Source organism: Lactuca sativa, chromosome 7 (genome assembly GCF_002870075.4).
Source record: "Lactuca sativa cultivar Salinas chromosome 7, Lsat_Salinas_v11, whole genome shotgun sequence".
In the NCBI taxonomy this organism is placed as follows: Eukaryota; Viridiplantae; Streptophyta; class Magnoliopsida; order Asterales; family Asteraceae; genus Lactuca; species Lactuca sativa.
This window is the reverse complement of record NC_056629.2, coordinates 106752476-106824564: the sequence shown is the minus strand read 5'-3', so window position 1 is coordinate 106824564 and position 72089 is coordinate 106752476. Positions and strand designations below refer to the sequence as shown.

General features: G+C 37.4%; 3 protein-coding genes and 1 long non-coding RNA gene across 5 annotated transcripts; 3 read left to right on the top strand and 1 right to left on the bottom strand.

Moving 5' to 3' along the window:
• Nucleotides 1-27252: 27252 nt before the first annotated feature.
• On the top strand, nt 27253-28266 carry LOC128127302 (uncharacterized). Its single transcript, XM_052765760.1, has one exon. The coding sequence runs from the start codon at nt 27253-27255 to the stop codon at nt 28264-28266; it is 1014 nt and encodes a 337-aa protein (XP_052621720.1).
• A 218-nt stretch (nt 28267-28484) lies between these two features.
• On the top strand, nt 28485-29619 carry LOC111895113 (uncharacterized). Its single transcript, XM_052765759.1, has 4 exons — nt 28485-28890; nt 28968-29143; nt 29255-29261; nt 29510-29619. Exons 1-4 carry the CDS (start codon nt 28485-28487, stop codon nt 29617-29619), a joined length of 699 nt encoding a protein of 232 aa, XP_052621719.1.
• A 5982-nt stretch (nt 29620-35601) lies between these two features.
• LOC111895112 (eukaryotic translation initiation factor 3 subunit A) lies at nt 35602-41177 on the top strand. 2 transcript variants are annotated; one of them, XM_052765246.1, is made up of 14 exons: nt 35602-35738; nt 36479-36547; nt 36704-37185; nt 37265-37480; nt 37902-38270; nt 38360-38389; nt 38480-38707; nt 38799-38960; nt 39036-39257; nt 39333-39539; nt 39630-39836; nt 39921-40001; nt 40080-40281; nt 40483-41177. In XM_052765246.1, exons 2-14 carry the CDS (start codon nt 36502-36504, stop codon nt 40953-40955), a joined length of 2925 nt encoding a protein of 974 aa, XP_052621206.1. In that variant the 5' UTR covers nt 35602-35738; nt 36479-36501; the 3' UTR covers nt 40956-41177. The 2 variants fall into 2 exon arrangements, with proteins under 2 accessions (XP_052621206.1, XP_052621207.1); XM_052765247.1 differs by having other exon boundaries at nt 35617-35738; nt 36476-36547.
• Nucleotides 41178-43847: 2670 nt separating this feature from the next.
• Nucleotides 43848-44661, bottom strand: LOC122194970 (uncharacterized). The gene is made up of 2 exons (XR_006184849.2): nt 44499-44661; nt 43848-44072 (listed from the first exon to the last, which is right to left on the bottom strand). It is a non-coding gene; the product is annotated as an uncharacterized LOC122194970 (long non-coding RNA).
• Nucleotides 44662-72089: the final 27428 nt, after the last annotated feature.

Sequence of the window (72089 nt, the reverse complement as noted above, 5' to 3'; positions counted from 1 at the left end):
GAATCCTCTGCTTTCAGTAGTACGGGCCCATACTACCTTCCACATCTATCCGTACTTTCCTCAAGAGTTACCTCAACTCCACCAAGTCACTCTACTGCCATTGATCTCTGCTACTCTTATCCTAGGCTTTCCCTAGGGAAATATCTGACTCCACTCAAAACAGTCCTCAGCTGCTGAAGGTCTCCTTGTGATGCCAATTAGCCATCACCTGGATACCATCACATGCGACGAGGCTCAGATAATCCTTCGAGTAAAAGACTCATCCCTACAACGGTTGGACTCAAACGAGAGCTGCGCAATAGGACCAAATCCAGCACTCTGAGATTATTCAACCCTGATCACATGTGGTGTGATGTATTCACCTAATGGCTAACTCCCATCACTCAGAGTCCCACAAAGCACAGAGCAAGCAGCATTCGGACACAAGAACTACTCAAGCAATTCTATCCCCATAACGGGGAAACTGTACTAGCATACAATGCTAAGCTCATACTATCAAGCATAACCGAAACAGGCTATCCTACTGCTGTCTACTCAATACTAGCATGCAATACTCATAAAGCTGAAACACATATAGCAGGCACATAAGGCATCCTCCTAGATCCTTAGTCCTATACTAGCATGCTGTTCTACTGAAACTGAAACTGAACTGGAACTGAACAATTAACTTGTATGGGTAATTTGGGAGTACTTACTTGAGCTCGGCTGATCGTATGCACCACACCCTTATCTCATTTAAAAATTTCTTTCTTTCTAAGTTCTTACAAAATTCTTTAGAAAACATTTTCCTTTTTTAAAAATCTTTTTATTTCCCCTTAGTTTGAGTTCAGATACACCCGGAAGTGTATCCGAATCCCTCAAACCAAGGCTCTGATACCAACTTGAAACTAGGGCTGGCAATTCTCGACACGACCCGCGACACGACACGAAATAAATAGGTTTGGGTTGAGTTTTTCAACCCGCCAACCCGCGAACCCATCAACCCGCCAACCCGTTTATTAAACGGGTCATATATGAGTTTCTCAAAATATAAACGGGTTGACTCGCCAACCCGTTTATATTCTTAATAAAAAAATTATTTTATTTTTAAATATATTTATGTATCAAGTATTAATATTTAATAAGTATTACAAAAATATATCATTTATTCATAGACCATTTGACTGTTTTGACATTGTGACTCGTGGTGAATGGTCTAATGTCATAAGTCGTAACCTATAAGGCTAAGTTTGTAACATGTTTCTATGAATGTTTTTAATTTTCATTTGGATGTTTAAGACTTAAATATGTAAAATTCGGACCCAATAACCCAAATCTGACCCACGAACCCGCCAACTTGTGAACCCGTTTAAATAAATGGGTTGGTGGGTCATATATGGGTTTATGTTCCAAACCCGCCAACCCGTGACCTGTATATTTAAATGGGTTGTGTTTGGGTTGACATATTTTGACACGCCAACCCACCAACCCGTGACACGCCAACCCGAACACGACACGATTGCCAGGCCTACTTGAAACGACCCAAAAATACAACCCAAAAATTTCATTTTTTCAATATATCCAAAAATCATAAATGTGAGTATCATATAAATAAACCACACACTACGTATCTCAAACCATAGTAAAATACTGTGAGGAAAATTGAATCCCAACTATATCAAAACATATCAAGAAACTGAATCAACTCCCAGGATAAAAACTGAAGCTGTGGTGTGTGCGATGCCATCATCCCGAGCTCTTCCCTCTACTTGCGGAAGTACCTGAAACCAAAACTGAAACTGTAAGCACGAAGCTTAGTGAGCTCCCCCAAACTACCACATACCATACAATACATATAAAGCACATACTGGGCCTCGCCCACTGACTGGGACCCCGTCCCCTACATCGGATCGAAGTCCGGACTAACTATCTGGGACCCCGTCCCCTGCATCGGACCGAAGTCCGGACTAACTGGCTGGGACCCCGTCCCCTACATCGGACCGAAGCCTAAAGCTGACTAGCTGGGACCCCGTCCCCTACATCGGACCGAAGTCTGGAACTGACTGGGACCCCGTCCCCTACACTGGACCGAAGTCCGAACTACTGATCACAGCATAGCATAACATATCAACTTAGCATGAACACATAAATCCTGTCTGAGCCACGGAGTCGTCAAACATACTAACTACTGCATTGGACCGAAGTCCACGACTACTACTAACTGAACGGGCCGACATTGTGGTCTTAGACCCGTTCCTACTGGAAGGAAACTCACCTCGTGAACTGGCTGCTGTGTGTATGGCTCTGGAAGCTAACTGCTGCTGCTCCGATATCTCCCCAACTACAAATCCATAACACACTCAATCAAATACTAATCACTGCACTGGGGTAAAATGACTCTTTTACCCTTGGTCAAAGTCAACTCTCCTGGTCAAAGTCAACCTACAGTTGACCTGACTCGCCGAGTTGGGCCGCCAACTCGCCGAGTCCCTATTCTCACTTCTCAACCCTACTCGCTGCTACTCGTCGAGTATGGCATTAACTCGACGAGTTCCCTTTCGAATCTAAAACTTCAGGCGATCTGCATCCGACTCGCCGAGTCGTATGAACAACTCGACGAGTTGTTGTTCAAGCTAAGAAGATTGCCTTGGACTCGCCGAGTTGTATGAACAACTCGCCGAGTCCCTCCATTACTGAGTCTGACCTCAAACTCGCTGAGTCCACTCTACCACTCACTGGTCCCACTCGGTATCACTCAAAAAGGGGAAAATCAGGGACTCGCGACTCGACTCGCCGAGTCGCTTGCATGCAGCTACTCTAAACTCGATTCTTCTTGAATCCAGTGTATAAAACTTATAGATCTGGACTCCCTTAACTCGATTAGCACGTAAAGATTCTATCTTTACGTGCCCATATGCATCCACGAAGATAAAATGGCTCAAAAAGCATAATAAAAGCTAGATCTAGGGTTTTCATGCAAGGTATCTTCAAAAACGCAATAGATCTGGGCTCTACAACTCCTAAATGAACAGATCTAAGGATATCTCGAACTATTAGGGCATCCATATAATCATAAGGCTTGAGAAAAGCATCAATCTAGTTTTAGAAGAGTTCTAATGGAGGTTTTAAGCATAAAATGGAAGGAAATCCGAAGATTACCTCAATGGACTCTGATTTTCCCTTGGATGATTGCTCTACACCTCTTCCCCTTGCTCCTTTCTTCTTCTTCTTCTTCAAGCCTTCAAAATTTCACACAAGAACACTTAAATCACTCAAGGATGGATTAGGGTTTTCTCATAGCTCTCAGAGGGTGAAGGAGGCGAGATTGGGGCTATAAGGTGGTTTAAATAGTGAGCAACCCGGGGATTTAGGGTTTCTTCCAGGCAGGCAGACTCGCCGAGTCCCGAATATGGACTCGCCGAGTCGCCGACTAACATGTGCATAAAATCCCGTCCATACTCGGCGAGTCAGGCTATAGACTCGCCGAGTCCCTCTTGAAAACTTCTAATTAAATACTATGGAATCATCATACCGAAGACGGGTCGTTACATATATGAGTTGTTGATTATGAGTTGGTTGTACATTGACAGTGCGAAAACGCATCAGTAATTTGATGTTATAAAATGTGATGGTGTGTATGATTTAACGAGTAGTTAGTACAACCATATAAGTCGAAGTTTATTTGTTCCTTTTATCCTAAGAGGATTAAAAGTGATATCTTGGGCGCCTCGATGATTTTTTTTGACTTATGTGCCAGGCCCGGTCAGGACTCAATTGATGTGTTCAATTAAGTTCTATGTCAAATAAATTAGAAATCTAGAAACAAACTATTGGACAATGAGTATGACTTTATTCAATGTCTCTGTCCACATGATATCTTGAAGAACAGAGGATTATATGATCACTTATCTAATGGACGCATTAGAGTATGATAACGACTTTTTGTGAGCTACGATTGCTAATCGGATTTTAAGTTGCATTGGCAATTATAGTTATTAGACTTATCCAAGTGGGAGACTCTTGGATTAGGTGTCTAAGCTCATAACTATAATTGGTATGTACTTGACCCGATAGTAGCATGGTCCATTTTTGGTTGTATTAGAAAGAGGTTATTTGTGGTTTATTGATATATTACAAATACAATATATTAATTGAGAAATCATATTATTTAATTAGTATTTGTCAAGAACTAATTTAGAATTAATTTAGTTATCAAAAGAGACTAATTAAATTGGTACATATGGATTGGGCTAATGATCCATGATTAATTTGTGATGGGTTAAGCCTATGGGTTAGTCCATGAAGTGTTAGTCCAAATCAAATGCATGGATCATAAGCGTAAGTGTAAGAATTAGGGTTACTCATGACTCTTGGAATTCTACATTATATATATATATATATATATATATATATATATATATATATATATATATATATATATATATATGTAACCTTAAGCACAAGAATTGGCTACCACTTGCATTCCAAGAAGAAGAAACCGATTCTGAGCCTCCATAACCTCTCTCATATTTGTCTAGTTGTTTATTTGTGTTAGTGACTTGTTTAAGGCACGACATGTAACATCCCGGAATATCAGAAGTAGAGTTGAAGGGCTAAAAGTGTAAATGTGAGAGGGCAACTCGGCGAGTCCACGAGTGGACTCGGCGAGTAGGGTCGCGATTCTGGTCGCGTGTTAAATGACCAACTCGGCGAGTAACATGGGTGGACTCGGCGAGTTGGTGCTGAGTGGAGAAAACCCTAATTTCGGAGGTTGAGCCCTATATAAAGAACATAACACTTCTTCTCCAGACTCTTTACATTCCCTTTGAGTTCTAGAAACCCTAAATTCGTGTGAGCCTTCCTTGGTGAGAGATTAGAGCATTGGAGGAGGTAATCTTGGAAGGAAATTGAAGAGCAAGAAGAGTGGAGCAAGGGGGCTTTGCAGAGAATTGGTTCCTTCATCAGTAGGAGCCTTCATTTGAGGTAAAAATCTTCTGTTTGAGCTTTTGTGCATCTAGATCTATCATTTGTGGGGGTTTGGGGGCATTAATGAGGTCCATCTCAAGTTTGGTGTAAGATCTGAGGTTGCTACCTCAAATCTAGGTTGTTAATGATCCAAAAAGCCATAAAGTCTATGCTCAAGAGTTGTTGGTGAAGTTCTTTTGTCCCAAACCCTAGCCCTAGAGTGTAAAATGCCTAGATCCCTTTGGATTCACGTAAAGTTTGCCACTTTACGTGATGGATGGCTTGTAGAAGGGTAGATCTATGGTTTAGAGCTTCTACATGGCTTGGAAAGCCTCTGTATGGTTTCAGATCTAGGGGTACTCGGCGAGTCACAAGGGTGTACTCGGCGAGTTGCTTGAAGATAGGCTGGCACTCGATGAGTTGGAAGAACAACTCGGCGAGTTGGATGAATATGGGCAGGAACTCGGCGAGCTGGAAGAACAACTCGGCGAGTTGGTTGTAGATAGCCTTGGACTCAGCGAGTCTGGTCGTGAGGTCCTAACCTTTCTTCTGGTTGAGTTGTGGATCGGTGAGTCAAGGGATGACTCGATGAGTCGAGTGTGAAAGGACTCAGAGTTATGGGACTCGGCGAGTCTCGGGGTGACTCGGCGAGTTGAGTCGTGGATTGGGGAAGTTCTGTGCATGGGGACTCGGCGAGTCATTGGGTTGACTCGGCGAGTAGAGTCAGTCAGGGGTTGACTTTGACTTTGACTTTGACCAAGGGTTGACCAGTTGATTTCCAGGGGCATTTTGGTAATTGTTGGCTTTTGTTTTGAATTCAGTGTTTTGGTGTTGGCTAGTGGTGGAGATCGTATCAGTGGTCGGAGCAGCTTGGGCTTATCTATTCAGTCGGCAGTTGCGAGGTGAGTTATCCTCACTATATCGACAGGGTCTACGGCACCAAGGCCGACCCTTTATCGGATTATGATCTGGGTATCGTTGTTATGTTATTGCTTTGCTATGATGCATCCTGGTAGTTAGGATGGTATATGTTAGAGACCTGGTTAAGGTCGGAATCCTGGTATATAGGATGATGCTATGCTAGTGACCGGTTAGGTCGGTATCCTGGTTAGGATGATGTTATGCTATGTGAGCTGTTAGATCGGTTTGATTGGATGTGATTTGTTATATGATCAAATGTTTATGTGCACATGGTTGTTGGACTGGGGTTGGGTTGAGGCAGGACCTACTTTATGCTGTAGGCCAACACACCCAGGGTGGACCGGTTATCCGAAGGCCCAACGAGCAGTCCGGATAGGCTGTAGGCCCCAAGAGGGTGGACCAGACGTGCCGAGGCTCGGAGAGTGGACCAAGCCGACTGAAGGCCCAGTGCGGGCGGACCAGTCATATTGTAAACTCAGAGAGTGGACCAGGTGGATTGAAGGCTCGGTGCGGGCGGACCAATCACACTGTAGACTCGATGTATGTGGATAGACTCGGAGGGTGGACCAGGTGGACTGAAGGCCGGTTGAAACGACCCAAAAATACGACCCAAAAATTTCGTTTTTCAACATAACCAAAAACCATAATCTGAGTGTCATATCATAAACCATACATGATGTATCTCAAAATAATAATAAAAACACTGTGCGGAAAACTGTATCATATCCATGTCATATAAAAATCAAGAACCAAATCAACTCCCAGGATAAAAGCTGAAGCTGTGGTGTGTGCGATGCCATCATCCCGAGCTCTTCTCTCTACAAGCGGAAGTACCTGAAACCAAAACTGAAACTGTAAGCACGAAGCTTAGTGAGCTCCCCCAAATTACCACATACCATACAATAATATATATATCAAGCACATACTGGGGCCTTGCCCCCCTCCATCGGACCGAAGTCCGAAGCTGACTGACTGGGACCTTGTCCCCTACATCGGACCGCAATCCGAAGCTCACATCAGACCGAAGTCCGAAGCTGACTGGGACCTTGTCCCCTACATCAGACCGCAATCCGAAGCTCACATCAGACCGAAGTCCGAAGCTGACTGGGACCTTGTCCCCTACATCGAACCGGAGTCCGAAGCTGACATCGGACCGAAGTCCGAAGCTGACTGGGACCTTGTCCCTTACATCGAACCGAAGTCCGAAGCTGACATCGGACCGAAGTCCAAAGCTGACTGATCATAACAATAACGTATCACTTAACATGAACACACATAACCCTGTCTGAGCCACGAAGGCATCAAACATGCTAACTACTGCATCGGATAAAAATCCGGATACTACTGCTAGCTAAACGGGTCGGCATTGTGGCCTTAGACCCGTTTCTACTGAAAAGGAACTCACCTCGTGAACTGGCTGCTGAGTGAATAACTCTGAGGGCTAACTGCTGCTGCTCCGGTATCTCCCCGGCTACAAGTCCATAAACACACTCAATCAAATACTAAACACTGCACTGGGTAAAATGACTCTTTTACCCTTAGCCAAAGTCAACTCTCGGTCAAAGTCAACCCACAGTTGACCTGACTCGCCGAGTTGGGCCGCCAACTCGCCGAGTCCCTATTCTCACTCCTCGACCCTACTCGCTGCTACTCGTCGAGCATGGCATCGACTCGACGAGTACTCATTCGATCCAAGAACTCAGACAATCTTCATCCGACTCGCCGAGTCATATGAACAACTCGACGAGTTGTTCTTGAGCTTAAGAAGATTGCCTTGGACTCGCCGAGTTGTATGAACAACTCGCCGAGTCCCTCCATCACTGAGTCTACTCTCAACTCGCTGAGTCCACTCTCTAACTCACTGGATCCACTCGACACTGATAAAAATGAAGGAATCGGGAACTCGCGACCCAACTCGCCGAGTCGTTCTTCCCGACTCGCCGAGTTGCCGCCATGCAACTGATTTTTACTCGATTTTGTTTGAATCCAACACATACAGTTGATAGATCTGAGTCCAATAAGCTGATTTACCACGTAAAGTTTCCAACTTTACGTGTACAACCTCATGAATAAGGGAAATAAGGCTAAAAGATGCACAAAATGGGTAGATCTATGGTTAATATGCAAAGTAACTCCAAAAAGGCAGTAGATCTGGGCTCTACAACACCCAATCATTCAGATCTAAAGATATCTCGACTTATTAAGGCATTCATGCAAACATAAGGCTTGGAACAAGCATCAACTAGATCCTAGGAGAGCTCTAATGGAGGTTTAAAGCATATAACAAGAGGGAAAATCCGAAAATACCTCAAATAACTCAGATTTGCCCTTGGATCTTTGCACTACACCTCTTCTCCTTGCTCCTTTCTTCTTCTCCTTCTTCAAACCTTCACAAAATGGCACAAAACACTTAGCTCACACAAGGGTGGATTAGGGTTCTTTCTCACAATGTTCTCAGGGTGAGGGAGGCGAGAATGGGGCTATAAGGTGACTTAAATAGTGGGCAACCCGGGGATTTAGGGTTTCACCCAGACGGATGGACTCGCCGAGTCAGGGATATGGACTCGCCGAGTCCCCGGCTCACACGTGCTCGAAGTCGCGACCCTACTCGGCGAGTCAGGCTATGAACTCGCCGAGTCCCTCTTGCAAAACTTCAAAATAAATACCAAGGAATTACCATACCGGACACGGGTCGTTACACCGGTGCGGCGGACCAGTCACACAGTAGACCCGAAGTGCATGGCTGTTCTGTGTTCTGTTATGATATGACATGTTATGCGTGTATGGTATATGTGGTTGGTATTTTAGGGATATCTTACTAAGCTTTCGGGCTTACAATTGTGGTTTAATGTTTTTTAGGTTCTTTAGGAGATCGTGGCTAGGCAAAGGCGTGATTGTACCGCTCCTCATGATTATGTTTTGTGATGTGATTCTGGGAAGACTCTGAAATAATTGTATTGAAAACCTTTTTGTAATAATTTTATTAAATCGGGTTGTTTTTGAAAAGTTTAAATTGGTTGGAATTTTATGGTCGTTACACAACACTTAGGGTGCTAAGTTCTCTCAAGGACAAAGTACTACTAGCTACATTAAAAGGTAATATTCTAACTTGTATTATAATTAATATATTAAATTTTGTATGCTAGTTTAGGCTTCATGCTTTGGAAACCAATATTGCATGTATAATTAGAGAAAACTTAGATCCAAAGAAGTAGGGTTGTATGTGCACCATAGGAATGTTATAGTACATAAAACCCAACAGTAGTATCAGAGCCATGGGTGTTTTCTATTATATTAATGCAATTGTGTAATTGTCAAAGCTGAAAAACTACATTTATGGATTCTTCCAGGGCCAACTCGAAGAGCCCATCGTAGAACTCGACGAGTTGGATCATATGATGATGAACTCGACGAGTCCATAATGGGACTCGATGAGTTGGATCATTAGATGGAAGAATTTTTGAGTTTTTGGTCTGTTTTGGATTAGAATGATTACAACAAACTGTTTTGGTTCAGAAAATTTGAGTTTATTGATATGGTAATGTTTATCCCCATCCAATAACATAATCATTGTCAAATTTTAAGATAATTACTTGATTTTGTGAAAAAATAATTATTTGTAAAATTTGAAATCGTATGAATAATATTAGGTGAATTGGTAAATGATAAATTATATGATAATGTTATTAGTTAAATTGATCTAAATGTTTCTTCAAGAGTTTTATAACTTGTCCTCAAGTTATGAAATGTGAAAAGTCATCATTCATGAAACTTTAATTTTAAGTTATAGAATTCAAAAGGTCTTGAAGAGTTACATAACTTGTCCTCAAGTTATAGAACTTGGAAAGTCTCTTTTATGGAACATAAATTCTAAAACTCAAGTGGTTTCAAAGAGTTTCAAAACTTGCCCTCAACTACATGGGCCGACATTGTGGCCTTAGACCCAGTCACACAAAGGGAAACTCACCTGCACTTGTTGAACTTGCTGATAGCCCCTCTAGTTGTTTCCCAGCAACTCCCTGAACTCCTGTTCCACTAGCTCCCCAAGCTACCAATAACAATGCAACACTTAGTCTAACTATCCCCCGAAAGTCAACTTAGTCAACTTTGGTCAAAGTCAAAGTCCTGGTCAAAGTCTACCTCCCAGGTCAACCCTACTCGCCAAGTCTGCCTACCGACTCGTCGAGTTCATAAGCTTAGAGTCCTTCCATTCACGACTCGACTCGCCGAGTTAGTCCATGACTCGCCGAGTCTACCGATTTCCGAGTCCTGACCTGTCCAACTCACCGAGTCTCCACTCGACTCACTGATTCGAGTCTCAACTCGAAGGGTTTGGGGTTTCGCGACTTGACTTGCCGAGTCCAAGGCAACCTTCAACAGACTCGCCGAGTTGCTCTTCCAACTCGCCGAGTTCCTGCCCAACTTCATCCGACTCGACGAGTTGCTCATCCCACTCGTCGAGTTCCTCCTAATCTTCATGCTACTCACTGAGTCCACTCAAAGGACTCGCCGAGTCCATTCAGATCTTCATACATGCAGAGGACTTTTGGGTCATGCATGGACTCCAAACTGTAGATCTACCCTTCCCAAGCCTATTCCTCACGTAAAGTTGCAAACTTTACGTGTAGAGAATGAGATCTAGGCTAAATACACCATGAACTATGGTTTAAGGCAAGGAGGCTCTATAATCAACTCAAGGGCAGTTACTTTATGCTTCACAAGGCCAAAATATGCTTAGATCCGAAGTAGCAACTTCAGATCTGGCTTCTAACTCAAATGGATAACTAATCATGGCTAAAAAGCCCCAAAACTCATAACCATAATAGATCTAGTTGAAGGAAACGACTTAGTACCTTCAATAACTTTGAAAGGTTCCACAAACTTTAGATCTAAGGCCAATCCTTGAAGCTTCAATGATTCCCCTCTTTCCTCTTCCTTCAAATCACCCAAAAATGGCTTGGAAGCTTGAATGAGCAACAATGGGGCTTAGGGTTCGGTGTTCTGGGTGAGAGAGGTAGCAAAGGAACCCTAGGGGAGAGAATGAGATGTTTAAATAGGCTCCAAGTCCTGGATTTAGGGTTTTCCTCGTTCAGACCAGACTCGCCGAGTCTCCTTGGCCGACTCGCTGAGTCGGTCACTTACTCCTTGACCCGGATCCCGCTCGGACTCGCCGAGTTCCTCCTTGGACTCAACGAGTCTTCCCTTAAACTTAGGGTTTCCTTTCCTTTCTTGGCCTTCCTGACTTTGGGTGTTACAAAAATTGGGCAAATATTTCAAAATTTGTCACTTTTTAGCTTACTAATCAAATCTATATTTTTAATGAACATAGCATACACACTTCAAATCAGCAACGTGTATTTTTAACCCAACAAACAAAAATAACAAAGCATATAACTAATCCAAATCATGTTTTAGGGAACACAATAATGAATATGCATATCTTCTTGTGTATTTCCCTCATATCAACTTAGATCAAATGAATAATACACATACATAGTGTTACACATGTTGGAGAATGAAGTGCATGTATGTTTGTATAGTCCATAATTCTTTCGAATTTAACTCATATACATATACGCATACACAATTGTATCATGTTGTAAAAGCTAAACTAAAGACAGATAGAGTTTTGTGTACTTCCTCTGCCAATTTTAACTTTTAATTTGCAACTTAAAGTACCAGGTTAATCTAGGAACATACATATGATACAAAATTTAACGAAGTAATATAATATATAACATCCACTAGAAGATTGAAATGGAGCTTATTAATCACATTGTTAACATATGGAGACACAGATGTATGTGTGTGTGTGTGTGTGTGTGTATATATATATATATATATATATATATATATATATATTAGCAGCGTACCCGCACGATACGGCAACGACGAATAGTTTCCGATGTAAATAATTCCTCTCTACATAGTTTTTAAACTAAAAAAGAAAAATAAAATGTAGATTTGGTTATAAAATGTAGATTTGGTGTAAGTGACGTGGCTAATGACCATGATCATTGAATGGTGTCTTCAATGTTATAATTGGTTATTCAACTTTCTAGATGTTTAATTTAGTCACTATAATATCATTAGTTATTATAGGTGTTTAAAATTCTTTTTTTAGTCACACTATTATTTTATTATCATTTATAAAAAAACAAACTACTATGTTTTATTTTTTACAAAACATGTTAGATAAGTTATTTTAGAGTAAATTATATGAATGATCTTCTTTTTCTCCAAAACTAAACATGTTACATGAGTTCTTTTAGAGTAAATTGCATAAATGGTCTTTATGATCTAGGAAAACATACACACTAACGCCTAGTTTCTGAGTTTAAAAAAAGAAAAAAAAAAGAGAGAGAGAAAAGAAAGTCAGGAAAGAAAAGAAAAGAAAAGAAAGTAAAACATTTTTTTTTATGTTCCCGAGTTAGAGAGAAGTAGAAGGAAAATTAATAATTTTGTTTTTTCTTTTCAAATCCTCCCAAATAAAAAGGAAAGTTAGGAAGGAAATTGATCCTTCCATTTCCCTCCACTTTTTTTTTGAACGACAGCTTGACTAGTTAGATGTTAGTGTTAATACTCCAATTCATGTTAGTAGCAATGATCGAATCCTAACATTCTCATTCTCCCATACTAAGAGGTTATGCCTCTACCAGTTGAGCTATTCCAATTGGCACTTCCTTCCATTTTCTTTCGTTTCTTTCGCAAAATTGAACTCGGGAACGGGTTAGCCCTTAACTTTTTTTTTAACGTCGATGACCTCATGGCTTAAAAAGTCTATTTTTATATCCTCTGTTCCATCGTTTTTGTCGTCGTAAGAAACGTACGATAACTATTTCATGTGTTAGATTTTTTTTGTTTTTGGTTTTATCTTTTATTTTGATTATTGTAGTTGGCAAAAAGAAACTGTGTACCTTAGTACCATGATTTTTTAAGGAATACTACAAATCATTTACAGTAAATTAAAAATGTTTCATAAATAATTATTTATGATTTTCTCGCGACATTATTTCACAATTTTACAAACTTTTAAAAATATTCTTATAACGATTTGGTTTTAGCGATTTTGATGTACTATGCCAATTTCAAAGTAGTGTTTAGTAGGTCGTTATTTATAAGGGAGATTTTTAATGTTTTGCAGAGGAGGTTATTTCATTATAATAATTTTAGTTTGAAATGCATCAATGCATACCAAACAAATATTCAATAATTATTTAAAAATATTTTAAATCATTGATAGATATTAATTATGTTTTTTCATATAAGAGTTAGTTAAATAAGCAATAATGAGTTTACATAGATTATATTTATAAATAACTAATGTAGGTTGAAAGGTCATAGGATTTGAAAGAAATATTGTGTACTAGTTTATAACCCGTCAGAATCACGATTATAAAATTAATCAAACTTTTATAGTAAAAACTAAAAATTATTAATAAGTTATTTTAAATAAATTATTAATTTAAGAGGTATTTTTTATTAGTTATGTGAAATTATAATCATTGATTCAAATAAATATATAAAATTAATTTTTAATATATATTAGATATTTTTTATTTGTGAATTAATGAAAACAATAATTTAAAATTTAAAATTTAAAATAGAATCACATTAATGAGGAGGTCTAATCTACTATAATAAATGAAAATCTTTTTGCTACATATCACGCTCTCATTAATTTGGCCACATGTCATTTTATGGTTATTTTCAATTAAATTTTTTCCATGACATTTTGTGGCTTTTTCTATTTTATTAAATTTCAAATAATATTTAAATGTAATAACTGCAATAAATTTGATAATAAATGCATATCAATTTCAATAGTTGACATCCCTTCTAATTTCAACATATTTAAATTAAAACATTATTAGTTTCATTTGTTTATTTATTTAAATTGTTTTTTTTTAATTTAAAAGACAAAAAAACACTTTAATTTTAATAATTCAAAATTTTTCTAATTTTTCTTATAAATTCAAACTTTTTCAAATGTTTAGAATTTTCATATTTTTTTTAAATGAACCCATGTAATACATGGGTCTTACACCTAGTAAATTTAAAATGGAAAACTAATATATTGACAAGTGGCAACACATTAATTAAAATATCTAATATGGTGACACATGGCAAAAAAAATACTCTTTTATTAGTATAGATATTTAACATGCTTGAGAGTATTTGCATTTTGCAAGGATCTGAGATGTGGATTAAAAAACCGATACATATGCCCGAGATTAAAAAACCGATACAACTGCATTCCAATTTTCAAATATAAATAATAAATGCCCTTTTGATTAATATGTCAAAGTATATTCTTAAAATAAAAATAAAAAATACATATCATTGAATCGACTACGGTCTATATATACTTATGATAGTATTAAAAATCATATAATTTTGAATACTATCAAATATATTTATAAGAAATATTCAAATAAATCATAATATATTAAAATGATATTTCAAGAGTATTAAATGTAGAAGAATCACACACCGGCTAGCTTTAACTTAAATTGAAAAAAAAAATAACTATGGAATTATAATTGATTTAAACATGATAATAAAATTAACAAAAAAACCGTATATATAACATGTACTGTTCGATCTTTTCTTTTTTTCAAGAATTAAGAAATAAGACTCAATATGTATTATTTTCTCTATTTATTTTATTTAAAGTTAATAAGATCTTAACCTTTTGTTGTTCCTGTATAGATTATCAATATAAAAAAACAATAAAAAACATCCATAACTTTAAACATCTCCAACACATAAAAGAATGTTTGAACATCACCACCGGCACATATAACGACTTTCGAACTACCGTCCATTAATTTTAAACTCAACTTCGTTTTTCCATATGAAGCATTTATGTTGATTACAATGAAACACACATAGATAAGAAATTAGAAAACATACAATCTTAGAAATATCATACAACCTTCAAATTCAATTTCAAATACATAAAAATCATAAGTAAGATCTGAAAAAACAAAAGAAAATTTGTAAGTTATGTCTAACATGAAGTATTTAACCATGCGATAACTCCTAGATCTGAAAATACATATCTGAAAGATCTTAGCATTGTCATCTTCGTTGGTCGTTATGAGGGAATTATAAAAATGGATCACAAAATATCTAACTCAGATCAAGAAACACATCCCGTTTCTTCATCATTAACATCGACCAGGAAGGCAGTGGTGGCGGCGAGGATACTTCAGGTAGTAGTGAGGAGTATAATACAGAGAGTAAAAGTATTTAGAATGAGATTAGGGTTTGAAATCAGGTGGCTGCGCCTGATGGTGTAAGTCCTAACGTTGGTTCTCGATGATGGGGGAGAAGGTGCCACAGATGGAAATGAAGACAGCTACTTTGAAGCTAGGGTTTTCATTTTTCAAGGTTTTTTCAATAGCGTTGTTGAGAGAAAAAATTCAAATTGAGAATGGAGTTGTTTTAAGATACGGGAACAACATAGTTTTTATTTTATAATGATAGTGCTTGGTTTTTATTGGTTTAAACGTATTCATATGTATCACCACATGAATCACTTCTTATGTAATCCATAGCATTCAAATTAAATCTAAGGCTTCATAACTCATCACCTTATTTTTATTTTTAAGACTTTATATATATACTAGCTGTTTACCCGCGCAAAGCGACGGGTGCGGATCAACAAAATGACATAAAAAATTTGTTAAACAGAATGACGAACAGATAGAGATTTCTTATACCTGGTCTAGGATTAAATATAAGACATTTTTGGGCTTATTCGATTTTAATAGAAAGAAAAACAAAGGAGGATGTAGCGAGCATGAGAGAGAACCAAGGTTGTACGGTCAATGGCAAGACATTCATGATAGATGAATGCTAAATCAATGCGCCTCTTCCAGTTTATATGAAATGTTTTATAACATGTACATCGTATTAGACCGATTCAAATGGATATGAAGAACACTTGGTCAAACTTTGACCCATTCAAAATCTTATCATCATCTTATTTGACTTTTTCATTATTATTGACAGATTCAATATTTAGCGATTCAATTGGATATGAAGAACACTTGGTCAAAGTTTGACCCATTCAAAATCTTATCATCATAATCTTATTTGACTTTTTCATAAATGTTGACCGGATAAGATTCAGTATTTACCGATTTAATTGGATATGAGGAACACTTGGTCAAACTTTGACTCACTCAAAATCTTATCATCATCATCTTATTTGACTTTTTCATAAATGTTGGCCGGATAAGATTTTGTATTTACCGATTCAATTAGATATGATGAACACTTGGTCAAACTTTGACTCATTCAAAATCTTATCATCATCATCTTATTTGACTTTTTCATATTTAACACATTCAATTTGAAGATAAGCTTAGAAGACCTATTCAAAATTTGTCTTTGACCGGATAAGATTTATTATTCTCCAATGCATAAAATTATTGTATATGATGCTTAAAAGCTTGTACCTCTTAAAATTCAGCAAAATCTAGTAAATGCTTTTTAAGGTATATATATATATATATATATATATATATATATATATATATATATATATATATATATATATAGAGAGAGAGAGAGAGAGAGAGGGGGGGGGGGGAAGGAGGGGGAAGCTTACTTCATGACTTTCAAACTTGGTTAGACCAGTAGCATAAAGTGCTAAGTAGTAACCAAAGGTCCTAAAGATGAGAAATGAGTCTCCCATTGTCTAATAAAGACAAATATATATGTGAGAGTGTTGTCGTATAACAATCAAATTAGGTTAGAAAAAAGGGTTTTTTATGAATTTGAGTTTTTTCCCGTAAATATCGAAGGAGATTAAACAGATTAAGAGGTTTTGAATAGCAAGATACTATACATGATGAACAAACATGTTATTAATTTCTCTGTGACGAACTATTGTTACAGTTTAAAAATGGAAAAGCCAAATGGGGACACTCATTTGATATATCAATTGAACTCTTATATGCCCCTTTAACTTTTGTTGTCACTAGACAAACCCTAAATTGAAAGTCTGAAATAGACGTTTGTGTAAAGGAATGAAAATGAGGGAAGTGGAGTAGATCGTCGATGAAGGATGGGAATTAGGAATTGGTTGGTGGTGATGGAGAGGGAGACAAGCGTGCATGTGAATGCATTAAATGAGGACACCGACAAGTGGAGTATGACATCGGTCGTTGGAGGGGATAAGAGCAAAAGACGACGCCGACTAAGGTTTAAAGATCAGGTGTTTGTGTAGAGTGAGAGGCTTAGGGTTTGTTTGGGTTTCTTTGGGGTGGGAGTCAAATCACAATGCTAATTTTTTGGAGGGATAAAATAGAGCCAAACCATTTTTTTGGAGGGATCTTGACCCGCCACTCCCCAATGTCAAAATAGGTCCATATTTTTTCTTTTATTTTTTAAATTTTTTATTAGTATTATAACTTTTGTAATTTTTTTTTTAAAATTTAGTAGTATATTTTTAAAATTAATGTATGCTTTTTTACAGCTTTCCTCTCTACTTGTAAGATATAATTTTATGATTATTAAAATAAAATTCTAATATGTTATTTAATTATTATAATATATATTGAGATTATATTTTATCATATAAGTATTATAATTTTTCTTGTCACTATAAGTCATGGGTTTTAAATTCAAAATGCAACACTTTTAAACAGTTAAGTTTTAGAAATACAACACTTTTTTGAAGTGTTGCTCTTTTCAATCAAATATGCAACACTTGAAGATATGATGTTGCATCAGATATGTTAATGCAACACTTATTAAAAAAATACTATTTTGGCATCACGAGCAACACTTTTTATAAATGTTTCTTCAAAAGTGTTGCTTTAGGCTCATTTTTTGTAGTAGCGATAAGAAAACGATCTCCAAAATTAACCTTTCGTCAGAATAAAAAAACCATAAGTAAATCAAAATCAATATTTGAGGAAAAAAGAAAATCGAAATAAAAACTAAATCAGAGGGAAGGGGTCTACAACCGATACTCGGAAAGATGAATGTTGTGAATCACCCTTTATCACTACTGGAAAATGCACTACCATCGAACCACTTACCACCACTATCGTAAATAAGCCACCATACTAATCGTCGCCGCCTACCACCACCTCTATAATCTCCATGAACTAAGATCGTGGCAACTTACACGATACAAAAAATTGAAGTTTTTAGCAAAATATTGAAATAAGAGATAGTCATGATGCTTACTTGAAATTGCATTCTGGAAGTGAACCAACCAACGGAGGTAGTGCAAGTTAAGGATGACCGACATGCGTGATAATGACATGATCGAATGGTGGTGGTGGTGGAGTGTAGGGTTTGTGGATAATGGGGGAGTGTAAGTGTAACATCCCAAAAATAATGATATAAAATTTTCTTTTTTAGATTAATAACACGTTAATTCATATCATTTCCATAAACAAATGTAATCAAGATTTATCAAGACATCATCAAATCAAAGTAATTCACAAAATGCATAAACATGTGGTGTGTGCTCTGCAATCATCCTGAGCTCTTCCAATGGAAAACTGAAGTACCTGAAACATAAACTGAAAACCGTAAGCACAAAGATTAGTGAGTTCCCCAAGATACCTTATACCATACATACATAAATCACATATTAGGCCCCAACCCTCCATCGGTCCTTGCCCGCTCTCGAGTCCCACTCGGCCTCAGGACTCGCCTGACATCGAGCCCCGCTAGGATTACAAATATGTCAATCACCAGACCCCGGCTGACATTGGGCCCCGCCCGATACACACATAATCATATAACCATATAACGATATAAACATAACCTTACTAACACATGCAATAATCACAAAGACTATAGCATAACATACAGTCATCGAGCCCCGCCCGACATCAGGCCTCACCCGGTAAGCATAAAAATAGATACTTATAACTAACATTCAATATACTCATCAGACCCCGCCTAGCATCGGGCCCTGCCCAGTAAACATGCCATCATACAATACATGCACGAGTTGTGTATACATCTAGCATCCTAACATATAAACCATGGTTCGTCATTGGTGCCTTCAACCCGCTAAACCCAGTGAGGAGACTCACCTCGCATTATTGAATCCCGCAGATAAATCTCCGGCTGTTGGCCCACAAGAATCCCTGCGCTATCAATCACAAGTTAACCATCCATCAATAATCGGGTCCAACTCATACTAAGTGTCCATGTCACACCCCCAAACGGAACGGCATAAACGTTCGGGGTCTGAGGGTGTCATGTTTAGTATCATAACACATGCATCATAGTAATCAAAGTAACAAACAACCATTGCATTAATATGAAGGTGTTTACAAAGTATGTGATTCACAAAATATATACTCCAAAAGTAAATAACAAAACAAAACATGAAGCTACTATACTCCATCTTCTGAATCCCAGTGTGCACACCTGTCTACTAGTTTTCTGAGAATACAAGTTGTTTTGAAAGAGTAGATCAACATTTAAGCCGGTGAGTTCATAAGTATTTAGGTGATGAAAAGTAAGCTGTAAGTTCTTTTAGAAAAGTTCGCTTGTTCCTCCAGAAAATCCTATATTTTCTGATATGATGAATGAACGTAAAAATGACCCTACAATTCCCTCTATGAGTATTAGATGGATACAAGTTATATACAATTTAGAGTAAACAAACAATCGATTATGTGAATCTGCCCTAAGCCCACAACCAAACAAGGAACATGAAATGAGACGGAAGTCACACATCCCATTGTTTGTTAGATCTTCACTGTATATAACCCTGATGTATTCATTTGGTACTTACGGAGCTAACTGTAACAGTTCTTTATATTTGATAAAAACATTCTTTAAGAAAATCATATATTTCCTTTAGTAAAAATGGTAACCACAATAGTTCCTTATATAATCACTTAATTTATACAAGCTATATATAATCTAATATCGAACGGACAGTTAAATGGGCGAATCTGCCCTAAGCCAACAACCAAACAAGGAACAGTAAGTAAGGCGGAAAGCACACATCCAACTGTCTATCGGATATTAATTATATATAACCCTGATGTACAAACTACGGTATTATAGAATTAACCACTAAAGGTCCTTTAAGTTATACTAGTTTGATAAAATGAATTAAACCCTTTTTTTTGATAAGTTTCTAGTTTAGCCTACTAAATGTTCTATCTGAAAACGGTATATTGAATTTGTATATTATGACCTGACCCATACCTGGTACTCCTTATGATTACTTGGTGTATACGGAATATATATATATATATATATATATATATATATATATATATAGCTAAGATTGAATAGATAGTAGACTGGGTGAATCTGATCTAAGCCCACAACCAAACAAGGAACAGGAAATGAAGTGGAAAGCACACATCCTACTGTCTGCCGGATCTGATTAATATATATCTCTGATGTATCTACCGAGGAATCATAAAGTTAACATTATAGGCCCCATTCTAACTGAATGTACTAAGACTCGACTGTTCTGTTTGTCTTTTGTAATGATGTAAGTTTTCCCAAGTTTAATACTATCTTTACTAGAAAATAGCTTGCATTACTTTTTATGTGAGAAGATCACTATATGAATGTAATGGGAAAATGAAAGTGTACAGTAGTGTTGTATATAGTAACTATTGAAACACTAACTACCTTAAAAACTCGTTCGTTAATTAAGGTTAAAATGTGATGAGGTTATAACCATACTGATCGACAAGCGTTTAACACGACGACCTGTTGGCGTCGAAACTGATGTGACATTTGTCACCCCTTGGCCTGCCAGCCAAATTGTAGCGAACAGTCGGGATGCGGTGTCACACCCCCGAACCAGACGGCGGAAACGTCCGGGGGCTGTCGTGACTCAATTGAATACCATAACATTGAATATATATGAAACAAAACAACATTCGTCACCATTCATCAACATGATACAACCAGTAGTGTTTACATGTCATACATTGTTTGAGATATTACATTTCCAAAAATTAATATTGTTTGGTTCATTCAAAAATAAACTGCAACCGTCACTGAGCATGATTTCCCTTGACTCACTGGTTTCCTGAGAATACAAGTATTTTGAAAAACGTCAACATATGAAATGTTGGTGAGTTCATAAGTAGTGTTTGAAATCGAATGTTTATATTGTTTGAAAAACCACCAGAAAATCCGATATTTTCTGAAAAGAAAAGCTTTCAAAAATGTTTGTGAAGATCCATAGGTATGCTTGTTTGTTTCTATACTTGTAGAAAAATGTTCATTCAAGATGTATGTGTTTCAAATCTGTATGTGATAAAAACCCTAGGGAAACCCGATGTTCCCCTAGTTCTTTTGAAATCCATTGAGTTGCGTTGAAACCATTACGAAAATAGTAGTATCGGTCCCAAGCGACGTTGGAAGGTTCTCGAGCATTGATTATTTACTACAAACCCGCATTACACAAACGCCCGGTTTATAGATATACCAACGATTCCCGAAGGCGTCGTCAGTACTAATCACGTTATCCAATCGCCCGGACAAGGTGTAGTCCCACATCCGAAGAGAAGGAGGTCACGAAGACCCCGGTAACTCTATTAACCGGTTGGGGAAAATATGCGTGCGAGGGGTCCCCGACCCGCCTCGTAAAATGTGTAGACTTTTCTAGCAATACCATGGCCCTTGGGGTCCAGTGGTACAAGCCATTGAAAGTCACCCTACGTTGTGCCAAGTCGGTAAAACTCAACACTTCGTAGAAAAAAAATGTCTTCGGGCCTTAAGATCAGGTCATTGGGCTAGCTAGGCCCAACAAACAAGATTTTACACTTTTGGGGCCCGAAGATGGTGCGTAGACGTCTGTGCACACTCGTATGTATGTGTATTACCAATCGTTATTTGTATGTATCAAAGAGTTAGTAGTTGTGGATTTTCATTGGCTCGAGACCGAGCCAATTCGTTTAACAACGACTTTTGGTATTGTAATGAGTTGTATCTCGTTGGTAGTCGAGGTATCGTTATTTGATCAAATTGTACATAATGAATCATCCTTGAAATATTTCTGTTTTCAGCCCCTCATTATTTGTAAAATTTACATTTTCAACCCTTTTATTTAAATATTTCCCGGTTTGGTCCTTAAACTATTTTTCTTGACATTTTAACACCAAAAATTATTGAAATTAATATTTTCCAGCATATTTTTCAAAGAAAACAGTTTAAGTCCCTGAAAATGCAGTTTTTCTCGGTTTAGTCCATCTTTTCGCAATTTTGACAATTTTGGCCCAAAATGGAAAATTTTTGCAACTTTGGTCCTTTTTAAATTTAAAAAGCATTTTAAACCTTTGAAAAGGATTTGGAACACTTATAGTCCACTGTTTTACAGAAAGTTATAGTTTTGGCCCTCCAAAACAGAAAAATTCGCATAATGGGCCTTATTGGGCCGAAATTTTCATTTTTAGCCCAATAGGCTTGAAATTTATGTTTTTAATCCACCAATTGAATAGAATTCCAGAAATAGTCTTATGAAAACTGTTTTGGCACATTCCAACCATCAGAATCTGTAAAATGTCAATTTGGGCCCTTAATTTTGTATTTTTCACATTTTTGGCCCAAAATGTGTGTTTTTAGCTTAAAGAAAATTGTTGCTAACCACTTGGCTATTTATCTAGTATCACTTATTATGTAGGAACATATTTGAAGCTAATATCATAAAACATGAGTTATATCTCGGTTTTGAGGGGTTTAATGGCTAGATCCAACATTAAAACACATATAAGCATACATATAAGCATGGAAATCATACAAGGCATACAAATACATATAGATCTACACTTTCACTTGTATTCCCCCCCCACAAAAACTCTTAAAAACAGAAAATAGGGGTATGAATCTCACCTTGAGTGGGTAGTTTCGGTTCTTGAAGAAAAATTGGAAGAAATGAAGTGATTTTTGGCCCTTGCACTCCTTGATGAACTTTTCGAGATTATGGGGTTTCTAGAGTGCAAGATCACGGTTTTTACATGGATTAGGAAGAGATTTTGATAACAAAAGAATTTAAACCATAGATCTATGCATAATCTTACCTTAGATGATGATTTACTTGCAAAATCCTCTTGGAAAGTCCCTAAATTTCGAGATTTTTGGAGAGGGGAGGGAAGGAGAGTTCTTTGAGTGTTCTAGAGAGAAAGTTGAGATATTTTGGTGTGTGTGATGATGCTTGGCCGAGAGCAAGAGAGGAGAGAAGAAGAAATGATATTTGAGGTGATGGTTGCATGGAGATATGGGTTTTCTTGCATGGAAATCCTTTGGTTAATAGTGAGGTGGCACACTTAAGTCAAATATCTTCTAATCCTCTTGGGCTTGGGTATTGGGCCGAAACATGGAGGGGAAAAAAAAGAAATTTGGGCCTTTTGCTCCTAAGCCCAATATTAGAGTTAGCCTTAGGTATATTTTTAGTCTAAAAGAATGTAGTAGGATTTTTATATTTTTATTGGACTAGTTTAGGTTATTCATGTATCAAGGCTTTTAATTTATTTAATTCTAGGCCCAACATGACCTAAAATGTTAAAATAAATAAGTGTGGGTCCAATTAGAGCCCAATTAGGGTTCTAAGCCCATAATAGTCTAATTGGAAGCTTATTGGCCCATTTGGATCCAATAAGGAAGTTCTAGCCTAAATTAGACTTAATAAGAACTTCTAGGGTCTCCAATTGTTTGATGACTATTTGTACTCCTAGCATGTTGTATTTGATTGAAGTTTTTGATTCACATTAACTTGAATGTATAGATTACATGGCTCAAAATTTACAGTTGTGACATGCGGGCTTGTCATTCCCATATAGATCTATACACACAATGTCCGTTCTCCCTCTAGGAGACTCTGGTTACAAAACGCGACCTAACAAGTATATTGCTAAGCCGTGAAGTAGTGGTTTCACATTATTGTTATTTTGTTCTTGTCATCGTATGTTCCTTCTGTTCTTGTTAGTGTATGTTCCTTTATGTTTTTGTTATCATATGTTCCTTCTGTTCTTGTTATTGTATGTTCCTTTCTATTCTTGTTATCGTATGTTCCTTTATGTTCTTGTTATTGTATTTTATGAACCCCTAAACTATACCTATTATAGTTTACTAGTATGTTTGTTTTGAATTGTCTCTGATTTGTAGAAAAGACTCGATTATCTACTGAGTTATGATTGTACTTTAAAAATAGAGTTTTATAGACAACAAAGTAACATAACTTTAAAATAGTTTTTGAAATGATTTGATCACTTATAAAAGCACAATAAAACCCTTTAATGTGATGGTTATCACAGATAAACATTTACACAATTATCATTGTGTTCAACTTGTTCCCCCCCTCCTTAAAAGCATTTAAAACATTTAAAAGACTGATTATAGGGGTATGAACTCACCTTATGTGGGTGATTCAATTGAAGATTCGTGTAAGGATGAAAAGTTCCACAAATGAATTCTTGAGACACAAACGAGTCTTAAATGACATATAATGGCATATATAGGCATGTAATTAGTGTTTAAAACAACTAACATGCAAGGAAACAACCTTAGGGACTAGGAAACACTTGTAATGAAGTGTTACAATAACATGTGATGGTATGAAAGGGATTTTACGGCCATACCAAGATGTGTTCACCACCACACTTGAGTTTACGGCGAAAGGAGAGTTTACGGCCGTAAACTCTTGAGGATTATGCACTAATTGCTTGTTTCATGGCTAGGAATCAAGTGTTTCTTATGGATAACTAGATGATGGAAGAGATACTCAGACTTTGGAGGTCTTTAGGGTGTTTACGGCCCAAGAACAAGTGGGTGTTCTTGGTGAAAAGATGAAGACTTGAAGATCTTGGAGGAAAAGTGATGAATTCAAGGATGTGATTCATAGGATTCATACGATCAAGAAGATTAACTAGCAAAATGGATGAATTACTTACATTTTTGAAGAGAAATGATGGATTCCCTTGATGATACCTAAGAGAGTTTGAGTGTTATTGATTGAAAGATGTGGGAAATGAAGAACAAATGAAGGAAATCTATACTTATCATGAGAGTTCACGGCCACGAAGAGTTTACGGCTGTAAACTCTAGTTTGCGGTCGTAAACTCCTTGTGATGGAGTTTTCGGCTCGATTGCAACCCAATGAACTTAATCCGATACACCCCAACACACAATCCTTAAGTGTACTAGGCTTAGAACACTCAAACAGACCCCTAACAATGCTAAAAGATAGCAGAAACAAGTCTGAGATTTGATTGGATTGGTTGGCTTTACCAGATAGAAATTTTTGGGTTGTCACAGTCCACATTAGGGTAAAATACTTTTTTACACTGTTCATAACTTGGCCCAAAACCAAGGCCCAAAATATTCCATGGTCAACCTAGGTCAAACTTTTGGTCAAAGTTAAAGTCAACAGTCCATGTTGACCAAACACAACATGTTGACTTATCTGCACACTGTGTTTCTCCATCATCCAAACCGATGGAAAAATCCCAGTCAACACGCCGTGTTGACTTGAAAACACATCGTGTTTGCCTGAATTCCAGCAACTTAATACATTAAGTTACTTTCTCCGATCCCTAGAGCTCCAAAGCCCAACTCTAGACCAAAATGAGACTTGGAAGGGTAAAGTTTCCATCTTTACCCATATGGACTACCACAAAGGGTCCAAAACCTAACCATAAGGCTTGATAGTGCAAAGTCTTAACCATTAAGCACTTAATCCTTGAAGACATAACCCTAAAACATAGATGTGGCTCCCTTGAGCTGGAAAACCATGTAAAGTTGAAAACATTAAGTTCATGCATGTCTAAATGAAGCTCTTAAGCTTAAAAGGGACTTAATAATTGACTTAATGCATTCATAACACCAAAATTTCATAAAGCTTGCACCTTTATGCTCAAAGGGACCAAAAAAACTCATATATGGAATAATAAGCCCTTAAAACGACTTCAATCTCTCATCAACCCAAAAAGGGACCAAAAGCATAACAAAGCACAATATAAGAAGATCTAAACATCTATAAGTCAAGGTGCAAACTTGATACCTTAGAAAGCTTGCCTAAAAGGAGATGATTTTGGATCCAAAGCCAATCCACCAAGCAATACAACTTTAAGATCTCCTCTTCCTTCACAAAGGCCAAAAATGAGCATTAAAAGCTTCTTACTAGCTCAAGAACACCACCAAGAGATTTAGGGAACAATTTTAGAGTTTTAGCAACAATGGAGGTTGGTAAGGAGGCCAACCATGAGGACATAACGCCTTTAAATAGGGTGCAACACCCTAAAAATTAGGGTTTCCTTCCCAGCTGCCAACACGTTGTGTTAAGACACCCCAACACACCATGTTGGTCCATTAAACTTCGCGTTTCTTCAAATCTATACACGCCATGTTGGTTCCTCCAACACGTCGTGTCCAACCCACAAAAGGGGATTTACTCCCCACAATTGCTCCTCAAAATTCTGGGTGTTACAGTAAGGCTGGTGGAGAGAAATATGCAAAATTATAAAGATAGGCCAAGATTATGGAAGTTGGAATTCAAAAGTGAACATTGTAACTAAATGCCCAATAAACATGGATGCAAGGTTTTAAAAACCGGTTCGAACCGGCCGGTTTAACCGGTCGAACCGGGAACCGGTGTAGTGTTCGGTTTAATTAGGACCAGTTTTATGTTAAATTTCATGCCGGTATGAACCGGCCGGTTATTGTTATTTTTCGGTTGAACCGGTTGTAATGAATCGGCTAAATACCGTTTAAACCGGTGGGTAAACATTTTTGGGCTAAAATATGGAATGTGGGCTTCACAAGTTGCAGCAAATATAGCCAATTTAGATTGAATGTTACTCACAGTAGGTCAAGTTCTTGTCTGTCGTCATCTCCATGGTCGACGTAATCAATAGTTCAATATTTAATCTTTCATAATCACGTTGCTTTTTTTTAATATAACATTCATTGTCGAAAGCTGCAACCAACTACAGGTAAGAATTGAGCACAATATATGTTTTTTTAGTTCAATTTTGATTCAATTTTAATACATGAACCTACGATCCATAGTTCATACATTATACATGACTTTAATTAAGTCAACTGAAAAAAATCAATACATAATTCCTATCCTCTTTGCTTTCACCATACATTATTCTAATTAATTTTGGTTATGAATGATTACCCACTGTTTAAGTTTATTAATTTTGGTTATGACTTATGAACGATTACCCACTGTTTAAGCTTATTAAATTTTAATTTATGTTTATTATTCTGATTTTGAAATTGTTTATGGTTTTATAATACAGTTCAATATGGATTCTAGAGACAAACAACCAATGGAAACACAATCTCAATCACAACCTTTCGTTCAATCAAATGTAAGAACGAAGACGGATAAAGCATGGGAACATATAACTCTAGCTAAGGATGATAAAGGAAACAAGAGTTACATATGTAATTTTTGTCAAAATTTGGCGTGGTGGTGGCATAAGCAGAGCTAAGAAACATCTTGTCGGTGTTATTGGTGACATATCACCTTGTACTAAAGTATCTCCAGAAGTCCGTTTCTTAATGCAAGGTCTTTTGAAAGAAACGACACAAAGGGAAAAACGTAAAGCTAGTGGTGATGGCATAAACACTGTTACTATCTCGGATGACGATGAAGAAACGAAAGAAACACAAAATCGAAATGTCAAAGCACGACCTAATAAAGAAGGAAAACGGAAAGGTACATCAAGTTTTCATCTTTTCTTCATAAAAGGTATAAATGATCCTTCTCAACCCACTATTAAATCTACCATGCAAACTAAGCAAAAAATACATGATGTCGATTTAGCAATTGCGATGTGGTTCTATGATGCATGTGTACCTATGAATGCTTGTAACTCTCCTTATTTTCAACATATGGTAGATAAAATAGCGGGTATTGGTCATGGGTACAAAGCACCTAATTATCATGCTTTGAGGGTCAATTTATTGTCAGATGCAAAGAAGCCTGTTACAATGTTAATTGATTCATATAGAAGTCAATGGATTGAAAGTGGTTGCACAATCATGAGTGATGGGTGGAGGGATACTAGGCAACGCCATTTGATTGATTTTTTGGTTTATTGTCCGAAAGGAATATCATTTCTTAAATCTGTTGATGCATCTGATATAGAGAGTAATGCTTCAAATTTGTGTAATTTGTTTGTTGAGATTGTTGAAATGGTAGGACACAAGAATGTGGTTCAAATTGTTACTGATAATGCTGCCAATTACAAACTTGCTGGTAGTAACCTATGTGAAAGATATCCTTCTATTACTTGGTCTCCATGTGAATCACATTCTCTTAATCTTATATTAAAGGATGTTTCGGAATTACACAATGTAAAAAGTTTGGTCACTCTTGCATCCAGGGTTACTGTTTTTATTTACAATCATAAGTGGCCCTTGAATTGATTAAGAAAAAGAGATGGTTGGACATAAATCATCCGTCTAGGTGCTACCCGTTTTGGTACTGCGTTTATTGCATTGAAAAGTTTGTATGACCATAAAGCCGATTTACAAGCAATGGTCATATCTAACGACTTTAAGAAGATGTTGAAATTGAGAAATGCGGCTGAATGTAAAGATATTGTCTTGAATAAAAACTTTTGGAAAATTTGTTTGATAAAGTGATGACTCCTTTGTTAAGGCTTTTGCGGTTATGTGATTCAGATGAAAAACCTGCATTGGGTTATGTTTATGAGGGAATGTATCGGGCAAGAAGAGGGGTAAAGGAATTATTTAAGAAGAAGAAAGAATTATACAAGCCTTATACTGACATAATTGATCGTCGTTGGGATAAAATGCTAAGAAAAAGTATTCATTATGCAGCGTATTGGTTAAATCCAGTTTTTCAGTATAATCATGAGAATGTTTGTTCTAAGAGAGAGGTGTTTCAAGGTGTTCTTGATATGGTTGAGAATAATTTTTCCGGTACAAGCATTTTAGATCTTACACTATCTCTTGGCAAGTTTCGTGACAGTGAAGGTACTTTTGGTAGATATAGTGCCATTGCTTCTCGTACTAGTACACGTCCAGGTAACATTTAAATTTTGTATACTATTATTAACTATATTATTGTAAAATATATTTTTTTCTTACCATTTTATTTGTAGATGAGTGGTGGAAGTTATTTGGCGAAGATACTCTAATATTACAAAAGTTTGCTATTAGAATACTAAGTCAAACCGCATCGTCTTCCGGTTGTGAACGAAATTGGAGTGTCTTTGAAAGGATTCACACAAAAAAGAGGAATAGGTTGGAACATCAAAGACTAAATGATCTTCTATTTGTGCACTACAACTTGCGTTTAAAAAATAGATACATTATATTATAATAAAATATTTAATTAATAATAATGTCATTTTATTTTTACAACTTTTTTTTGTGAATGATTTTGTAGACTCAAGGTTGATAAAAGGTCTTACGATCTATTGACTATGAATGTATTGATAAGACGGATTTTTGGGTGATTGAAAAAGAGCCGGAAGGAGAACTTGATTACGATGATTTAGAAAATATGCTGACGAAGAAGAGCATGAACCAGTTTCTCAAACACAAGGTGACATTTTTTTACCATAAATATTAATTTAGTGTTATAAATTTAGTTTATTATTAATCTATTTTGTGACATTAACATTGATCTTTTATATTGTAGAAAAAGAAATTGGCCTTGTTTTTAATAATGATGAAGCTGATAGTGAATTTCATTTATTAAGCGATCGTGAGATTGATGCATATAACACTCCAATGTCTCAAGATCCATGATTTGATTTAATCTTGATGCGTTACTTTTCAGCTAAAACTATATTTTTTTAGTTATTATTTTTATGTTTTTTGGATGTATTTGGATTGATATAAAACTTATGAGAATGTGTTTATTAATGTGTTTGGATGGATATACAATTTTTTGTCATATGCATTTTTATTGTTTGAACGCGTGGATGTTAAATTATTGGTTATATATATATATATATATGTGTGTGTGTGTGTGTGTGTGTGTGTGTGTGCAGGAAAAAAATAAAAAACATAAAAAAAAAATAGAAAACCGGTTGAACCGGAAACCGGTCACGAGACCGGTTCAACTAAAAAACTGGTTTTTAAAACATTGCATGGAAGAGATAGGGGATGGCTGGGTCAAAACCCCTATGACATAAATGGATATACATGCATTGATTTTATTGTACTTCATTCATCATGTTTTGTACAACTTTATAAGTAATATTATTTTATTGATGGTTACTTGTACAATAAGATTAATGGTTTGGACGTCTTGATAAATTAATATTATTATATTCAATCTATTTTTAGAAATAATAAAACTTATGATATATATATATATATATATATATATATATATAAAGAGAGAGAGAGAGAGAGAGAGAGAGAGTTAGGTTCAAGTATTTTAAGTAATTATTGTACAGATATCGTATGATATGAGAATTACTAAGAGAATAGGCTGTTTAGCAGTGCAAATACGTTCAACCTTACAAAAATATCGTCATTTTCATGCATTTTCGCTAATTATTATTTATTTTTGTTCTCACACATCATTTTTCACTCATTTTCATTCTAAAAGAATACGACCCAATAAACATTTTGACAAACATTTTGATAGAAATAATAATAATAATAATAATAATAATAATAATAATAATAATAATAATAATAATAATAATAATAATAATAATAAGTGTATAATAACCTTATAGACGATTTAATTAGTGAGTACGTGTGTTAATAACAATAGTTATGTAAGATTGAACATATTTATATTATCAAACAACATATTTTCTTTATCATTCTCATAACATACGATATCCACACAACAATTGGTCAGAATAGAATAACCTAAACACACACACACACACACACACACACATATATATATATATATATATATATATTCTAATAAATGAATAGTTTTAATCTCATTGTGATAAGTGTCACTCTAATACAAGTTCTCATTAATATTATGCCATGTGTCATGTAAATATATTAGGCAACCATTTCAAAATTCAAATTTATATTTTCTAATTATATGTTAAATTTGAAGTTATAATAACTTTAAAAATTTGATATATCTCTTAATTAATAATTTATTTAAAATCATTTATTTAAAACAATTGATTAATAATTATATATTTTTATTATGAAAGTTTAATTAATTTTATAACTGTGGTTTCCACGGGTTATAAACTAATATATATATATATATATATATATATATATATATATATATATATATATATATATATATATATATACCTCTTCTAATAAAATAATCCCACTAGTGTCACATGGCTTTCTTCTAAACCTCAATTTTGGTACGTGGCGTGTTTTTGTAAACCCTTATTTTCTCTTCCCGCCCCTATTAAATTCTATTAAAATTTGAAATTGATTATGCGACTTCCTATTTAGCAATCAAAATTCTGCTCATATTTTTTATTGTTTCCAACTGATGGGCGACAAATTAGCGAAAATTTGTAAGATGATTACGAAAATCCCAAGAATAAAGGACGATTTTAGTTTCTTAATGTCAATTGCAACTCCACCTCCTACTTATTGACTTTTTTTTAGTATCTTCATCTACAACCGATTATTTTGATTTCTTGATTTTATATGTTTTGATTTCTATCGGTAGAAACAATTTCTTTATTTCATATAAACGATTCCATTATTTCATATAAAAGATGTTAAAAAAATTATATGTATAGTTGTGTGTGTTTGATGCTATATTTAACCCAAAAAAACAATCGTGTGTGTTTAATGCTATATTAGACCCAAATATGTTTTTTATTTTCTCCCTTACATATTGCATCGTAAGTGTTTGATAAAATGCCCATGAGAGCTTTTGTGTGTGTCATTGTACAAATTGTGTTATTGGAAGTTATGTTTATATTAATATTTAGATATCGTATAAGTGGATTTTCATTTTGTTTTCTATTCAGGTGATTATGATTCTAATTATAGTTTAAATATAATTGTTTTTTTTATGTGGATATGTCTAGACTTTTGCCATCTTTGATAAGTATCTCATGTTTATTTGCTTTTCAGTTACAAAACAAGGAGAAGGATCATGGGCTTATTGATTCCTGCAGTGACAAATATAACTTTATGTTTTACATAGGGATATCAAAAACTCCCGTGGGACCCCGATACCGTACGTGACTAAATTTAAAAAAAAAAAACAAGAGCGAGAGCGGGTCGGGGGCTGAATTAGGCCCCGTTCTTTTTCGGGACCGGGGTCAGGAATCGGTGTTTCCATCCCGTACTCCTGCGGGGGCCCCGGTTGTATATTTATGTAAAAAATATATATTTAATATATAATATATATACAAAATATATTTTTAATTTTATGTTTAGGTTAGGTTTCAACTTTCAATTTCCCGTTTCCAATTCACTTTCCCGTTTCCTTTGTTCACTTCACTGTGAGACGAGTCGACTACTTTCATTGTTTATGTTTTGGGTGTCATATGTGAGTATATTGGCTTCATAAGAGTTCTTTTATATTACAGTTCTTGTTTCAGATTTATTGTTTATGTATTGGGTTTGATTCTTTCACAGTTCTGTGATTTAAGCCGAGGGAACCGGGGGAACGGGGGCGGGACCGGGGGCGATGGAGGTAACCGGGGGCTATGTAAAAGGGGGATCCGGGGCGGGACCGGGGGTGAGGGCAACAACTGATTTCGGGGGCAGTGACAAATATTTCCGCTCCCGTTTGGTCCCGTTGACATCCCTAGTTTTATATCAGACATGCACATATTTTTCTCATTTCTCATTTTTATATTGTTTATACTTTACTTATTGGTTTATCATAATCCCTAAAATATGTTGCTCTTTTTTTGTGCAGGTCCATTTATACATAAGGATCCTAGCTCTTATAACCATAGTACAATATAGGTTGAAGCATGGCTCCATAAATAATGACCTTGACGTGGCAAAACAGAGGCTTCCTATTGATTTCAAATAAAAATTTCAAAGTTGTTTATATTATAGTACATTTATCATGTATTAGACATGGCAATGTAGTTTCTTTTATTATTTTATTATAGCATTCTACTTTTGCTTTCTTCCTTTTATTATACTTTTGCTTTCTTTCTATCCGACTTTGTTTATAATTTCACGTCCTAATATAATGTTGAAAAGAAATGATACTTTAATTATTTAGAGGGAAATAAAAACATAGTGATAAAGTTTTGAATGTATGTTTCATATGATTTTTCTTTAATGCGTGCTTGAAGTTTTGAATGGATATGAGTGGGATCTGGAATTTTAAGAGAGCAAGGGGTAGTTTGGTCAATTATCATGTTTGTTGGAAAATTATATATTTTTTTTCTTGAGAATTTTAATGTTTTGGTTTAAATGGTAGGGGAACAAAGTTGGAGGGCATTGTTGGAACCATGAATATATGGTTATGTAAAATCAAATACAGGAAAAAAGAAAATGGTAACTGGGTAATTAAAAACAAAAGGGTCACAATAATTTCCATGTGAGGTATTATTTTTATAATCAAAATACTTTTTTCAAACAAATTCCATCTTAATGTTACGTATCATTTGAAGTTCTTGAAACCAAACATATATATCTATAATTTTGAATCGGGTAGATATATAAAACCTTAGTGTAATTAACTAGATGGATATATAACATGCTTATCTATCATTTTGACAGATATACTATATATATTTTTGTCCACATATAAAACCTTAGTAACAAACTTTACTGGAATTATTTTTTTAGTTTATTTTAATTGATAAACGGACCCATATAATAACATCAAGTACTTTACCCGATGATAATGTTTTGATTAATAAGACCATATAAACTTAAAATCTTAATTATTCAAAAATAGGATCAAATATAAGTTTTTTTTTAAATCAAACTCGTTGATAAAGAATTTTTTGTGTTAAATTTAAACTAAAATTATGTATAAACATTATACATAATATATATATATATATATATATATATATATATATATATATATATATATATATTAATACTTAATAGTAATGATTATTGTTATTGATTGTTCGATGACAAACTTCTTAAAAGACAACTATTCACCAAAAAAATATTCATTAGTACCTACCATCTAGATTTCTAGAAAGCTTCAGTCACAAAACCTTCACCACTTGTGATCAGATCTGTATTTTTCATTTGTGATTTGAAATATGAAATATTTCCCAACGAAACTATCTGCATCTTCCTTTAATGTAAATTAAACAAAGAGTATTCGTTATAAAACAGAGACAATTTTTGTAAACTCCAGTAAACGGTACCATTTTTGTTATTATTTTAAAACTTGGACCATTACTTGTGACTGATGAACTTATATGTAATAAATCACAATCTACTTTAAAAGTATGATGATATTAAAAGTATGTATGCTGTTGTGTGGCCGTGTGGCTTGGGGGGATGATCTTATTACTTAGGCCATGCGGTGTAGTGCTAACACACCACACGTTATGCTGAAATGGATAAACTTAACCCAAGTGACCCCTCCTTTATGTTATAGCGTGTTATGCTTAGGTAAACGGGACCATTAATGTCAATTAAACAAAGAGTATTCATTATAAAACAGAGACCATTTTTGTAAACTCCAGTAAACGGGACCATTTTTGTTATTATTTTAAAACTTGGACCATTACTTGCGACTGATGAACTTATATGTAATAAATCACAATCTACTTTAAAAGTATGATGATATTAAAAATATGTATGTTGTTGTGTGACTATGAACTTATATGTAATAAATCACAATCTACTTTAAAAGTATGATGATATTAAAAGTATGTATGTATGTTACAATGTATTATGCTTAGGTAAACGCTTCCATTAATTTAAATTAAACAAAGAGTATTCGTTATAAAACAGAGACCATTTTTGTAAACTCCAGTAAACGGGACCATTTTTGTTATTATTTTAAAACTTGGATCATTACTTGTGACTGATGAACTTATACGTAATAAATCACAATCTACTTTAAAAGTATGATGATATTAAAAGTATGTATGTTGTTGTGTGGCTTGGGTTATGCTGAATTGGACAAACTTAACCCAAGTGACCCCCCCCCCCCCCCCCCCCCACCCCCCTTTACGTTACAACGTGTTATGCTTAGGTTGTGTTATGAAAAGTGGTGGTGGTAACATTTTTTTTTAATTAAAAAATTAAAACTTTAATGAATGGTGGAGTGGTGAGAATTTTCTAAGGTAAGTGATGGGGAATGGTGTTGACATGACACGAGGTGACACCATTTTTTATGAGGTTAGAGGTATAACTCAACCTTACTGTTACTTTTGATTAATATGCAAGTTAATAGCAACCTACTTTTTTATTCTTTATGAATTTAGGAAGGATATAATTGGTAAACTGACCATTCATGTAATATTTTTGACATGGACTATTTGTGCGATATACTAACTTCATGTTTTTCATTTTCAATTCTATTGATGTACCTTCTTAACTATTTGTAAATTTAGTTTTTAACTGTTTACAAATTTATGATTAATGATTACGATGTTTGTAATCGTTATATTGTTTTACATTACAGAACCATGCTGTACACATATTATAACCTAACTAGCCATAGAAAAAACCCTTATTCGTAGTAACATTGAAAATGCCTTTTAAGTTTGGATGATATTTGAAGCCCATCAAGTTTGCAATATTGTAGCTTTGTAAAGCCCAATAAAGGTGTTCGTGGGCTTTTTCACTTTTGAGGCCGATGAATTTCTACCCCCTTCTGCGTTGGCCCCAGTCACGCATTTTGATAAAATAAAAGCTCGCCAAAACTTTGAAACCCTACTCTCCTTCTTTTGCTTCAGCACATATCTGGAATACAGGCACAGCCGAGGAAACACACTTTCCGCTAATCGATAAAGGTATTGCCTCAGTATGTTATTCATCGTTTCATCAATTTGTTTCAAGGGTCGTTATTCTGTTCTTATGTGTTTTTGTTTGTTTAGTTCAAGATCTATCGACAGATTACGTGCAGCATAAGATTCATAGATCGACAACTGATTTATTTGTGTATCTCTTGTTAGCAATTTGATGATTTAATTTCTTTACTCTAACTGCTGGCGTTACATTAGGGTTTTGTTTTTTCCTTTCGGTTTGTGGCTAGATTGACTGTTCGATGGAGGAGTAAGGGCGAGAGATTAGGTGCAATATATATATTTTTTATGTTTTAATTTTCTACTTGTATATTCTTTGCGCTTGATCTAAATGCCTAAAGGGCAATGTTTTTTGCTGGATGTTGCCTGTGGCTGTGAACATACTTAACGGGTTCTCAATTAACATAGGGGACAATTGTTTGAAAATATATGATTTATCCATATTCTGAATTCTTTAAAACATGTATTCATGTTTGATGCTATGCTTGGACTAGAAATGTGTCTGTTGGTGAAATATGCTTTTCAGTTTCAGCATTTCAATGCTTAGAAGTGGGAACATTGATTTATCACTATTTTCTTTGTTATCTTGCTCGAATGAGTGTGTTAATAGAGAACAAAGCGAATGTCTACAGCATAAGTGTCTTTGTGCTTCTATCTGTGCAAAACTTCAAGTTATTCCTAAGCAGATTTAACACCTACAAATAATTGTTTGGTTTGCATCCCAGCAGGTTGAAGACCACTGTGATTGACCATGGCGACTTTTGCTAAACCAGAGAATGCATTGAAACGAGCGGAAGGTGAGTAGCTACTTGCTGATTTAATCTGACTCTTTAACATTTCTGACTTATTTTCATTCTCTTTAATGTTTTTGATGCTTTGTAGTTTGTCTCCTTACATCTGAGAATGTATGCGTATATGGTGACTAACCGACTTTTGCTAAAATGTGATTGCAGAATTGATAAATGTTGGTCAGAAGCAAGATGCATTGCAAGCTCTTCATGATCTTATTACATCAAAAAGGTACAGGGCATGGCAGAAAACACATGAAAAGATTATGTTCAAGTACATCGAGCTTTGTGTTGATATGAGGAGGGGTAGATTTGCCAAAGATGGCCTCATCCAATACCGCATAATCTGCCAGCAAGTTAATGTTAATTCTTTGGAAGAAGTGATTAAGCACTTCATGGATCTTTCAACCAAAAGGGCTGAGCTGGCACGTAGCCAGGCACAAGCTTTAGAGGAAGCTCTCGATGTTGATGACCTTGAAGCCGATAAAAGACCAGAAGACCTAATGTTAAGCTATGTCAGTGGTGAAAAGGGAAAGGATCGTTCAGATAGGGAGCTTGTGACTCCATGGTTTAAGTTCTTATGGGAGACATATAGGACAGTTCTTGAAATTCTCCGAAACAATTCCAAGTTGATGGCTCTTTATGCTGTAAGTTTTGATTTTTAATAATGTGAATCTTGCTTTTTAAATTCTTAACTTATATTAATTTTTATTTTTTTGTATGTAGGATACTGCTCATCGTGCCTTCCAATTCTGCAAGCAATACAAAAGAACAACAGAGTTTCGTAGGCTTTGTGAGATTATTAGGAATCATCTTGCAAACCTCAACAAGTACAGAGACCAGAGGGACAGACCTGACCTAACTGCCCCTGAAAGTCTACATTTTTACCTGGACACAAGGTTTGAGCAATTGAAAGTTGCAACCGAATTGGAACTCTGGCAGGTGTGTATGCTATTTATATGGGAACATACTTTATTAAATAGTATTTTACCAATATAGGGTATCTACTCTATAGTTTTATCCATATATTTCTATATTCATAATAGCAACCCTGTTGCATATATAATATAAATAATACTTTAGGAACATATTTAAAACTTTTCCCTACAATAGCAACATCCTTTTACTCTTTTACCCATAATAGTTTATAAATAACAAATAAAGTACATTGCCTTTATTGGTAGTGAAATATATGTATGTTGCTATTGTTGGTAAAAGATTTAAGTATGTTGGCATGTTGCTATTATTGTTAAAAGAATAATATAAAATAATAAAGTAAAAGATAAGTACATTGCCCATATTATTATCAACAGTAAAGAATCATGTAGTTTAAATTTAATAAGTTGTATGATTGTATCTTCAGGAAGCTTTTCGTTCTGTGGAAGATATTTATGGGCTAACAAGCATGGTTAAAAAAATGCCGAAATCGTCCCTGATGGCTATTTACTATGCAAAGTTGACTGAGATCTTTTGGATTTCATCAAGCCATCTATACCATGCATATGCATGGTTTAAGCTTTTTCAACTTCAAAAGAGCTTCAATAAGAATCTGAATCAGAAGGATCTGCAGCTGATTGCATCATCAGTTTTGCTTGCTGCACTTTCAGCTCCTCCATATGATCACCTGAAAACCGCTTCTCATTTGGAACTTGAGCATGACAAAGAACGCAATCTCAGAATGTATAATCTTATTGGCTTCAACATTGATGCAAAGCTTGAGACAAGAGAAGTGGTATTATACAAAACCTTTCTACTGAATTTTTCTACTTTTGTTTATTTATCTCATCTTATTAATATTAATTTTGCTTCATTTTCCTGCAGCTTTCCAGGTCATCTCTTCTTGCAGATCTGGTAAGATGTAGTTTATTTTACCAATTCTAGAGTTTTTTTTTTTTTTTTTTTTAAGAGTTGAATGTATGTAACATGGTTTTTGTTTTTCAGGTTTCTAAAGGTGTGATGACATACGTAACTCAAGAAGTGAAGGATCTGTATCATCTTCTAGAAAATGAATTTCTGCCTTTGGATTTGGCATCAAAAGTACAGCCTTTGTTGACAAAGATTGCAAAACTTGGTGGAAAGATATCTTCAGCTTCTTCTGTACCAGAAGTGCAGCTTTCTCAGTACATTCCTGCTTTGGAAAAAGTAGCCACCTTAAGACTCCTACAACAGGTAATTTTTTTAATATTAATATTAATAATAATTTCTTGTTTGACAAATAAATAGGTTGAAGCCTGACTAATAATTTGAATTTCCATATCAGGTGTCCCAAGTGTACCAAACAATGAAAGTTGAGACTTTATCAAAAATGGTTCCTTTCTTTGACTTCTCAGCTGTAGAGAGGATCTCTGTTGATGCTGTCAAGCATAATTTCATTGCTATGAAAGTTGACCACATGAAGGGTGCCATCATATTTGGTGACTTGGTGAGTCTAATTTGCATAATTTTGTTAATTCTCTTTTTGTTTATACTTATATTGTTTTCTTGTTTTTTTCTCAAGGGTTTTGAATCTGACACTCTGCAAGACCACTTGAGTGTTTTGGCTATAAATCTGAACAAATCAAGGTCCCTGATCTATCCTTCTCAATCCAAAGCATCAAAATTGAGTGCTATGCTTCCAAGCTTGGCAGATATTGTTGATAAAGAGCACAAAAAGCTTCTTGCTCGCAAATCCATCATTGAAAAACGCAAGGAAGAACAAGAACGCCACCTTCTTGAAATGGTTGGTATCAATTCATTCATTTTCTAAACTTACACACACACACTGTGTTTCTAACCCTAAAGTTTTGTCACAAAGGAACGAGAAGAGGAGACAAAAAGATTAAAGCTACAGAAGAAAACTGAAGAAGCAGAACAAAAAAGACTTGCAACCGAGTTTGAAGAAAGGAAGCACCAACGCATCCTCAGAGAAATTGAGGAACGAGAGCGTGAAGAAGCACAAGCATTGCTCAATGATGTTGGGAAACGTATCAAAAAGAAAGGAAAGAAGCCCATCATTGAAGGGGTAAGTAAAGTAAAAGAAAAAAAAGAAAGACTGGTCTTTTTTTTTTGTTTTCATGGTGATGATTGTTGGTTGTTTCTGTTGACATTACAGGAGAAGGTGACAAAGCAATCGTTGATGGAGTTGGCAATGCAGGAGCAAGTTAGAGAGAGGCAGGAAATGGAAAAGAAGATGCAAAAACTAATCAAGACCATGGATCATTTTGAAAGAGCCAAAAGGGAAGAGGCTGCACCTCTCATTGAAGCTGCTTTCCAAAGATGTTTGGCTGAAGAGAAAATCCGCCATGAACGTGAACAACAGGTAACCTACTTACTTACTTTATAAACTAAAAAAAAAAGACGTAAATGCCTAAATTTACTTACTAATTTTATTTTTTGCATGCAGCTTGAGGTTGAACTGAGCAGAGAGCGTCATGAAGGAGATTTGAAGGAGAAGTATAGACTTGCTCGTGTTATGGAACATAAGGTCTGTATTGTATTTTTTATTATAATATGTAAGTCATATTTTGTTATAAAATGAAATATTCATGTATGTGGTGAACAGATGGAACTTGAGGAAAAAGTTGTGAGCAGGAGAAAGGCAGAGTACGATAGAATGAGAGCTGAGAGAGAGGAAAGACTTGGCCAAATCCTCAAGGCACGAAAAGAGGAAAGGGACCTAAAAAGGAAAATGCTGTTTTATTTGAAGACTGAAAAAGAAAGGCTCGACAAGCTTCGTGAGGAAGAAGAAGCCCGCAAACGTGAAGGTTACTTTTTTACTTTTTCTTTTTCTTTTTGTAAATTATATGCTCTTTTACTTTGGACATGACCATACTTGTTACAAGAACCTCAAATAAGGACCAAATTTGCAAAAATTGTCAACATCAATAAAAGACTGAAATTGCAATAAAATAGAAAGCTGAAAAAATCAATATCTATTTTTTACTTTGTTTGTTTGGGATTAACAGAGGCTGAAAGGCGGAAGAAAGAGGAGGCTGAACGGAGGGCTAAGTTGGATGAAATAGCTGAAAGGCAGAGGAAAAGAGAACAAGAACTTGAAGAAAGAGAGAGGCTTAGGAAGGAAGCTATCTTACGTGGAACACCGCTCGATGGCCCGACCAGGCCGTCTGAGCTTCCTGCCCCCACTCCCGCACCCGCGGCTGCGGCTGCGGCCGCACCAGCTGCCGCCGCCGCTTCTGCTGCAGGATCTGGTGGTGGGAAATATGTACCAAGGCACCGTAGAGGTGCGCCGGCAGAGACGGCAGCACCGCCACCGGCACAGCCACCCTCTGATAGGTGGGGGAGTGGGAAACCTGAGGAGCGTGGAGCGGCTCCACCGGGCGACAAGTGGCGTCCGTCTTCGTTTGGTAGTGGTAGTGCTGGCGGAGCAAGTGGTGGTGCTGGTGGAAAAAGTTGGTCTTCATCCAGGTTTTCGCGGTGAGACTAGGGTGATATTCTTTTATAATTATGGGAGAGCAAGTGGTTGTGTGTTTGTGCATTTTGTTTTCAAAATGATCAGGGGATTTGGTAGACTCATAATGTTAAGATCGTTTTTATTTGCCTTAACTTTTTGATGCGATGTTTTGATGACAGTATTATTTTTGATTTGGATCTTGCACAATTCTCACTTTTTTATTAAAAAGTTGTGTGTGCTCTTTGTTTACATCTTTGCTAATATTTTGTAATATAGCCTTAATGAGTTAGTTAAAAAAATATGAAATGATGACATTTGTCATAATTTTATTGGGTAGGAACATTTGTAGGCATAAAAAGTAGGAATCAATTTAATTTCTCTTTTAGATATAGGCAAAATTTCATAGCCGGCTTTAGATTCGATTGTCAAAACCATAAGAAATAGCTTTTAGATTTAGAAAATTTTGTTTAAACTAAACACTAAAAGCTTTTAGTGTTAAAAATAAACACTAAAAGTTTGTAGTGTTAAAAGTGAGATTTTTTATTTAAAGCGGACGAAGTCAATCGTTAAAAGCCAGAAGTTTTAAAAAGTTCTGTGCAAATAATGCTGTGTTTTTCTAAAAATGGCAAGGTGATGATAACTTTTAGAAATGTTTTATAATTGCCCCTAGGTTTTCAAAAAATGGCAAGGTGATGATAACTTTTAGATATGTTTTATGATTGTCCCTAGGGTTTCAAAAAATGATAGATGATAACTTTTGGAAATGTTTATAGTTTGTCTTTTCAATAAATCACATGGGTAGAGGTGGCATTAGAATTTTTCACAAGTGTAGCTAGGGATGAGGAAAAGGACCGAATCGGCCGGAACCGGACCGGAATCGGGAACCGGCTTCGGCCAAAATCAAGAACCGAACCGGCCCGGCGATTCTACTGGTTCTTGTCGTGTCTTCAAATGTTGGAACCGGTCCTCGAAAAATAGCATCATACGGTTCCGGTTTTTACCGGTTATATCGGTTCCGATTCCTACCGATTCCCGGTTCCTAAAATCCACAAAAATAACTTCCCAGTCCCGGCCTGACCGGTTCCGGTGCCGGTTCCATCGGGTTCCGGCTGGTTCCCCGGTCCATATGCTCATCCCTAAGTATAGCATAATCGCCTATTTATTTTGACAATGACCATTTATTGAGAAAAAAACTATCGTTAAAAATGCTACAATTTGAAATTAGATTGAATATTATAGGGAAAATTCTAAAAAAACTTAACATTTTATCCTCTGATATTTGAATAAACCGTTATGTTATATTTGTGCATGATAAAATCATTTTATAAGTTGATCAATGCTTCAAATAATGCTTGGTAACCGGAAAACATTTGAAAGCCGGTTACCTTACATTTATGGCATTAGAAAAACCGAATATATTATTTTCTGATGAACGAAAAACCATTATGTTATATTTTTGTTGTATAATAAAACCTTTTTATATTTTGATTTTGTACAAAAAACCTTTAATTCCCCTTCTATATACTAATATTTTTCTCTTGAAAAATGATAATCGATAAATATTTCATTCATTCCACAAAAAGAGGGGGTATAAGTGCATAATTTCTCCATTGTTTTCTGTTATCCTTTTTCTTTTGTTTTGGTTTTTGAGAGACTATTTAGGTGCTAAAAATTTACAAATATTATCGTTATGGTTACCCAATGTTCAATAAGAGCAGTTTTGGAGAAGAAAAATGCACTTTGCTTCCTTGGTTCTTACTTTTGACATGTGTTATGTTCATCTTGTATCTTGTTGCCCTTTGTGGTATAAAACTCTTAATAACAACTGGGCATTATATTATATTGTTATATGTATTTATAACTTGTACTTCAGATTTGAATCAACGACAAATTTATCTTTCTAACTACTTATTTTGATGCTAACTAAAGGGTTGCCTAATGAATCGTCGTTTCACATATGTGAGCTTTATCTTTCTAGGTGACAACCACAACTCTTGTAAATCCAAGTGTCAATGTTTATTTCTCTCTCTAATGTCAAAGCTAAATAACATAGGGTGGTATGCAGTCGTTAGAACATCTTAGGTTTGCCGTCTCCTATGAGAACTCCATTGCCCTAACATGAAGGTTATCATTTTCTGTTGTGATAACTTCATTTATGTATACTTGAACTCAAATTCTTACACAACATCAATGCATAAAGCACATAAAGATTGACATTCACTTTGTTCAAGATCAAGTGACATTAAGGTTATTTTGTATTACTTATAACAAGTAGTTCACTACTGGAATCAATGAAAAGTTTACCAATTATATTTTCTCATGAGAAAACAATGTGTGACATAAAAAGGATCATAACTAATTATTGTACAAAATCAGAATATAACAAGGTTTTACTGTAAAAATAATAAAATTAAATGGTTTTATTGTACAAAATAATAACTTAATGATTTTTCTCGCATAAGAGGATAATATGTTGGGTTTTCTGAAGTCGTAAATGGTAGGCAACCGACTTTTAAGGGTTTGCCATTTATGAAGCTTTATTTTAGACATGAGCAACAAATAAAATGCTTTTTTTGTACATAAAAATAACATAATTGTTTTTTTTCGAGCATTGGAGGATAATAGGGTGGATTTTTCTATCGCTTTCCCAATACTATAACATAAAAGAATGAAACAAATTATAGGAAAGTGTAAGTTTTTACTTAATAGGCGGTAAAAAATTATAGTCACACAGTAAAGTCATTAACATGCATTATGTTATCAAATATGGCTGGTTAGTTCCAAAAACACTACCATACGAGAACATAAAATGGTCTAGGGTCTCTTCTTTGATTGCAGATGACACCATTATGGTGACATCCATCTAGGGAGGGGTCTTTTTTTAACTAAAATGATCACTATACTAGTAAAGAAAAACAATAGCAACAAAAGTTGTTAGCATATCATAAAACAAATGCAAAATGTCAGTAATAGAAATAATAGAAAACACAATAAAAATAAAATCCCACAAAATAATTATAATGTGTGTCTTAATGACTTTCGCACCAACTTTCTGCACATGTCACAACATCGAACTCAACATAGCAAGTTAAAGTTGTGATTGATCATTGGAGTTTATAATATGATCTCCAAGATATCAAGTCCCTTCAAAAGTTACAATATCACCACAAAGAAAAAAGTGGTTAATATACATTTTAATATACCAAAACACATTAAACAAACTTTCTGATCGTCATCATCATATCACAGATGCTAAAAAAAATTTTGATTTCTTTGAGGACTTATATCAAACATTTGGTGTGCGACATCCATCTTTCAAATGAGCAAAAAAGCATAGGCAATTCAGAACTTTGAATCCATCTTTGAAATAGTAGAAATAATGATCTTCAACACCATCAAGGGCACCATTCTTAAGTTTTAGATTAAGTTCATTATGTACCCAAACCTTAATCAATTTGATGGTGTGCTTATGTGCATATGTGTATGAATGTGTGACCGAAAGGAAATAAGAAGACGAAGAAGGCCTTCTAAACAAAAATATGAAGAAAGAGAAATCGTTACTGATCGTACCGCTCCTTGCTCCATGATCGTGATACCTGATTGTGCTACCTGTTATCTGATCACGATAACGGGTCATGCTACGTTCCTGATTGCCACAAGAAAAAAGGAGGCAAGGGAACTTCTTTGAAAATATTAAGCTGTAACACATGCTACCAATGTCTTAAAACCCAAGTTTTTAGTTGACCCGGTCTGATGACCGGTTCACAGGTCAACCGGTTGAACCGCCGGGTCAACCAGGTTTATAGTCTTTTTTTATTTTTATATATTTTTACTTTTCTGTATAATGGATAAACATATAAAACCAACAATTGATGTCCACAAAGTTTAAACATTGAAAAAACCGCAGACGGCTCGTTGTTTTGACGTTTGGTACTTGTATCCAACTATCTAAGCCCTATTAAAACGGGTCAATCCTGTTTACCGGTTCGACATAAGCGGTCGAACCGCGGTTTAGGGGAAACCCGTCCAGTTCGATCCGGTCCATATTTTTACAAAAAAACGTTCTCAGTTGACCCACCTTCTACCCCGATCACGGTCCATCCGGTTGAACCGGCCGAGTCAACCCAGGTTTTAAAACATTGCATGCTACTCCTTGCTACATGCTGGTTCGTCCCCATGGATGGTCTTTCTTCACTAACGTAGTTGTTTCTCTTTATACCTCTCACATGAGGGAAATATTGTCATTTTACTTGTTACTGGCGTTTTTGTTATTAATTCAGATTAGACTTGACATAAATAGTCGCTATACCAAATGTAATCATGATCATCACCTTCAAGAAACCCATCAGCATTGTCCTAAACATACAACTCGATTAAAAAACAAGCCTTTACAGTGGTAAGGTTTATGAAGTAGAAATAGTTTTACTTTGAACAGTCAAAAACGTTAATTTCATGCGATTAACCTTCTTGATTTCTTAACAATGCCGTGTTTGTGTGTTTATTTCATCTATGCAGAAGGAATAAAAAATACTTCACAATGATGATTCATCGTGGTGGAATTTTCACAAAGTTTCCTTATAGGTGTTTGCCTTGATGACACATTCCACTACATAGATTTCGTTGACATTGACCTCTTTTGTTCATGAGCTAGGCGTAATGCTTAAAGAGTTGGGGGAACAAATGGCAAAACAATGTATTACCACTTTGTTATACTTGAAATTAATTTGTACTATAGCCTATTATCTCTTGGGAATGGCCTAAATGTCCTCAAATTAGCTAGGTATGTTCCTAATAACCAAGTAACTTGTGTGTATATTGAAAATTGTAACAACCCGTAATTTCAAATCTTGTAAAAGTCAATCTTGGTCAACGAAAGTCAAACATATCAAATAAAGGTCAAACTTGTTTCTTTAAATTATCTTAATATGGTTAGATTAATGATTATTAGGTGTATAAACCTTGTATTAAAAATGTTGTGTGTTTTGGAGGGAAAACACTAGCCACAAACCCTCACGTAGCTTGCGACTTCGGACCGCAAACGGTTCGTAGCCGCAAACGGTTTGCAGCCGCAAACGAGGTGTAAGGCCGAGAACCCACTCCTCAGACCGCAAACTCCTGTCTTATCCCTTCGGTGTGGAAACCAATGAAGGTGTCCCATCAGTTTTGACCCTATATAGGAGTTGAACTGTGAACTCCTCCTCACTTCTTCTTTTCCAGCCGAAAACACACCCTTCTCTCTCAAGAACACCAATCGAAAACCCATTTTCTCTCTCAACTATCATCCTTCATCCTTTGAATGTTCATAGGATCTTGCTTGGATCTTCAAGTGTTCTTCATTCATCAAGATCATTGGGCCGCAAACCCTTGAATCTCCTTCGTTTCTTCAAGAATACCCAGCCGAAAACCCAAGAACACTAAGATCTTCTTGGACCATGAACCCTTGGGGCTAGCCGTAAACACCTAGCAGCCTTCCATTTTGCTTCTAACACTCTTATTTGTAAGTTAAACTTACAAATTATTCCAATTCCTTTTCATTCTTATGCTTATATACACTAATTGTATACATATATATTACATAAAATGCTAATTAGGACTCGGTTTTGCTACGGGACTTCACTCTTGGAAATAACATCCTATATCGAACATTCAAACGAATCACTCACATAAGGTGAGTTCATACCCCTACAATTTACCCTTTTAAATGATTTAAGGGGGGAATACAAGTAGAACACAATTTATTTGTGTTAACATTTACATGTGAAAACATACAAAGGATTTCTTATGCTTTTAAATATTGTTAAAATTACTTCAAAAACTCTTTTAAACTATTTTAGATTGCTGTTTATTTATCAAAATCGTATTCACTTATATATTTATGTATAATTATGCTTTAACGGACTTAGGACTATTGCTAAATACCTTGACTCCTGTTCCTTGTTTGGTTGTGGGCTTAGGGTAGGATCACTAGTCCAACTGTCGGTTGAATCATAATTATGCATGCTAAATATATACATGAATATTAAATCTTATTTTCAAGGACATACTTAACTCATTTGTATATGATGATCAAATGAGTCTTTACTCCAAATCATTTACAGTTCAAACAAACATACTAATAAACTATAATAGGTATAGTTTAGAGGATCACTACATACTATTTTCTAGAACAGAGAATCAATACACGAATCAATACATACATACTATTTTCTAGAACAGAGAATCAATACATACATACTATTACTATTCATTACAAAGTATATTATTCATTTACAAGAACAAAAAGGAACTTACATACTATAACGAGAACGAGATAACTAAAATGTGAGATACTACTTCATGGCATATCAACCTTCTTGCTATGCCACGTTTTTAAACCAGAGTCTCCTCGACGGAGAGCATGAGTTTGTGTATAGATTTATATGGGATTGACCATCCCACACCTTGCCGCTAGCTACAGTGGGACCTGCAGGTCCACGGGTGACAAATGTCATATCATTTTCGACGTCTGAAGAACTTTGTGTTTTATACTATTCAATCAAGCATGATTATAACCTAATTACATTTAAAACATTAATTAACCAGTTTGGTTACAAGACAGTTAATGCATCGGTAGTGTATTTTATACAATACTATTGTAAATCTTCATTTTCCATTACATTCATATAGTGATATTCTCACATAAGAAATGCATACTATTTTCCTAGTAAAGATGGTTTACAAATATGGAAAACATACATTTTATACTATTTCAAGTACAAACATATGTTTTATACTATTTCAAGTACAAAAATACATTTTATACTATTTCAAGTACAAACATACCTTTTACACTTTTACAAGAGAACAAACCTACAAAACAGTAGCGTCTTGGGTAAACGACTACTTTTCATTTTTAGAAGAAAATATAGGATTTTCTGGGAAGTATACAAATATTTTCACTAAACAAATAGAAACATTTTCACGAAACAAACGCATACATTTGACATTAAACACTTATGAACTCACCAAGTTAAATGTTGACACTCTCTTTCAAAATAACTTGTATTCTCAGGAACCAGTGGGCAGGTACACTGGCATAAGTTTTGGAGAAGATGGAGCATGTTCAGACTCGTCTTTTATTTTGATATATTTTTGGTGTCTTACAGTTATACAAAGAACACACATGTATTAACTATTCTATTAATGCAACGGATATTGTTGCTTGTTTTACTATTGTGCATTGTTATGATATTGTACATGACGTCCTCCACCCCCGAATGTTTCCGCCATCTTGGTTTGGGGGTGTGACAAAAATGGGCAGACGAGAGTTCACACCTATTTCATAACTCCTTCAAAAATGTTTGTTGGGTCTATTGAATTGCGTCATGGGCTTGGTCCATAGCCTAGTTTGAATGCCGGTATTGGGCCAGTTCAGCCGTGCATTATTTTGTATTAGGGTTTAGTATATAAGCTGCATGCATGCAGACTTAGATGTTAACGCTTTCATTGTTTTTATTTCACATCGTTTGTAAACCCTAGCTCGCCTCTACAGCGGAAGTTCTTCATCGAGCTCTGCTGAGGCGTGACTTAGTTTTGAATCATAAGCATAAGTTTGATTCTGTTCTGTGTTCATACTCGTATTAATCTTAAATTGTTTTATTACTTTTATCGTTCTTGTGAAAAATCTAATCGATCTAAGAGTTTTTGAAACTCATCAATTGGTATCAGAGCAGGAGACTGTGTAATTCATACACATCTCTTCTGTTGAAGAAAATCTTAGGGTTTTTAATTCCGCATTGATTGATATTTATTGAGCCGTCACTCTTTATTGACGTATCTCATTAAGTGTTGATCTAACCCTAACGATATATTACAAGTCTGATCTTTTATAGGTTTTCGATCAAAAGTATCTATGATGTCCATAGACGATTCACAAACCAATCCGATCAATATCTCCAACAACATAGGGTCTACAACAAGAATACCAATCTTGTATACACAAGACTATCAATCTTGTATACACAAGACTATGAAGTTTGGACGCATCACTTTGAAGACTACGTGATTGGATCGGAGGACAATGGGTATCTAATCTGGGAAGCAATCACTTCAGGCCCATTCGCTCACTCAAGCACATCAAAGATAGTTAAAACATAGAAAGAATACAACCAGCTTGTCAATGACGTCAAAGACATTCCTCAGGATGAAAAAGAGAAGTTTCAGTGCAACATCAAAGCTCTGCGGATGATAAGGTTTGCGCTACAATCGGATACGTTTCGTTTAGTGAGTTCTTGTGCTACAGCTAAGGAGATCTGGGATAGATTGAAGGAATTATATTCCACTGATGAAGATCTAGAGCACTCTATCCAAACTCTATTGTTATCTGAGTTTGGTGACTTTAAGCAAAAGCCTGAACAAAAACTTGTCCAAACTTTCGATTGTTTCAATCATCTTTTGAGTAAGATGATAAAGCATGGAATTGAAAGAAAGGTAATAGAAAAAAAGGTCACCTTCATGAACGGTCTCAGACCTGAATGGATGGCTGTTGTGTCAACTGTCAAAGCTCATGAACAGTTCAAGTCTTACTCTCTGGCAAAACTTGTGGGTATTTTAAAATCCCATGAGAATGCCTTATCAAAGGAAATGAATGTGGTTTCGGGTTTGGGTTCTTTAGCTCTTGTCTCCAAAGGAAATAGTTCGGTTGAAGAAGAAGAGGAATTAGATCTTGCAGATTTTGATCTAACCGGCAAAGAATACGCCATGATGGTGTCAAATCCCAGAAAATTCATTAAGAAGAAATTCCCAGCCAACAAGAACCAAAACTGGCAGGGAAGTTATAGCGCCGAAAGAATCAAGGAGGAACCGAAGATAGGGTCAAATTATGAAGAGTCAAAGAAGGAAGCTAAAGTTGGAGGAGACTCAGGATTGGATTGTCATTATTGTGGAGGCAAAAATCATTTTGCTAAAGACTGCATGCTGAGAAAGAAAGAAGAAAAGACAAACAAAGAAGATGAGGAAGCGAGCCTCCTGAGAAGATTGGAGGAAATAAAGAAAAGAAAGTCTGCTGTTAATAACTCTACCATGAATGCTTTAATTGTGCAGGGTTCGAATAACAGTGATGAGTTTGGCGGTGTGGAGGTCCGGTCCACAGATTCGGAGGATGATGAAGTCAGGAAGCCCACTCACGGAAAAGCTATGCTGGTAAAAGAAGATTAGGCAACAGGAAGATGCTTTGCAGTGACCGAGGGTGTGTCCCAAATGAGAGGATACACAACTGATGGGGAAGTTGAAGAAGAAAGAGAGCGAGAGGACATATGTTTTGCTGCCAAGCCTGTTAGTACTCAGATCAACGAATGTGATGAGTTGATCAAAAAGGTACAAAATATTCTTGCTTCTCTAAAAATACCTGCTAATAATTATGAAAAAGAATTAAATAATTTAAAGTCAAAATTCTCAAGCATAAGTAGCAGTCTCACCCAAACCCGTGTCACAAATTCTAACCTAACTGATCAAATCAGCAGGATTTCTTCAAAGAGTTAGGAACGAAGAATGTGGATCGAGCAAAAGGAAAAGGAGTTAATTAGATCTAAAGATGATTCTATTTATTTGCAGAGAGACAATCTTAAACTTCTCAAACAAAGAAATGTTTTTTGTTTAATTGCTAAGAGACTTTATTTTAACATCACTCAGTTGCATCTTGATTGTGAAATAAGGAAGAAAATACATCGTATGATTTTACCTTTCCTTGAATTAAAGGAGGATGAAATCGATGCCGAAGCATACAACTGTGAAAGTGTCGTATCTTCTGACGAAGTGTCTCCAGCGTATAAAATAGGTCTGGACAAAATTGAATCCTACATAAAGTCCAAGGACCACAAGGACATGCTCAAAAATCTGCTAGATGAAAATGACAGATTGAAACTGAGAGCCGAAACTATACAAAAATTTGACTCCTTGAATGCCAATTTAAGTTCAGAAAACAAAATTGATGCTGAAAATACATCTGAACTTAATGAGGATGATGATATGAGTGAAATTTCTGTAGAAGATTTGGTAGACTGTTCTGAATTAGCCAAAAACGAACCCAAGTCCCATAAGAACCTAATTTCTGAAAACTCTGTTGAGTTTGCTCGTTTCTCTACCGACAAATCCAAAGTTCTCAAAGCTAAAGCTGTTTCGTACCAAAAGGTTCAGACTACCCCAAATCAAGTCTACACTGTGTCGGGAGTCACTCCACAACAAACTTCAGAGTTAACCACTATAGTAGAAGAAGACAATGCTGGTGGATGTGATGAATTCTTTCGGTCGGCCCCAATCGACAACGCAGACGAGATGAAGGGTCTTTCTCAGAAAACCTCATGGAGAGTGAAAGGTAGATATATACCTGAACCACTAAATGAGCCTACAAAGTATGATGTGCCGAGGACAAGCAGAACTAAACCATCCGTGGATGAACCGATGCAAACCACGAGTGATACTTCTTCAACAAAGAGTGAATACTGTGCTCATGCTTCTAAAGGAAAGGCCAACATTCATAGAAATCCAAAACAGGTGGCTGATCGAAAGCATCAATGAAATATGAGATATAAGAAGAATCTATCCGAAAGAAAGCGATTTTGGAACTCTCAGAATCCTGATTTTATAAGGATTGAAAGGAAGTCTAAATTGGAAGAAAACTCAAGGAACCAGAAGAACAGTTACGATACCAACCAGAAGGAAGGTTTCGGTCCTTCATCAGATAGGAACCGAAAGGGTAGTTTCGGTCCCTTGACTGAATACAACTGAAAGGGTGGTTTCGGTCCATCTTCCTTCAACAACTGAAAAAGCAGTTTCGGTACCTCATCCTACAACAACCGAAAGAGCGGTTTCGGTCCCTCATCCTACAACAACTGAAAGGAGAGTTTCGGTCCTTCATCCCATGGCAAACGAAATAGCAATTTCGGTCCTCATGCCTGCAAGTCTAATAATTGATGAGATTAAAAACAACTTTTAATCAATGAAGATCGATTAGATCTTGAACAAGTATATAAATATAAAACAGCAAAGACGCAATAACATGAACAAAACAGCTTGAATCAAACGTGTCGAATGATTAAATAAAATCCTCAGAAGAGCTCGATTAAGAACATCAACTGTAGAGGATTAGAAGATTACAAGAACGATTACAGGAAAATATAATACTCTTGATGGATCGCTATATCGATAACCTCTGCAATCTTGACCTAATATGCGTGCAAGCATTAACTTAAATACTATACATAAAAGGCTCACGGTTGGACAGGCCCAACACGGAGAATACAATGCTAATCTAACGAGCCCAAAAGACGCAACACCAAAACAATCTTCAGCCCAACAATCTCCCCCTTTGCGTCAATTTGGAGCGAGACCTTCACTTTTTACTTGGGCCGGCAGCTGAAGCTGGTACCTTCTTCTTTACGGTGCTAAACAGACACTTGGTTATGGAAAGGATGGTCTGTCTAAACCGGATGTACCAATTGATCATATCATTGAAGTACTTGATGTCATCAGCCGAATTGTCCTTACACCGCTTGATAATCGACAAGACGTGTTCCAAGCAAGTCGTGGTGTACAGATGCTTGTCTGCTAAAGCGAAGAGACATTTCTGTCCTTCGGCTCTGGTGAACACCACTGAGTTTCGCCTTGGATCTATCTTACCCATTTGCATTGTGTTTAGATCACTGGCCGATCCCACTGGTGCTACTTTCGGTTTCTTCTTGAAAACAGTGGCGACCTCCTGATCCATTTGGGCAACCTCCATGATGTAGCAAGCCAACATCCTTTTGACATGGTCTAAGATGGGACCATATTCAGCTTCATTTGTCAGTAGGATATTGTACAAGACTATCCAGTCATGAGGATTCAGATTCGGCAGATCCGCCAGGGTGATGATGTGGGCAGTTCTTGCTGATCCACGAATAAGCTTGAACTTAACATTCGTGAATCTCCCCACGGCAAAAGGCTTCAGCACCCGAACATTAACAATCTTCTGGGCGCTCCATGTGAGGTATTGAGGGCGAGCGGCCTCCAGGTAGAAGTCAATGAGCTCCCTGTCAAGCTCATCGTTCGGATGCGGGACTTCAAAAATGTTAGAGAAGACGTGGAAAATGAACGCCTTTCGAGTCAGCGGCATATCGAACTGCGAATCGATAGTGTTGTTGCAGTCGAACAATATCACCGGCTCGAGCCATAGAATGCTTGGAGTCTCTATGGCCTCTTTTATCATACGATCCCTGGTCCAGGCAGGGAAGAGCAGCTTTCGGCTCTCAAGGAGATCGTGGGCTTCTTTTTGCTTTCGTTCGGCTTCTTCAGCCTCACGCGCCACACGACTGGCATCGTCTTCAGCATTGCGACTGTTCTTTCTTTTTAACATGTCAGCAATGGTCTCCTTGTCTTCATCTTCATCTTCATCTTCATCTCCTCCCTCTGCTATGTTTTTGCCCCTGTTCTTCACACCCGAACCCGAGGCATGACCAGTTGGGGGTGGTTCGGTAGTGTGAGTAGCTTTGGAGGAAGGAGGTGGTTTCGATCCTTTCTTCTCATCTCCCCTTTGTTTCGGAATGGACACGAAACTCGGTAGGCCTTCAATTTTGCTTAAAAGATCCATGGCCGGGGAGAGCTTTTCAGCGAGGGTACGCCTCACCGAATGATTAAGGATGGGGTCATGTGCTTCCAGGATGTTGGATAGAGCTGCGTGGACATCCGAAACACACGTCTTTATGACTTCCCTCTCGGATCGAAGAGCTTCCAATTGTTCTTGAGAGTTGGAAAGCTGCGTGCTCTTGACCTTTAGGGCAGTTGTTTTACTCGCCAAAACGTCCATTAGAGAGTTCTCAGCTGAAAGATCCTCTTGAAGCTTTGCCAGGCGTGCATCAATGGAGGCACGGAGTGCCGAGTTGTCGTCGCTGATATTTTGTCTGAGGGTAGCGAACGAAGTCAACTCCGTCGAGACGAACTTGGCCAATTGCTGAACAATCGGTTCCAGAGTTGTCTTCGTGGCGTCGGCACTTTCCTGCAAAGATTTTAACAGGACAGTAGCGTCGGAGAATAGTTTATCGACTTTTTCGGTCGCTGCCTCACAGGCTCTGGTGGAGGCGTCTATCGCAGCAGTTGCTGAGGCCACTGAATCATGTTGAGCCCTGGAGAAGGCATCAACTATTTTCTGAAGGGCAGCTTCAGACAAAGATGCCTGCTGGTTGGAAGAGGAGGCGAGAAGTTGATCAACCTTCTCGTTAAGCTCATGAAGATGCTTCTTTGTCACTGGAGCATCATCCTCCTCATCACTCTGAACTTGAAACGGACTATAGTAGACCGAATCAAAGTTCATGTGATCACCACCAAGGTATTGATCATCGCCATCGGAGGCGTCTTCTGGAGATGGAGGTGGTGGTGAAGCTGGGGGTGTTATTGGTTTGGTTGGTTCAGGTTGAGTAGATGGGGGGTTAGTTTCGGGTGGTGGTTGTGTATGGGCAAGTTCGGTTTGTGGAGGTTTGGTTTCTGGAGGGGTTTCGGTAACTGGTGGTGTTTCGGTTGATGTGGTGAATATGGGTGGAGGTATAGGGATAGAGGTTGGGGGAATGGTAGGGTTTATGGTGGGAATGGAAATAGGAATTGTTGGTGGAGGTGAAGGAACTGGGGATTGATGGAGTTCCATCTCTGGGGTTGGGGACCGAGGGGGTGTGTTGCCTCGTTGAGGAGATTCGTCTCCTTGTGATCCTTCAGAGTCCGAACTACCACCTTCGGATTCGCTCGAAGAGGAGGGAATAACGAGCTTTTGCTTCTGTTGGGTCTTCCTCCTTTTCGGTTGTGGTGATGAAGCAGCCTTTGGTTGTTTGCGCTTTTTGGGAGAAGGTCCCTTTGGAGCTTTGGACACTTGCTTCCCTTTGTCACCCTTTTTGCCCCTGGCCGCCGGTTTATCGGCATCATGAATCGATCGCAGCATGTCCGGTGTCAGTTCCCTCGGACCAGTTGGGCGAAACTCCTTGATCGTTCTGATCAGTCTGCTATCAGCGGGCACATCGGCATACATCGACTCCGGGATAGAGCCAATGAAGGAGAATTTGGATGCATCGGATACGATGATCTTCTTGGTATGAAATGTACCAATAGAAGACATCGGTGCACCATCAGCGGTTGGAACATCGAACTTGTCCATGGCCCATCTTGTGATCAAGATCCAGAACCGGGCCAGCGACACCTCGGAGTGTCGGGAAGAGGAAGAGAGGCATTGAATCAGTTGTTGCCAAAGGACAAACCCATAGTCCAGGTTTATCCCGTTGTATACCCCGTACATTATTGAAAGGAAAAGACGACTGGCACCGTCAGATCCTGAGCTCCTCTCTGACAGACCCTTGAAGAGAACTGTAAATAACCCATTCCACTGGGGCGATAGGCAGGACTTCTTAAATTTGGGCACGGAGGTGAGAACCTCTGTGTAGCCCATGTTGTAAAACATGTTAAACAGCATCCCAACCGGAATCGTCTCCGGATGAACTCGTCACGGGTCAGCAGCAAACCCTAACATAGTGCAGAAACGGGGGCGAGAAATCGAGGTCTTGTGTTCTGCAAGCTGGAAAAATACCCTGTCAACGGCTTTGTCGTAGTAAGCCGTCGCGTAGACCTGCAATAGAGCCACCATTGGTACAGTTTCAATTCTGGATAGAGCCGGTGCAAGCTGGGAGTACTTGAGGCACTCTATGACCGGCGACATGTAGGAGTCGTACGCCAGTGGGTTGAGATCAATGACCAGACATTGCTGAGGACGGATGGGGAGGATCTGAGAAGTAGCATGAACGGAAGAAGATTCAGCCATTGTTGCAGGTTGGAGAAGATGATGAACAGTAGACGGTTTATGAGTTTTTGCTCTTGAGAAATTTTGGAGGCAGTAAAGAGGTAAAAGGTTTTGTGGAGTGCCTTTTATAGTGAGGGATTGGAGAGAGAAAGATCGTTTCATATCTTCTAGGCGATGATCACGTAGGAGAGAGATTGTCAGAATCCTAGGATCACGCTACCCAACAAGCGCCGTTTCAGAAGAAAATCACTTTAAATCCGCACGCGCCATTAATTACCAGAGATATGACGCTTGAATTTCGCACACGCGTCCATAAGTGTCAGTAAAAGCGCGGCCGTTTCAAATTCACACGCGCCTGTCTTTTACCGTCGTTTGAATTTCTATCTTTTGAACTCCCGCCGCGTCAGCAACCTTTTCGTCTTATCCCCTTTTAAACGGCATCTTTTGAATTAACCGCCCACGTGGATTATTGCTGACCACAACTTCATTATTAACCATCCAATATTAATCCAACCTTTAAATTAATTAGTAACGGACTTTTTGAAAATCAAGGATTTTTGTGCAAAGAGTGTAAAAGAAAAAGAAATAAAGCAACTCTTTAAGGATATTCTGTGATGTCAATAATGACACGAAACTGATGATCCCGGGCACGAATCTCTTCCTTCAAGATCAAGAGAGACCTCAAAGTGTTAATGTGGAGTCCCGTTGAATTACGATCAAACATTTATTAATAAATGTTGAAAGGCTTCTTTTAATAAGGCTAAATAAGGGTGGTTTCGCTTTGATTCATCAATTCTAATCTTGAAAAAAGAAAGAAAGTGAACAAAGTACTTGTGAGACCGGTGTAGTCTGTTTAACAAGTAGGTAAGAATGTATTTTATATTGGCTTGGAATAATATAAAACCTCAGAAAAAAATTAAAATTGGATTCCTTGGGAAGAAAGGTTATGGTGTGTAACAATTTCATAGGAATCACGCAAAAGAAAATTTGAGATTTTATAAGGGTACATTCGTTAATTCATTGGTGAAATCTTGATCAAATTAATTTGTCACCGTCAATTCGTTGGTGTTGAATTTTGGGTTTCACTTAGCTTGTAGTGGCACGAAACTAAGATCATGAACACAGATGTTGTGTAACCATAAACCTCAGTGGTAGTTGCTGAGAGTCTCAAGGGTTACGATGATGAAACGAATGTAATGGAGAAGTGAATGGGGATGGTGTAAGAAAAACATAGTACCTCTGCTGCGAACATAGGGACCAAGCAGGAATTTCTTAGCTCATGTGAGAAAAGAGTGAGGTAGCTCACGATTAGAATAAATATGTTAGCCTTATTGGGAAGACAAGGTTTGTGTATACCAGGTCATGAAGGCTATTATTCAAAATCTTATGAGGCTTGGGACACATACAACAGCATGCTTCTAGGGACACTTAAGTGAGTCATCAAATATATCCCCATAAATAAATAATCACACACAAAAAAAAATATTTTTGGAGTTTTGATATTTTAATAAAAATAAAAAGAAGATAAAAAAAAACTTAAAAAAATATATAAAAGAGTTAAAAGAAATACGATTTAAAAAAAAACTTTGGAAAAAATTGAAAAACCGAACCCGAACGTTCGGTTGGTTTCGGTTGGGAAAAGTTGAAAAACCGAACCCGAGCGTTCGGTTGGTTTTGGTTCAGGAAAATTTTGAAAAACCGAACCCGAACCTTCGGTTGGTTTCGGTTCAACAAAATTTTGGAAAACCGAACCCGAACCTTCGGTTGGTTTCGGTTCAACAAAATTTTGGAAAACCGAACCAAGAAGTTTAGATATGCAATTTGGAAAAACTTTTTACACAAAGAAAAACAAATTTTGTACAAAGAAAATATACAACTCATAAAAACTACCTTTGAAGTAATGAGCGAGTCAGATGTTTGAACCGAACCCGAACGTTCGGTTGGTTTCGCTTCTTACGTTTGAGTATGAGAGGTAGTGTGAGGTACTGACTCTGATTCCATCATTCCTAGCCCTTGCAATATTTTGATAAATGATGCTTCAGGAAGAGCTTTGGTAAAGACGTTAGCCAGTTGATCAGTGGTTCTTACAAAGTGAACTTCGACATTTCCATCTTCCACATGATCTTTGATGAAGTGATACCTCAGTGCTATGTGTTTGGTTTTAGAGTGTTGCACTGGGTTATGATAGATCCTAATTGCACTTTCAGAGTCACAATATAGTGGGATCTTCTTCATATTGAGTCCATAGTCTCGAAGTTGACTCTGGATCCAAATAACTTGGGATGTACAGGATGCAGCGGCAATGTATTCCGCTTCGGCAGTAGACAGCGACACACACGTTTGTTTCTTGGATTGCCAGCTGACCAACTTCCCATCAAGAAATTGACAGCCACCAGTTGTGCTTTTACGATCGAGTCCACATCCTCTAAGGTCAGCATCAGAGTAGGCTTGAACGAAGAAGCCTGAATTGGATGGATACCATAGACCTAAGGAGGTGGTTCGCTTGAGATAGCGAAGGATGTTCTTTACTGCCAACATGTGAGGTTCGCGTGGGTTAGCCTGAAATCGAGCACAATAACACACAGAAAACATGATATCAGGCCTGCTAGCAGTTAAATACATCAGTGAGCCTATCATTTGACGATAGAGTGTGATGTCGACAGCCGGTTTATCTAGTGAAGGGGTAAGCTTGGTGCCGAATGCCATTGGGACTTTTACTTTGGAGTCTCCCATCATACCAAACTTCGCTAGGAGAGTCTTTGTGTAAGCTTCCTGATTGATAAAGATGCCTTCGGGTCCCTGTCTTATATTTAAACCAAGGAAAAAATTAATAGGACCCATTGAGCTCATTTCAAACTTAGTCTCCATCAACTTTCTGAATTCAGCTGTTAAGCTGGGATTCGTAGAGCCAAAGATGATGTCATCGACATAATTTGAACTATCATAAGGTGGTTACCTTCCTTTTTGCGAAAGAAGGTTGGGTCAACCGAACCTTGTTTGAATTTAGACATCTTTAGAAATTTTGTAAGCGTTTCATACCAGGCTCTCGGAGCTTGTTTGAGGCCGTACACAGCTTTATCCAGAATATAGCAATGATTTGGATACTTTTCGTTCATGAACCCAAGAGGTTGCTCCACATACACAGTTTCTTCGAGTTCTCCATTGAGAAATGCACATTTAACGTCCATTTGAAAAACCTCAAAGTTTTTGTGAGCAGCATAGGCCAGAAATATTCGAACAGATTCTAGCCTAGCTACTGGAGCGAACGTCTCTTCATAATCTATCCCTTCCTCCTGACAGTATCCTTTGACAACCAGACGAGCCTTGTTCCTTATAACATTACCTTCCTTATCCATTTTGTTTCTAAAAACCCATTTGAGACCAACAACCGAAGCATCCGGAGGAGTTGGAATGAGGCGCCAGACTTTGTTCCTTTCAAACTCGTTCAGTTCATCTTGCATTGCTTGAACCCAATCAGAGTGATCGAGGGCAGTGTTCACTGTCTTCGGTTCAACTTTTGATACGAATGAGTTAAACATACAAAACTCAACCTTTGAGAATAAGGATGTCTGTTTTGCCTTGAGTTGAGATCGGGTTAGAACTTTTTCAGATACATCACCAACTACTTGAGAGATAGGATGATCTCTGGTCCATTTGGTAAGAGGAGGGTAATTCGGATCAAAGGTTGGGTCTAGTTCAGCGTCTACCATTTCTTCTGGCTCAGATTGGCTATCGAAATCAAGCGTCATATCATCATGCTCCCCCTTAATTGATGAGTCTTGAGAAACATGAGGTTCATGGGTTTCTTGTGGTACTGGAATTTCAGACGTTGAAGCACCTTCGTTTGGAGGGGCATCTTCGGTTGAAGATGTAGAGTTTGGCTCCCCCTGGACTTGTGAGCTTGGCTCCCCCTTGACTTGAGAACTTGGCTCCCCCTCGGCTGAAGCATTGATAGATGGAGATTCATCAGTGGGCGATTCTCCTTCATGCATTCTTCTTGCAGCATCTTCGACAATCTGCTTCATATGATCAACTTTGTTGTCGGCTGCATTCGCTTCTGAGAGAGAAGCTTTTTCCGGTTCGTCAAAGAGTTCCATAAACTTCTCGTATAAATTGGCGATCGAGACTGTGACTTGGCCATTATGAGGAAAGATTTCCCCGACAGTGTCTTCTATGGCCTGTAGCTTCTTGACATAACTATCGTCAAAGGTTACATAGTATGTCTCTTCAATTCTTCTTGAACGCTTGTTTAAGACCCTGTACGCCTTGGATGTGAGTGAGTAACCCAGAAAGATTCCCTCGTCGGCTTTGACATCAAACTTGTTGCAGTGTTCTTTAGAGTTAAAGATGAAACACCTTGAGCCAAACACGTGGAAAAATTTCACATTGGGCTTCCTGTTGTTTAATATCTCATATGGTGTGAGCGTGAATCGCTTGTTGAGATAGGACCTGTTTTGTGTATAACAAGCAGCAGAAATAGCGTCAGCCCAAAAATAAAGAGGTAAGGAAGCGAAACTTAACATAGTTCGGGCAGCTTCACACAGAGATCGGTTTCGTCTTTCGACTATTCTGTTCTGCTGTGGTGTGTAGGGAGCTGAGAAATTGTGACTAATTCCCTTTTCTGCAAGAAACTCTTCAAACTCCCTGTTCTTGAATTCAAGACCATTGTCGCTCCTGATGTTACGAACAACCTTCTTGAGCTGGACTTCAATTTGCTTGATAAATACTTTCAGCTTTTGAGTCGCTTCAGATTTGAGTTTTAGAAAGAACACCCATGTAAATCGTGAAAAGTAATCAACGACAACAAGAATATACTTGCTACCACCGATGCTTTCGATAGATGAAGGACCACATAAATCGATATGAAGCAATTCGAGTGGTTCAACAACTTTTGTGTTGATTACAGAGGGGTGACTTTGACGACTCTGCTTTCCCATTTCGCATGCAGCACACAAATGCTCTCTGTCGAACTTGAGAAATGGAAGACCCCTAACATGACCTCCAGTGACAAGTCGGTTGATATCTTTGAAATTGAGATGAGAGAGTCTTCTGTGCCACAACCAGCTTTCGTCGGATTGAGCTTTTGATAACAAACATATGGCTGGGTTTCCTTTGATGGGTTTCATGTTCAGAGGAAACATTTCACCCTTTCTCTCTGACTTTAGAATTACTTTCTTAGTCTTTTTCTCTATGATTTCAGAACCTTCATCATCGAATGAGACTTTGAGACCTGTACCTCCAACAAGCTGAGATACACTGATGAGGTTGTGCTGGAGTCCTTCCACATAAGCCACCTTCCTTATTGTAAATTCACCATTCGTTATCATCCCATATCCCTTTATGGTGCCGAAAGAGTTATTTCCAAACTTAACGTTGCCACCATTTGCAAGAGATCTATATTCCCTGAGCTCCTCTTTCCTCCCTGTCATGTGACGCGAGCAGCCACTATCGATGTACCATTCTTCGTCAAACTGCTCGTCACTTATAACCTGCAAAAGTTAAGCAGATTTAGGAACCCAAAGTTTCTTGGGTCCATGTGAGATTTTCATGGGAACGGGGATAGTAAGAGAGATGTCAACCAAATATGTTCGTTTTATTAGAGTTGTTTCATCTTTCTTTTTAATGGTAAAGAATTTTATTTTGTTAGGATTAGTTGTGTTCGTTTTGGACTGTGGTTGGGATTCATCGACCTTCTGCTTTCCCTTCTGTTCCGCTGATGAACGAGGTTTACGAGACTGAACTGGATTAGCTTTGGAGCAAAATGGAGATGAATTGGTGGAAGTAGAAGAATTAGATGTACGAGAAGAGTTAGAATGAGAGGTTTTGGATGGAGAAGTCTTCCTGGCTGGTGATTCTTGGTGACTCTTTTGCTTTTGATCATTAGGGGGACTGACCTTAGAGTCTTGTTCTCCTTTGACTTCAGAACCGAACCTCTGCGTTCGGTTGGAGTTGTTCTTGGAACCGAACCTTTGGTTTCGGTTGAAGTCCTTTTCAGAACCGAACCTTGGCTTTCGGTTGGTATCTTCTTGTGAACCGAACCTTGGCTTTCGGTTGATGTCTTTTTCAGAACCAAACCTTGGCTTCCGGTTGGTATTTTCCTGTGAACCGAACCTTGGTTTTCGGTTATTGGAACTTTCAGGCTTTCGTACAGGATTGTTTTCATACTTCAGATTCTTGTCTTTGTGAGAATAGTATGCATTCTGGGAGTGCCAGAATTGTTTCCTTTCAGAAAGGTTTTTCCTGTATCTTTGGTTCCTTTCTATCTTCTTATCCCTCATATGCTTAGGTTGATGATGAACGTTAGCTTTCGTTTTTGTTGTCACCTTTGCTGGTTCCTTTTGAACTTCAGGTGTTTTACATTGAGCCGAGGGAGCAGAGGGAATGTCCGAAGAAGATTCAGTTTGCACTGAGGAAGTGGAAGGAATATCTGATGAGGTTTCACTTTGAGCTGTTGGAGTAGAGGGAATGTCTTCTTTTGCTGAACGATCATCCTCTTGAGGAATATCTTTCGTACCACTGGTGCTTGGTTCACTGAAATTATCAGGTTTATTCAAAGGTTCAGGGATGTATCTTCCTTTTCTCATCCAGGAGGTTCTTTCAGATAAGCCAACAGTTTCGTTTCCATTATCTATTGGAGCTTCCCAGAAGTACTCATCACAGCCATCAACATTGTCTTCGTTTACAATATTTGTTGAGCTCGGCTGTTTGATGTTCGGTTACTCCAGTCACTTTGTATACCTGATTTGGAGTGGTCCTGACCTTTTGATACACAACTGCTTTTTTTACTAATTTCGGGGACTTTTGTTGGGACAATCTAGCGAATTCCACAGAATTTTCAGAAATAAGATTTTTGTGGTTTTCAGTTTCGCTTTTAACAAATTCTGAGCAGTCAACCGTATCCTCTACAGAAATTCCACTCATGTTTTCGTCCTCGTTGAGCTCAGATGCATTTTCAACATCGATTTTATTTTCTGAGCTAACGTTGGCGTTTAGAGAGTCAAATTTTTGCATGGTTTCGGTTCTCAGTTTAAGTCTGTCATTTTCGTCCAAAAGATTTTTGAGCATGTCCTTGTGGTCTTTGGATTTGATGAAAGACTCAATTTTGTCCAGTCCATACATATAGGTTGGGTTGACATCATCAGACGATATCACACTCTCACAATTGTAGGCTTCGGCATCGATTTCATCCTCCTTAAACTCTAGGAAGGGCAAAATCATGCGATGGATCTTTTGGCCTATTTCACAGTCTAAGTGGAGTTGAGTAATATTGGAATACAAGCGTTTAGCAATTAAACAAAAAACATTTCGTTGTTTTAACAATTTCAAATTGTCTCTCTGCAAATAAATGTTTTCGTCTTTAACTTTAACTAATTCCGACTCTTTTAACTCAATCCACATTCGTCGCTCCTCACTCTTCGACGCCACCCTGCTTAATTGATCAGTCAGGTTAGAATTGGTGACTCGAGTTTGTGTTAAGCTACTATCTAAATGAGAAATTCTTGTATTAATGTTTTTTAGTTCTTTCTCATATGAGGATGGTGGAACTTTAGATGAAACAAAAACAGATTGTACCTTCTTTATCAGTTCATCGAGCTCATTGAACTGCTGGCTGAGTGGTTTGGCCGTAAAGCACATATCCTCCTGTACCTTCGGTCCGTCGCTTCCTCCATCGGTGTTATATCCCCTCATTTGTGATACGTCAGTCACCATGAAGCATTTTCCTCCACTGCTTTCCTCCCTAGCCACATACGCCTTTCCATGGGTAGGCTTCCTCACTTCTTCATCTTCTGATTCAGTAGACCAAACTTCTGTGCTACCGAACTCATCGTCATTAACCGAACCCTGCACAATAAGAGCATTAATAGAAGGGTTAGCTGTAGACTTCTTCTTTCTCAACTCATCCAATCTCTTCTGCAGCACGGCTTCCTCATCCTTTCCATCGTCCTTTTCAGCCATCTTCTTAAGAACACAGTCCTTAGCATAGTGGTTCTTGCCACCACAGTAGAAACAGCTTACTCCGGAATCGCCATCTGCCTTCGGTTCCTTCTTGGGCTCCTCAGCCTTCGGTTCATTGTTCACTTTTTCTGAGCTGTAACTCCCCTGCCAGTTTCGGTTTTTGTTGCTGGGGAATCTCTTCTTTATGAACCTCTTAGGATTGGACACCATCATGGCATAATCCTCAGATGTGAGGTCATATTCCTCCAAGTTAAGCTCTTCATCCTCCATCACAGCTTTACTTTTAGATAGGAGGACCAACGAACCAAGACTAGAAACAACATTCTTCTCTTGCACTACAATCTTTTCTTGAGACTTTAAAATACCCACGAGTTTCGCCAAAGAGTATGATTTAAACTGCTCATGGGCTTTAACTGTGGAAACCACTGCTCTCCACTCAGACCTTAGTCCGTTCAAGAAAGTAACCTTCTGTTCGATAAGCTTTCTTTCAATATAGTGTTTGATCATCTTGCTGAGAAGATGATTGAAGCGATCAAACGTCAGGGTCACCGTTTCTTCGGCCCCTTGCCTGAATTCTCCAAACTCAGATAGAAGCAAGGTTTGGATAGAATGTTCAAGATCTTCGTCTGTGGAATACAGTTCGCGAAGTCTATCCCATACTTCCTTCGCCGTAGTACATGAGCTGACTAGTCTGAATGTGTCTGACTGAAGGGCGAATCTGATCAATCTTAATGCCTTAATATTACACTGGAATTTGTCTTTCTCGTCTTGTGCAATATCCTTCACGTCCTTAAGCAGATCGTTGTACTCTTTTTGTGTCTTGATGATTCTGGATGTAGCAGAATGAGAAAACGGTCTATTGATGATGGCTTCCCATATGAGATAACCATTGTCCTCCGATCCAATCACGTAATCTTCAAAATGATGCGCCCATACTTCATAGTCATGGGTGTATAAGATTGGAATCTTTGTCGTCGAACCGATGCTGTTGGAAATATTAATGGGGTTTGATTGCGTCGCGTCCATTATGATCGTAAAAACTTGTTCAAAGATCAGACTTGTAATAAAGCAGATTAGGGCAAAACAATAAATACTAAGATACGTCAATTAAGATGACGGCTCAATAAATATCGATGATTGCGGAAAACCCTAATGGAAATCTTTTTCACAAAAAAGATGTGTATCGATTACACAGCCTCCTGCTCTGATACCAATTGATGAGATTAAAAACAACTTTTAATCAATGAAGATCGATTAGATCTTGAACAAGTATATAAATATAAAACATCAAAGACGCAATAACATGAACAAAACAGCTTGAATCAAACGTGTCGAATGATTAAATAAAATCCTCAGAAGAGCTCGATTAAGAACATCAACTGTAGAGGATTAGAAGATTACAAGAACGATTACAGGAAAATATAATACTCTTGATGGATCGCTATATCGATAACCTCTGCAATCTTGACCTAATATGCATGCAAGCATTAACTTAAATACTATACATAAAAGGCTCACGGTTGGACAGGCCCAACACGGAGAATACAATGCTAATCTAACGAGCCCAAAAGACGCAACACCAAAACAATCTTCTGCCCAACAATAATCAAAACCAAGAATCTAATGTCTCTCCTAAATCCAAAACTCTAAATTCCAGTCCTTCAGTCAAAAACCCCAGTCCTCCTAAGTCAACAAAAATTAAAGTGTTCACCATTAAAAGAAAAGATGAAACAACTTTAGTTAAACGCACATATATGGTTGATATTTCTCTTACTATTCCATGTCCTGTAAAAGGCTCACAAGGACCCAAGAAACTTTGGGTTCCTAAATCTGCTTAATTTTTTGCAGGTTATACGTGACGAGCAGTTTCACGAAGAATGGTACATCGATAGTGGCTGCTCGCGTCACATGACAGGAAGGAAGGAGGAACTAATAGAGTTTCGTTCTCTCAAAGATGGTGGTATTGTAAAGTATGGCAACAACTCTTTTGGAACTATTAAAGGATATGGAATGATCACTAATGGCGAGTTCTCCATAAGGAAGGTTGCATATGTTGAAGGGCTCCAACACAACCTCATCAGCGTATCACAGCTGGTGGTTGGTACCGGATTAAAAGTATCATTTGACGATGACGCCGTAGAAATTGTCGATAAGAGATCAAACAACATTCTGTTGAAATCAAAGCGAAAAGGGGAAATGTATCCCCTGAACCTCAATCCGATAAGAGGTAAACCAGTAGTGTGCCTACTCATAAAGGCTCACTCTGATGAAAGCTGGTTATGGCATAGAAGGCTTTCTCATCTAAACTTCAAGGACATCAACAAATTGGTCTTAGGTGATCATGTTCGAGGGCTGCCAATTCTGAAATTCGATAAAGAACATCTCTGTGCAGCGTGTGAAATGGGAAAGCAGAGTCGGCAGAGTCATCCTTCTATTATCAACACTAAGGTAATAGAACCATTGGAGTTACTGCATATTAATCTATGTGGTCCATCGTCCATCGAAAGCATTGGGGGAAACAAATATATTCTGGTTATAGTGGATGATTTCTCAAGGTTCACATGGACCTTCTTTCTCAAGCAAAAGTCTGAAGCTACTCCAAAGCTCAAGCTCTTCATTAAACAGATATAAACGCAACTAAGAAAGGTAGTTCATAATATAAGGAGTGACAATGGCCTGGGGAATTCAAAAACAAAGATTTTGAAAGTTTTCTTGCTGAAAAGGGGACGACTCACAATTTTTCAGCCCCCTATACTCCACAGCAAAACGACATTGTTGAAAGAAGAAATCGATCCCTGTGTGAAGCTGCTCGCACCATGTTATGCTTCGCGTCTTTGCCATTATATTTCTGGGCTGATGCAATTGCGGCTGCGTGTTATACTCAGAATCAATCATATTTGAATAAACGGTTCTCAATTACTCCTTACGAGATCCTGAACAATCAAAAACCAACGTGAAATTCTTTCATGTGTTCGGTTCAAGATGCTTCATTTTCAACTCCAAAGAGAATCGAAACAAGTTCGATGCTAAGGCGGATGAAGGAATTTTCTTAGGCTACTCCCTGAACTCCAAGGCGTATAGAGTTCTCAATAAACGCTCGAAGAAAGTTGAAGAAACATACTACGTCACTTTTGACGATAGTTATGTTAAGAAGTTAAAAGCAACAGAAGACGCATCCCAAGACATATTTCCAAAGAATGGTCAGGTTAGTATCTCCATCTCGAATCTTTTCAACCAATTCATGCTCTTGTTTGATGAACCTTAAAAAGCGATTGACTCTGAATAAACTACAAAAGACAACAAAGTTGATAATCTGAAACAAGTTATAGATGATGCTGCTAGAAAGATGGCTGATGATCAATCTAATGGAACCGAAAGTGCAGACGCAAGCGAACCTTCTGGTGACCATCCTACTGTCGAGGGGGAGGGTTCCTCTCCTCATCATATTCAAGGTTCTTCATTCCAGTGGGAGAACTCATCGCCAAGTACAACAAGCTCTACTGAAATTCCAACCAATGAAGGGGATACAAATGCTGGTCCTGAACAGGAATCATTCTTCGAGGGGGAGAACACAGTTAGTGAAGATGACGTTTTGTTTGAACTCGAAGAAGAAATCAATGCTGAATTGGATCCTATCTATGATCCAAAGTTTCCTCCACTTATAAAATGGACCAAAGATCATCCTCACACTCAAATTATTGGGGAATCCTCAGAAAAGGTGTTAACTCGCTTTCAAATCAAAGCGAAACAGGCTGCCCTATTTTCGAAAGTCGAGTTTTGTATGTTCAGTTCATTCGTGTCCAAAATTGAACCAAAGACTGTTAATTCAGCTCTTGATCATTCAGACTAGGTTCAAGCCATGCAAGATGAGTTAAATGAGTTTGAACGAAACAAGGTATGGCGGCTTATTCCATCACCAAAGGATGCTTCAGTTGTCGGTCTCAAATGGGTATTCAGAAACAAGATGGACAAAGAAGGGAATGTCATTCGTAATAAAGCAAGGCTGGTGGTCAAAGGATATTGTCAGGAATAGGGAATTGATTATGAAGAAACCTTCGCTCCCGTGGCAAGATTGGAATCTGTTCGTATCTTTCTTGCGTACGCTGCTCACAAGAACTTTGAAGTCTATCAGATGGACGTCAAATGTGCTTTCCTCAACGGTGAACTTGAAGAAACCGTATATGTTGAGCAACCGCTAGGATTCATGAACGAGAAGTATCCTGATCATTGTTATATCCTCGACAAAGCTGTCTATGGCCTGAAACAAGCTCCCAGAGCATGGTATGAAACTCTCACTTGTTTCTTAAAAATGTCTAAATTCAAACAAGGTACGGTTGACCCAACCTTCTTTCGTAAGCTAGAAGGTAACCACCTTATGATAGTCCAAATGTATGTTGATGACATCATCTTTGGCTCCACGAATCCTAGCTTAACAGCTGAATTCCGAAATTTGATGGAAACTAAGTTTGAGATGAGCTCAATGAGTCCAATTAATTTCTTTCTTGGATTGAACATTAGACAGGGACCCGAAGGCATTTTTATTAATCAGGAAGCATACACCAAGACTTTACTCACCAAGTTTGGAATGATGGGAGACTCCAAAGTGAAAGTGCCGATGGCTTTTGGAACCAAACTCACACCATCATTGGAGAAACCAGCCGCTGATACAACGCTTTATCGACAGATGATCGGGTCTCTGATGTATCTTACCGCCAGTAGACCTGATATCATGTTCTCTGTCTGTTATTGTGCTCGATTTCAAGCCAACCCACGAGAACCTCATCTTCAAGCCGTGAAGAACATCTTTCGCTATCTGAAGCGAACCTCCTCTCTTGGTTTATGGTATCCAGCCAACTCAGGATTCTTTGTTCAAGCATTTTCAAATGCTGATCTGGGTGGCTGTGGATTGGATCGTAAAAGCACCACAGGAGGATGTCAATTTCTGGGTGGAAAATTAGTCAGTTGGCAATCAAAGAAACAAACTTGTGTTTCGTTATCCACTGCAGAAGCCGAATACATTGCTGCAACATCCTGTACATCTCAAGTCGTATGGATACAAAGTCAACTCCGGGATTATGGCTTAAACATGAAGAAAATCCCACTATATTGTGACTCTGAAAGCGCAATCAGGATTTTTCACAACCCAGTGCAACACTCGAAGACTAAGCATATCGCACTGAGGTACCATTTCATAAAGGATCACGTCGAAGATGGTAACGTAGAAATTCACTTCATCAGAACGACTAATCAACTGGCAGACATATTCACAAAGGCCTTACTTGAAGCAAGCTTCAATAAGATTCTACAAGGCCTAGGAATGATGCAAGCTAAGTCAGTACCAAAATCACCTTCCCTTCCATAAAGGTAACAAGCGAAATAGAGCGAACCTATGTGAACCGAAATGACCCGAACGTTCAGTCTATTTCGGGTGAAGTTCGACCATGAACCGAAATGAACCGAGCGTTCGGTCTATTTCGGGTTCGGTCCTTCTGAACTCATTGTTTTTTTTAAGGCATTTCAACTGTATTCTTTTATATACTTTTTCATTACTTCTCTTCTACTTTTAAAATCCCAAAAATAATTTTCTCTTTCATTCAATTGGTCAATTCTCACAAAAATCCAAATTTTTATTTATTTATTTATTTATTTTTTATATATATATGTCTATATCTGATGTATTTATGTTTGTCTAAGTGTAATTCTCGATGACACAGCTAAGGCAGGTAAAAGGTTTTTGTTAGTTAGGCGACCCTAGAAGCATGCTGCTGTATGTTGACCAAATCCTCGACTGATTTTGAGTGAAGCCTTAATAACATGATTTATACCCATCATGTTTTCCCAATACAGGCAATCATATTCACTCTAATCTTGAGCTACGTTACTCTACTCAAACTGAGTTTAGAGTTTTCTGCTTGGTCCTTCTTTTCTTTAAAAAGCAGAGGTACATTCGCTTCTTACACCATCTCCATTACCTTTCTCCATTACAATTTGTTTCATCAATATAACCCCTAAGACTCTCAGTTTTAACCACTGAGGTTTATGGTTATACAAAATCTACGTTCATGATCTTAGTTTCATGCCACAATGTACTAAGTGAAACCCAAAATTCAACACCACTAATGAATTGACGGTGAATTAAAAAATTCAAGCTCTTACTTGTTACCCAATGAAATCTATTTTTCTTTTTGAGTGATCTTTATGAGATCGCCTTTCACCAAGGCTTCTCTAACCCTAAAAGATCCAGTTTAATTTTTTTTTGAGATTTCTTTACTTCTCTCGTCACTATAAAGCATTTCACACCTACTTGTTCAACAGATCACAATGATCTCACAAGTACTTCATTCACTTTTGGTCTTATGTGAAGTATCGAAATTATGAATTGAAGCGAAAGCCACCCTCTTTAACCTTTGAAAGAAGCCTTTCAAAACTTCTCAACAAGTTATTGATCGTTATTTCATGGGAAACCAAGAAAGCACTTCAATGTCTCTCTTGACTTTGAAGGAAGTGATTTTTGCCCAGAATCAATCGTTTTATGTATGAATACGACATCACAGATAATCCCAAAACACTCGTTTTATTTCTTTATCTTTTACACACTATGCACGAAAATTTTTAATTTTTCCAAATTCTAAGTTTCGCGCATATTAATGATTCAAATGTTCAAGGCACAAACACTCAAGCGTCATAAGGGGAAATGATTGGGATAAAGTGGTAGCTGACTCAGCAGAAATCCAAACGGTTTGGCGATTTGAAAAAGATGAGTTTTATGAAAAGGCGTGAAAAAGGGAAACGTTTTTCTCTCTCCTGCGTCATTTTCGGCACGCCAACTGTTCACACATCAACTCAGGCGCTATTTTTTAGACAATCCATGATTTCAGCCGGATTCTTCTCTCTCTTCCTTGTACGTATAAAAGGAATTGGAAGGATACTCTGTCAACCTTTATCACTTCCAAAAAGCTCTCAAAGAAACCCGACGATTTTCTGCAACTGTTCATCGTCATCTTCAAGCTACTAAAATGGCAGAATCCTCATCCGTTCACGATACCTCAGTTCGTCAACCCCTACTCACTATCAAACCCCAACAGAACCAAATCATTGATCTCACTCCATTCGTATATGAGCCCTATATGCTGTATGTGGTTGAGTGTCTCAAATACTCACCACTCGTTGACACACTGACAAAGGTTGAAGCTGTTCCTATGTCGTTCTTGTCTCTTGTCTACTTTACTGCATTCTACGACAAGGCTAATGAAAGGATTCACTTTGAACTTCACGATAAGAAGATCTCTATCTCCAAGAGTCAATTCTGTGCCCTAATTGGTCTTTCTCAAGATCCATCTCTGGTAAACCCTGATTCCATTACAACTGGCCAACTGTTCACAATGTTCTATCAGATGGGGTATACCGAAACCCTAACAACTGTCACCAAGTTCAAGAAGTCATGCCTTCCTCCTCAATGGAATGGCCTTTTCAAGCTCTTATTCAAGGGATTGTCTGAGAGGAGCGCTGGTTCTGACGGTGCTAGCAAGGCATTCATGACGGTGCTGTATGGGTTGTACAGTGGGCTTAACCTTGATTATGGGTCCATCATTTAGCAACAGTTGGTTCAAAGCCTAGCTTCTTCGTCCAGGCATTCTGAGATTTCATGTGGGCGTTTCTGGACTATCTTCACCAAATGGGCAATGGATCGTAATCGTGTCCCAATAATGGCGGATTCCTTGCTTTCTTCTATCGCCACTTTTCATACGACGAAAATCATCGTCACTGATCCAACAAAGTTTTCCTACATCGGACCTATTTCTGAAGCCATGCTCGGTTGTATCTCAGTGTCGAGTAATATTCTTCAACAGTACAGGAAGCGTCCATCTGTTGGTCCACGAGAACTTACACCCACAATGCTTCGTTCCATTGAAGAGGCTGACAAGCCAGCCAAGAGGGGTAAGAAGCCTGGATCGCAGAAGGAGGGACCGGTCACAAAACCAACCAAGGGGCAGACCCCCAAGAAGAGAAAAACTGATAAGGATGCTACTTCTCAACCTCAACCCAAAAAGCAGAAGAAGCCTGCTAGGAGACTTATTCCTCAATCCTCCAGTGATTCGGATTCAGAATATGTTCCTCATAAGCAGAAGAACGCTCTACCTTTAGATTCTGAGAGCGAAAGTTCCGATGAAGAGGCTTCGGGTCGAGGTGACACTCCGCGTCGCTCCCCTACTCCAGAAATTCCAGTTCGTTCTTTTCCTCCTTCACCTCCACCTGTTACCATTCCAGTTTCTATCCCTCCTATCTCTCCAATAACCACCTCTCAACCCTTCACTACAATTCCTATTCCCACTCCCATTTTCACAGATACAACTTCTACCACTACTAAAAAACCCACCTTTACTGTTCCCAATCCACCTGTAACCGAACCTCCTTTT

Bases quoted from the DNA above. Each gene is read 5' to 3' on its own strand.
- LOC128127302 (XM_052765760.1), top strand. From the start codon at position 27,253: ATGATAAAGGAAACAAGAGTTACATATGTAATTTTTGTCAAAATTTGG.
- LOC111895113 (XM_052765759.1), top strand. From the start codon at position 28,485: ATGACTCCTTTGTTAAGGCTTTTGCGGTTATGTGATTCAGATGAAAAA. The intron at 28,891-28,967 runs GTAACATTTAAA...TTTTATTTGTAG, and splicing joins TCGTACTAGTACACGTCCAG to ATGAGTGGTGGAAGTTATTT.
- LOC111895112 (XM_052765246.1), top strand. From the start codon at position 36,502: ATGGCGACTTTTGCTAAACCAGAGAATGCATTGAAACGAGCGGAAG. The intron at 36,548-36,703 runs GTGAGTAGCTAC...ATGTGATTGCAG, and splicing joins TGCATTGAAACGAGCGGAAG to AATTGATAAATGTTGGTCAG. The intron at 39,540-39,629 runs GTAAGTAAAGTA...TTGACATTACAG, and splicing joins AGAAGCCCATCATTGAAGGG to GAGAAGGTGACAAAGCAATC.